General features: G+C 35.8%; 3 protein-coding genes and 3 pseudogenes across 3 annotated transcripts; 1 reads left to right on the top strand and 5 right to left on the bottom strand.

Annotated features, from left to right (window-relative positions):
• Positions 1–16,655: 16,655 nt before the first annotated feature.
• LOC111642638 lies at positions 16,656–17,744 on the bottom strand. Its single transcript, XM_023389006.1, has 3 exons — positions 17,678–17,744; positions 16,987–17,453; positions 16,656–16,928 (listed from the first exon to the last, which is right to left on the bottom strand). Exons 1-3 carry the CDS (start codon positions 17,742–17,744, stop codon positions 16,656–16,658), a joined length of 807 nt encoding a protein of 268 aa, XP_023244774.1.
• A 15,961-nt stretch (positions 17,745–33,705) lies between these two features.
• LOC111642637 lies at positions 33,706–36,571 on the bottom strand (annotated as a pseudogene).
• Positions 36,572–37,518: 947 nt separating this feature from the next.
• Positions 37,519–38,713, bottom strand: LOC111642636 (annotated as a pseudogene).
• A 10,883-nt stretch (positions 38,714–49,596) lies between these two features.
• On the bottom strand, positions 49,597–53,256 carry LOC111642635 (annotated as a pseudogene).
• A 9,955-nt stretch (positions 53,257–63,211) lies between these two features.
• On the top strand, positions 63,212–64,271 carry LOC111642647. Its single transcript, XM_023389015.1, has one exon. It carries the CDS (start codon positions 63,239–63,241, stop codon positions 64,232–64,234), a length of 996 nt encoding a protein of 331 aa, XP_023244783.1. The 5' UTR covers positions 63,212–63,238; the 3' UTR covers positions 64,235–64,271.
• A 3,915-nt stretch (positions 64,272–68,186) lies between these two features.
• Positions 68,187–69,521, bottom strand: LOC111642634. Its single transcript, XM_023389005.1, has one exon. It carries the CDS (start codon positions 69,519–69,521, stop codon positions 68,187–68,189), a length of 1,335 nt encoding a protein of 444 aa, XP_023244773.1.
• Positions 69,522–72,089: the final 2,568 nt, after the last annotated feature.

Below are 72,089 nucleotides of genomic sequence, written 5' to 3'. Positions count from 1 at the left end.
AACAAGATATTAACTTTTCATTAGATACAAATAAATAATAAATAAGTAGAAAATAAGATTATTTTAACCCATGCTCTAGCCAGTATCGAACAAGTTTATAGTGTTACAGAAGACTAGACTAATAAAGCCTGTCATCTATGTAACTCTTTTCTGGAGAAAATATTTAAATTGAAATTATGTAACTTCCAGTCTAGCCTGGAAGTTTGTATATAGTTAATCGAGACTAAATATGATCTCGACTTTCATCTATGTAACGCCATTCACGAGATTAAAGTTTGACAAACAACGGTGGGAATTTATACATTATAATTTAAATACAAAATCATTTCTTTTTATTAAGTTACTTATTCGATGCTTTAACTGTATTTTAAGATTGATATATACAAACAGTTACTTTTAAAACAATAGACTTTTTTAAAGCAACGACTTCGTTGTTTTGTTGAGATTTCTGTATTTCTCTTATTCAGGCTTCTATATCATGATTTAGGCTAAATTTTAGCAGGAGTTATTAGTTCTTACTTCTGCATATTTAATAAAATAGTCATTAGGATTTATTGAAAAGGAGATAAAATAATTTTTCGGATAATACGGAATACATTTCAGTAAACGAAAATTATTATCATTATTTTCTTTTACTGAATACCAAAACTCACTACTAAGGCATATTTAGCGCTGCAATAAGCATTTTATTTGGATAATACGCTCGGTCTAAACTCCATTCTGTAGGTATAACACTTGAAAGCGGTAAACAAGTAATTGATCCTCTCGTGGATGCCAAATTTGTAACATGGCATCGATAGACCACACATTTTAAGTTTCTTCATAACCAAAAATTACGCGATTTTCAGCGCTAAAAGTGTTTTAGTTGTGACTTATTTTACGGCAAGACTTCCCCTTGTTATCAACATCACCATACCAAATTCTGGTGTATTTGGACTGCTAAGTTTGTGACAAGCCAGCGTTGAATAGAGTACTTTAACTACAATAGTCTCTTTACATGCATATACATGAATATGCGTGAATATATGTATGTGTATATTAAATTTAGAATATAATGATTTTCCATATACNCTTTGCGTTGAATTTTCGTCGATATTAAGCCTAACGTAAACTTTTTAAAATAATAATCGTGGCTATTGTATCGTTAAAATTATTTCTTTATTTTGTACAAACAAAATTAATATATTGAAAAGTATAAAATCCAAAAAAATATACTTAAGTTGATCTAGTATGAAAAACGTTCGATTCAGCACCATACACAGTCCTCAGAAAAACACCACACGAAAGTGCCAGTGCTACCAGCTAAAACACACTCACCAACAAAAAAAATATTGGAGTAGCCCAAGACATAGCCAAAGATTGCAGCGCCACAGCACTAGCGAAAATTTAAATTTGCCGACTGGAATTCTTTCGGATACCCGACTTTCGGATAAACGACGCTCTACTGTATACCAGTCACAGGCAGTAGCTCTGCAAAGCACCCTGTTTTAGTAGCATATTTTGTATGGAAAGTAAAAATTTACTAGTGAACCAACAAAAATTATTGTTACATAGTCACAACGCCAAGCCGCAATTTTCAATCATTTTTTAAATTTATTTATATTGCCCCAGTACATTATACTTTTTTATGATAACAATAGAGTTATGCCTGTCATCTATGTAACTCCTTTCTGGAAAAAATATTTGAATTGAAATTATGTAACTTCCAGTCTAGCCTGGAAGTTTGTATATAGTTAATCGGGACTAAATATGGTCTCGACTTTCATCTATGTAACGCCGTTCACGAGATTAAAGATGGACAGACAACGGTGGGAATTTATACATTATTTAAATACATAATAATTTCTTTTTATTAAGTTACTTATTCGATGCTTTAACTGTATTTTAAGATTGATATATACAAACAGCTACTTTTAAAACAATAGACTTTTTTAAAGCAACGATTCGTTGTTTTGTTGAGATTTCTGTATTTCTCTTATTCAGGCTTCTATATCATGATTTAGGCTAAATTTTAGCAGGAGTTATTAGTTCTTACTTCTGCATATTTAATAAAATAGTCATTAGGATTTATTGAAAAGGAGATAAAATAATTTTTCGGATAATACGGAATACATTTCAGTAAACGAAAATTATTATCATTATTTTCTTTTACTGAATACCAAAACTCACTACTAAGGCATATTTAGCGCTGCAATAAGCATTTTATTTGGATAATACGCTCGGTCTAAACTCCATTCTGTAGGTATAACACTTGAAAGCGGTAAACAAGTAATTGATCCTCTCGTGGATGCCAAATTTGTAACATGGCATCGATAGACCACACATTTTAAGTTTCTTCATAACCAAAAATTACGCGATTTTCAGCGCTAAAAGTGTTTTAGTTGTGACTTATTTTACGGCAAGACTTCCCCTTGTTATCAACATCACCATACCAAATTCTGGTGTATTTGGACTGCTAAGTTTGTGACAAGCCAGCGTTGAATAGAGTACTTTAACTACAATAGTCTCTTTACATGCATATACATGAATATGCGTGAATATATGTATGTGTATATTAAATTTAGAATATAATGATTTTCCATATACAGCGTAGCATATACGTTAACAATAATAATTTCGTTTATTTCATGTTAAAAATTTACTACAAATTATTTGAAATAATACAGTTTTTTTCGTTTTCAGATGGCATGTTACTTTGTTACTCAAACAATAGTTATTATTCAGGTTTGTGTGTAAAGCTGTATCTGAGGGTAATATTCGTGATGTTTATTTATTGCAACATAAAAATGTAATTAGTAAATAATGCTTTTGTAAATAACTAACATAAATCGTATTTGTTTTGCATTGTTATTTTTATTATTCGTGGTTTTATCTGTCAAAAGTTACGTAACGCAGATATGAGTAGTTGGGTATGCAAGTAATCGTTACGAAGAGTTACAAAAGACAAATTCGTTTTCTGTGGTTTAATGTTTACTGTTTTCTATAGTATTACATAGTGAACCTTACTGTTTATTAAAATAATGTAACGTCCAGTATACCGTGCCGCGAATTATTCCTTAGTAGGCCTAAAATTAAATGGGTCGATCGAGAACAATTAGGAGTGCTTACGTGCGAATACGCTATGGAGCGTTATGGGGGTTGGGTTGGTAATTGAAAGGTATAAAAATAGCGTTACGGAATTTACGAAGGGTCCCTCAGCTATATTACGGGTTCTTTACGAGGCAACGCGCCCTTTATTTTAAAGAAATAAAAGACTCAAATCGAAGTTAAAATATTACTGTATTAAAAAAATTCATTTTTTGTACAGGATTATTCTTTCGCTAAGAAATTTTAACATTCCTCAATAAGTTAAAATAATAATTCCAAAAAAGTGTATTTCTAGAAATAAACGAGTTAAAATTACTCTCTTCTATTTGACTTCGAGAAATTTAACACAGAGATGGATCACAGTTTAAATTTAATATTTATTTCTTACTCTATTTTCCAAATGCGGATTTCGTACATGTTTTATTTAGCAATAAACTTGGAGAATCGCTTGACGATATACAGATTTTGAAATTTAAATTGTTCGTTTGTGGAACTGCATGTGGAACGGTCTCCCATATTATAACATAGCAGAATATACAGATATATTCAATAATTAATATAAGTTTCTAAAAATTTATTTGTTTTAATTTTATTTTCTTAAATCAATGCTTTTGCTTGCTTTTACGTATAAAAAAATATGAATTAAGTTTCTAGCTTTAGGGGTAATTTATCTTTCAAAGGGAAGAAAGCTCTAACAACTAGAATTATTACTATATATGTTACCGCTAAAGCTCGAAATCCGTTAATGTGCGCATTACCTAGCTAATCTGCAGATTAACTAGAGTGATCCGTTAAAGCTGCGAAAATTATTCTATTTCTCAAATTACCTAGGTAATGTTCAGATTATCTAGGTAATCTGCAAATTACCTACTAGGCACNTATACTAAATATAAAATATTTATCTAAGTTGAAGCTTTTGATGCATCCTTCGCGTATTGTACAACAACCAAAACTTGTGTAATGAAATAACTAATCATCTGAAAAAACAAAATTAATTAATTATATTATTCGTATTTATAATATAATACTATTATATATGTATAGAGAGTAATGCAAAAGTCATCACACATAGACAAAGAAATTATTATAAACCGCATTCTAAGTCGTAGATTATGATGTATGTGTGTCATTTTTGGCTCTTTCTGCTTTGTGAACACTAGGAGGACCTTTTCATCATATCTATCAATGGTTCCGCCAGGTCCACAATAGGGGCGACCGTGTATTAAGAGTAGGTGCCTGACATATCCGGTTTTAGCAACTACGAATAATTTCTGCAATTGCAGAGTCTATCCGACCCTGTACCCTATAATTAACATTTAATTAATTTCAAATACAGACGCCTGCGATTTTGTGCTCCTGTACATCCCAGTACAACCAATCAGTGGGCTGTTTTATATGGAGACTTTTCATTCGCATGGAAACTGAAAGGCAGAGACTGGCCTATCTCACACCTGTTTATCTTTAAATTCACGGAGCGGTCGCAACCACTTCAACTAGGCTCAGACCTATCCGGCCCCGTTTCATCAATCCGAAGAATTTGCATTGAATTGATGAAATAGACCAATGCAACACGTGGCGATCTGTCAAAAATGCACAGGTGTACAAACATCAAGTTGCACAGAAAGAAAATTTGTGCCCAATACCCTTGAACTACGATATTGTTTTCGATTTAGAATTTACCTACCGTTACACCAAAAATTATGCTTTATTCATATTATATTATGTAACTAGGGCCAAAACAGTGCTTTCTACAGGTTTATTACAAGTATACAGGCTTTTACAGACTTTGTACAATCATAAACATGTTTAAAATATGTCAACTTGCATATTATTTCCCTCTTCTAGTAACATAAATAAATCGATAGCCAAATGATTAACCGATTAAGGCGACAGTCCACCATTCCGGGGACCCAGGACAGAATCCAGACAGATCAAAAAACCCTAGGAATTTTTCGGAGGTGATCCATGCAGATATGTCGAAGCCTCTTAACTCACAATTCGTTACCATTTTTCACCTGTCAAAACCCATAATGCTGTTTGCTAAAAAATCTATATTAGTGTTCACCTAGCAGAAACATTTCATGTATAATGAAATCAGTTACTTCACTGGAAATTACAGAATATCATTTCGTTCTAGATTGCGGATAAAGTAATTATCCATTTTTTTATTCTTCTAGACAGTACTCTTTTTATTGTATTCCATAATAATAATGTAATTTTTGAGTTTTTATTGAAACTTCAATGGCAGGGTATATAGAATCACTTTTTCATTTTTGACTCTTTCTGCCCAGTGAGTAATAAGAAGGACTTTCTAATTAATTCCAATCTTTATTATAAACCCAGCCCATAGTGAGAGCAACCGAGTGTTGAGGGGTGGAACCCGACACATCCAGGAGAGACCAACCATAAAAATTCCTGGTGTTGCTTGCCACGATTCGATTGTGGATCACCCAGCGTACTAGACCGATTCTTCAACTACTTCGACCAACCGACCCTCAGATTAAAACCACTGAATTACTATGTGGTATCGGAATTTTCCGGACTTTTTATGTGTCTTTCTGTACGAAAAACTTTTATTTAATAAATGGCGAGCGCATCATCTGAAGTACCTGTTGTATAAATGTTTTATTTCGAGCAGTAAAACACGTACCTGAACCTTCTCAGTTGGGAAATATATTTTTAACAACCCGGTATATTTTATGCCATAAAATATCTACAAACATAAAAAAAAACTTATTGCTTACCTTTACAATAGTTAGTTTGTTAATGGGAAAGTAACCTAAGAAGTTGAAATACTGTTTCGTATCGTTAAATTCATTCATAATATTGTACATCTGAAATATATTTATATTTGATATTTTTTTTTACCAATAAGTAATAAACAATGTCAAGATTAGTATTACTTACCATACAGATATCTTGCAGACCTTCACAATTGAAATAAACATTATAAATCCTCGAATACAGCCTGTTTGCCTAACGAAACAATTAAATTCAGAATTATCTAAACAGAAAATATTGCTTATAAAATTTTAATAATTTTTACTCGATTTTAAGTGTTATTTATTTACTTCACCTTTATTTTCGGCCACCAGTGGGTAAATGGATAAAACCACCGAACGGTGGTCGTTGGTTCGCGCATCACAAAGGGTCATGTAACATGGAATTTTCCGAAATTTTTTTATGTATAACACCAAAAATAAGGCCAGTTTTTCATAGAAAAGCCTCCCGGGTAGTGTCCCTATTCCATCGTATCCACACACATATACACACTTGAACATCCAAATATACAGAAAAACCGCCATATTTTTTTTATTTACATTTTTCGACGTTTCAAGCTCCCGAGTCCAAAAATATAAAAACCTGGGGGGAGGCTATTTTTGATCGATCACCATACTTAACTTCTGTTATATATAACAAAGTTGGAAAAATAAAATTTACTACATCATAGAATTTTTTAAAAATCAAATCATGAGATATCCTGCAAGATAGAAAACAACCAAAGAATTGGAGATATTCACAGATGAGACGAATTTTGCATTACAAAATGTGACAATTAAGAAAATACTTGAAATAATTTTAAAATTAAATTAAATTTGAACTTAATTCGTTTGTTTACGGTTGAATAAACACCCGTAAAAAGGGGCTGCTTTCTATGCACAGGATAGGGAAAATACATAAAAGAGGTGATAAGAAATATCCTGTGCAACCGCAGAATGCTTTTAGTTTTAAGATAGTAGATGGCGACTGTAATGTTTAGCTTTATTCAAAACTCTTTTCGCCTGGTGGTCACTAAGAGAGCATTTTTAGCAATCCCATCATCGGTTTGGTTTAGTTTGGTTTTATTCGTATTCAGCAAAGCGATAAAGGGACGACCTGGGGGATGATTTTTTATGGAAAACGGACCACTATTTATGTAAAGAAAATCCAGAAAAATCCACGTGACCAGCCGTCGGCGAGACGCCAACCCATTACCAGTGTTCATTAGTTTTATCTACTCGACATAGTGGGTAGTTATGAGTTTGGCCAGATCTACAATTGGACAACTAGATGGAGAGGGACGAAATCCGATGTATCCGGACAAATCACCCCAAAAATTCCTGCAGTTTTCAAACCTCCGAATGCGATCCCAGTTCTGTAGAGCAGTAGGCTGCCATCTTATCCGCTCTGTCTATAGGGTTTCGTCATTTTAATTACTCGGCCACTGGTAGGCTTTATTTTGAATTGAAAAAACTAACCAACTGGCGCCTACAGAAGTTTGTAATTTCTGTTGCATAGGCGCAGATTATATAATGGGAGAGTTATGCGAAAGTTTTATTTTCGTTCTACCAATTTTCCCGCGGGTTAAACGCACGAAAATAACATACTTAATGAACGTTTAAGAAGTTATTGAATAATGCCAAAATACATACATCAAGTACGCATTATATTATTTGTCATCATTTACTATAAATAATAGTTTATGCTATAATTATATATCCTTCATGTCATATTTAATGTAAGCAACTTTATTGTGTTTGTTGAAAAATACAGGTATTTTATCTATAAACATTTCAGCATAGATTATATCTAAATGTGGTCTAGAGAATAAATAATAATAATTACTTAAAATATAAAATTCATAAATTTATTTTATTGTTTTTAGTTTGTATATGGCCGCGCAACACTTGGGTGATATGCTAAGGAGGACATTCTATGAGAAAGTCCCTTTTGGTGCACCTATTTAAGTGTTACAAACGTGAACCTGAATACTCCACGTGGCCGAGCCATCGGCGACGAGTGAACCCATGACCAACTACCAATGTTTAATGATTTTATCTACTCGGCCCAGGGCCTGCCTTCTCTATAAAGGGGCCCGGGTGCAAGAAACTATTTGGGGCCTAAATTTTTTGTAAAGTAAAAAAAATTACAAACACGAACATATATTACTAACACATGTTTATTTAAAGCGTGATTTTGTTTTTGCTAATACATTAACTACTTCAGAAAAATTACAATTTTTTGCAATTTTTTTTTCGATTCTTAATATAGCAAGTACATTTAAGCGTTCTGCACACATGCTGGACCGAAGGTAATTCTTTATTAATTTTAATTTGCTGAAAGAGCGCTCAGCACTTGCTATAGTAACTGGCAACGTAAAGAAACGTTTTAACACAGTTAATACATTTAGAAATAACTCATTATAATTATTATTTAGTATGTATTGCAATATGTCTTGTGCGTTATTTACATCCCTTTCATTCAAAATCAAATCCCGTAGCAAACCAATTTCCTGGATTAGGTTTTCATTTACATCTTTGTTATTAAACTTTACAAAGTTTTTGGAACATTTTTCTAATTCATGTTTTTCTAAGGTTTTTATATCAGTAATTAATTTGAAATCAGAAATAATATTTGGTATACTTTTAAATCTATCTTCTATTTGTACAATAACAATATCAATTACAATGTTAAAAAATAACATCTAAATTCCTCTACCGGGTTTTCTATAACTTCATCTTCTGCTATTTAGGAATATAACCTTTCTCTTTTTCGTATTCGTTTTTCAGGAAAATGTTTTGAAATATTCAAATTACGTGCTAACACTTTTGCTTTATCTAAAAATGTGTTAAATTTTGTTCTTAAATTTTGGATTTCAATTTTAATTTTATTGACTAAATTAAAAGCAGACTCAAGAATAATTATTTTCGCTTGAAATAGTATATTGATAGCGTTAATTTTAGACAACATTGCAAACCATACTATTAAACATAAAATAAATGGCATTTCTTGTATTGAATCCAATAGACTTTTAGCTTCGGATACTGCTGTATTATCGTTACTTATATCAATAAATTCTTCTAGGGCATTACAAGTTTGTTCAAACTGTGTATACCCTACTTTAACTGAATCTATTTTGGCTTCCCAATGAGTTTTACATAATGGTTTAAGAGTAATGTTTAAATGCTTTTTTAGAATTTCCCATCTGTTCGTAGATGCAGAAAATAAGCAATATGAACGTTGCAATATCCCCAAAAAATGTTTACAATATGTTCTTCTGGAAGCGAAATCACGAATTAATAAATTAAAAGAGTGATACGCAAGACACACATATTGCATGAGGGATTAGCAATTATTCTAGATTGTACACTTTTATATTTCTCTTTCATGTTTGCTACCGTTGTCGTATCCCTGCCCTCTACAATTCATATCTAAATCAAGCTCACTTAATGTTTTTAATAGACTTTTTGTTAGTCCTTCTCCAGTCACATCAGTTGCTTCAATAAACCCTATAAATGACTCATTTATAATTAATGTTTTCTCTTCAAAATTTACATACCTAATAATAATTGAAGTTTGTTCCTTGTGGGAAATATCAGAAAAATCAGATTTTATTCACTCTCGGATACAACTGACCTGGGGTGACGAGTACACAAGAACTCACTCAGACATTCGAAAAGTATGTAGGAATTTCTACCTTTGACCTGACACTTAAATCAAGTTACAACAGATCAGTTATAACAGTTTTCTTTGATTCTTAGAACGGCTAATCCTACCCAGAGACAATAACGGTCACCAGAAAGTTCCAGAAATAAGACAGACAAAAAGAGATAAAAGAAATTATAAAATAAACATTAAAACTACGACTATATGCAAATATACATATAATTTTATATGGCCGACGGCCACAGTATTATTTTCATTTCTTAACGCGATAATGTTGGGGCCCCCTCAATCGCGGGACCCCGGTGCATAGCATCCGCCGCACACCCCCGATGGCCGGCCCTGACTCGGCCACTGGTCTTGTTAAGAGATCGACCCTAGGGTACTTGAAATAGAATCCCAGAAATTTTTCGTGGCCGATCTGTCCCGGACATGAAGAAAGTTCTGCCAGTTCGAAAAGGAACTGGCAGAACCCAAGATGGACACGGAAAAATTTTAAATAATATAATTAGAAACAAAGTAATTTTACTTACAAATATTGCTGTTATTGATACATAATATAAATAGATGAGCAATAGAATTGATACAGAAATCATAGTAATAATCATCGGGGTCTTCAACGAAGGATCGATATCTTTTTCTAACAATAAGGTTTTTCCAAAAGTAAATTCAACGCATAAAACTATAGAGAAAAGTTCAAATAAATACAGTTCTTGAATAACGTTAGAAAAACTTAAGCTTTCTTTAATATTTCTCAAATCTTTCAATATTGTTTGCACGGGTATTTTGCTGTTTTCGATATCTGCAATTTCAATAATGACGCAATATTGTAACTTTTGCAGCTCGCATAAAATTATGACAAAGATTATGTGAGCACAAGTACCCATTAAGAAATATTGATGATAGAATGTCGCTTGAAATACACAGAATGAATCTCTGATCGACCATTTACCAATTCTAGCCTTTAAGTATAAATCCCCATTGTCAAATGTACCATTTATACTTGCAATCCCTATCAGAGTTATGCAGACTAGAATAAGAAAATTTTGCAATTTCAATATCTTTCTTACGCGGAATTTCAAGTAAGGATTATTCAAGATTTTTGTCCATTTAGAGTGGCTTTGTGCAAACATGTTTTTAATTCTTTTAGAATTCCAAACCAATAGGTAATACAGATTTCCAGCCATTAATACAATATTCATTATTCTAACGTTTGTAGTATTTTCCCTAAAAACACCAAAATAATCGCAAAGATTTAAGGCTAAATCTTCGTCATTAGTGACTAAATTCAAAGCGAAAATACATATTTTTAAGATAAATAGGAATTTCAATATTAATTGATATACAGTAGAAGTCACTCCTGATTTCGTGTTTATAAATGAAATATCTACACCACTAAATTTCATTATTGTCAAAATTGGAGAAAATATAAATTCTGGCAAGTATTTGTGCTCTAAATCCCCGTACATTCTTCGAAATAAGTAATTTCCCTTCACATATATATCGCACTCTAACGCTTACCATTCGCAGAGTGTTTCAGACCATCGAACACTGGCAGAGTCGTTGGTTCTTACGTCACCAATGGGCTGGCCACGTAGTTTTCTTCACGCATTTAACAACATCGAACAAGGGGCAAGTTTCTCGGAGGCATTACCTCTTAGCTGATTGCCTATTTGTTAATTTGCCGTATTTCATAATCCATAAAACGTACCAATCAACCGACCTTCTAACATTTCGTGCAATTTATAAGGAATTTGCAAAATATACTCGATGGAACAATTAAGACAAGAATTACTTAGATAAAAATCGATAAGGAATTTTAATACAGCTCTTAAGGAAAGAGTCTTATGATAATGTCTTCTAATTGATGCTAATTACAAAATTTTTATCGATTAAAGACATAAATTAGCAATATACAAAATAAAACCTCTAATTTCATTATCTTAATTTCATAAGTTCAATTAAACTCATCTAATGAAATATTTAATATTCAAATTTCAATTTTACGGAATTAATTAGTATAATGCATATTATATTTCACTATATAAATTTTTATATTTGTATGTGACAGTTTTCTATAAATTTATTAGTTTACCTATGTAACAATGTTTCAATTTTGGCATAGTATCGTCTATGACTATTAGGCACGTGACTCCCCTGCTTCTGCTGTTCCATGGCAGAAGCATGGGACGTAACATAACATAACATAACATAACATAAAATGTTATGTTATGTTTGTTAACATAGCATTAACAAACGTTATGTTAAAATAACGTTTGTTCAACGTTATTTTAACATAACGTTGAACAAACAATGAATGCTCATTTTTAACTTCCATTGAAAATCTGAGAATTAGATTAGATTCCTGGAATGGGACAATGCACCACGTCAAGGGGATGCATCCCGAAAGAATATTTTATGGGAGATTAGTTCCTATTTAGTAGTTAGATGTGTGAAGAAAACCCGAAAAACTTCTCTTCGTCAGGCACGAACCCAATGTCAGTTTTCAGTAGTTTTATCCACTGAGGACCCGTAGAGTTTCTCTCTTGAATAAATAGAATTTACATGATTGTGGACTAAATGAAGCTGGGACTTCTTTCTTTTATTTGAGGTTGGTTTACCTCAAATACACAAAGCTTTATCGGATGTGTTTTTTAAGATATCGTTTTTCATCTACAACAATTGCAGTTAGCGAATATACTTTCCCGCTGTTATTTATAGCAGAGGGAAAGTTTGGCGATCGGTGAATAAATGATCCAACTGATGATTTTTACCTTTTCAAATTTAGGGACATTAAAATGTCAAGAAATTAAAACAAAATTGAGGGTTTTACTGAATGTATGCATGTTATTGCGTGTATGGGCACGATTTTGTTCACCCATTTTGAAGCTTAATAACTCTTGCGATTTAGTTTGGTTATATTCGTATAAGGCAACGAGACACACGGGCGAATGCCTCATAGAAGACCATTTATGGGAAAACAGTCCATATTTAGGCGTTATTAATCTATAAACTGATTTTCTTACGGGATATTCCGATTTTCAACGCGAGTGTTGAGTGTTGAAGTCAACAATTTGACGTCATCAACGACGTTCCAACTCGAGTACGAAGTGCTTAGTTCCCATAATTCCATTCTCAGCAAGATGGATTCCATTCAAATGTCGCACCAATGACCCACAATTCATTAGAAAGTAGCAGTCAACATGTCTGAGTGCTGAGTGTGTTGAGACAGCGCTGACAACAACGCCACTTCAACGTTGAAAAAAGGAACAATTTTTAACGAACGTTGAGATCAGCGCTGTGTCAGCATTGAAAATTGGAATGTCCCGTTAGCCAAACCTAAAAGTGTTTGAGAAACAATGAATCAGCTCGATAGTTAACTCAAAGTTTTCCTCGCCAACTTTGTGTTTGTTTGAGTGTATTTAAAATGTTTTAATCTGTATGGTATTCATTCGTTAATTGCTCTAACTGTATTAAAAATACAGTAAATACCTGTAAAGTTATTTGTTATAAAAATTTTAAAAATAAAATTTATAGGTTTTACAAATTCGCTTAACAGTTAAACTGTGTAATGTACTAGTTTTTCCAAAAGATGCAATTCTACTAAAGACGTTACTTTGTATAAACAAGATTTATTTCAATTAAAAATGTAAAAAAATCGTTCTACATTTTTATAATATTCAGTCTTTATTCACCAATAATAATACCACGACTTTCTTAATACCACGAAATGAAGGCAATAAAAATAAAGATAAAAGAGAGAAAAAGGAGTTCACCTTAATGGAATAAAGGGCTCAGTTAATTAACATTTACAGAAAAATAGGAATAGAAAGCAACAAGAAAATAGCATATAAGAGAAACACGACAATATTCCAAATGCTAAGAAATGACAAAACACCCGTTGATAGGAGGCTGATCCCAGGTGTGTATACAGAATACCGTTGCATGATAAGAGGCTGAATAAGGAGATATATTATATAGGAGCCACTAAAAGATCGTTAAATGAAAGATTGAAGGAGCACGAAAAGAATGTAAGATTTAAACAACTAATTACGGCGTTGGCTAATTATGCGATCGCAGATCCAACAGAGATCGAAATACAATGGAGCAAGGCAGATATCATACAAAAAGTGGAAAATAGAAGACATCTAAAGTATGCAGAAGCCTGGCACATTTACAAGAGCAAGGAAAAAGGGCAAAATATATATTTTCGTGAATCAAACAAAATAGCATCGGCATGGAAAGCGGCGACATTAAAATTATAATAATGGGCATGCGCAATTGAGAAGATTATAGAACGTGCATTTTGGAATTTCCGTTTTGCAAATTTAAATTCTTATAGTTCGATCCTGAAGAAGGTCCTTTAAAACCATACCTTTAAAATAGACTGCATTTTAAAGGTATGGTGGAGTTTTTCAAAATTTAAATATTCGCAGTTTAGGGTCTACTGTATTTTAATTAAACTATACATTTATTTTATATCCATTATATGTTTTGTCTGGTTGTGCAACGATTAATTTAGCTATCAGAAAAGACACATCTGACAGATGTGTGTGTAAACGCGACACCGGAATTGTTTATGTTTATCAACCAACGTTATAAATGAATTTACCCTATTTTTCCGATTTTAGGGATCCCCTTTCTAAATAATAATCTATAATTTCGGCCAAAATATGATGATTTATACGTTTAAATATAATATTTTGGAGAATTACAGGAATAAATATTGCATTCTAACCAAAATAGCGACCTGTCGCGTCGCTGATGCGCGACATAACAATATGGCGGCTGTAACTAATACGTTCGGAGAAACAAATTTGAAAAGTTTTTAAAACCTTAGGTTAAAATAACTTTCATTTAAAATTTTATTTCGTTCTTCTACACTTTAAATATTTCGTTTATAGATAAATATCGGGAACAATGAAATATTACTCTCGGTTTAAGCAATTTTATTTTTGCAAATAACATAAAAGTAGATCGCGATCTATAGGTTGGTGTATAATATTATAAATAACGGTTATTTAAGACGAAAGAAACTGAACATTTTACATAAATTTTTATAGTTTTAAACTTAAATGATAATAATAAATAAGTTCGTTAAGTTTATACATTGATCCCTGTAGAATTTTTCTTCTTTTGTTGGAGGGGATTTGGATTTTCTCATCAACCTTCTTTTCTTTCTCTTAATGCCAATAAATATACGATATTTTGTAAACGGCATTTATATAAAACTTTACAAAATTATTTTATCGTTTTAATTTACATATTTGTTAATTTAACGCTTTAATTTAAGATAAGGAAACTTATAAATGTTTATTATGTTTTATAACTAATTTGATGACGTACGGTGACTAGATCACGTGATAAATTACATTATATTAGAGTTAAGCTATGAATATGAATCGGTTCTATTTAAAAATAATTCCTTTTTAATAGTTATTATTAATATATTACATTTACCCCCGTAAGCTCTGATCAACAACGAAAATAGCCATTAGAAGAGAATCACGGGAAGAGTAAACAATATGGCGGTAAGAGGGAAGGGATTGTCGTCGTTATCTGAAAGTGAATTTTATTATTTCCCATCTCTTCAAGCATCTAATCAGCCGTTAATATTTATGTAAGTTTTACCATACTTTAAATTCTCATATAGTTTAAAATATTTAATATATGATGACTTAATGAAGTAAATGCAGTGAATGGTTGATTATTCTACTCGATTCTAGAACCCGTGTCACGTGATACTTCGCCATATTTGTCTTCGGCAATGTCCGTTACATTTTATGAGTTTTACCATTAGGAAGCCCGACAGTTAAATTAACGTTTTAAACGTGCTATTTTTCTAAAAAAAACTCTCCCTTACTCTCCCTAGATCTGGTGGAAAAACTCCCTAAAAAACCCTTAAAAATATTTTTCAACCCTAAAAAAAACCCTAATTTTTTGAAATTATAATATAAAAAATCTTTTATTATTCTTTTATGAATTACAAAACTTTTAAAACATTAAAAGAAAACCATTTATAATGAAAATTAAATATTTTGAAAAACATTAATGACATCATTTAATTCTTCTGATAAATTTGTAAATTTAGAATTAATTAATGTGGTCATACATTTTTTGATTAAATTTTCCTATCATTATTGGTAATGGTTAAAAATTGGCAAAAGTTATTTCATTTCTTTAATACCTGGTTGCTAAAATAGCTTGTGCCATATTTAAATACAATCTGTTTCTTAATTTTGATTTTATAATTGATTGGATTGAAAAAGTCCTCTCAACAGTTCCATTAGAAGTTGGAAGGCACAAACATTTCAATGCTAACTGAGCAATATTTCTAAATCTTGGGTTTCCAGCTTAATTGGTGTCCTCAAAAACTTAAATCCAAAAGTCAGTTGTTTTGTTACAATTATTCCATACTTTATGTTGAATATTTTGCCATTCAGACTCTGTTTCAGTCAAATAAAAAGGTGATGATAATTGTGTAATTGGAAGAATTGATGGCTTTTGTTGTGATGTTGCAACTTTTGGATGCAGTTGACTCAATTGTTCTAGAATTATAACATTTTCTGGTAAATGTTGAATTTGTGTACACAACTCTGTAATAAAGGCTCTGCATTGGTATTTAACATCACTATACTTAGATTCAGAAACATTTGAACTAAAAATGTTAAATTCATGAAAACTATTCACGTGAACTAGGTGATTTTGAAAGTTTAACTTTATGAGATCTTCATCTCTTACTTTTTCAAATATAGTTGGTACAATAATTTTTTCTATTATTGATTTATAAAGTAAGAATAAATCTTGATATAATTTCAAAGTTTCAGCCTGATCACTTTGAAATAACTTATTTGCATCACAGACTTGTTTTAAAACATTTTAAAAAATATCATGAACAGTCTGTAAGCATTAACTTTCATAATATTATACAGCTGCTTTGCGGAAAAACATCTATCTTGTTCCTTTGCTAATCTAAACAATAAAATGCGTAATTCCTCCCACTGATCTTCAATGGTCTTGATAGCTTTGTAGCGAGCAAGCCATCTTGTTCCACTGAGTTTAGAAATTTTCTTAGGTTTTGAATTTTCATTCATGGCAGCATACAGACTTTCATATTGAATTTTTCATGTTGAACTATAGGAAAACTAATTGTGAGCCTCTCGGACAAGATATTCCAACTGTCTTGGTAGGGTTTGACATGCTTTTTCTGCACATAGATGAAGTGAATGACAAACACATCTTACTACAACCAAGCTTGGAACATCATCTCTCAACAATGTAGAAAATGACCGATGTATTTCAATTATGACACTAGCATTGTCAACTCCTATTCCAATTAGGTTATGTAGATTTAAGCCATCTTGCAACAACTGATTTCTAAATGAATTATAGATGGAATCTACATCACAATTTTCCAACTGAATGAGGTGATAAAAGGTTGTGATTTTTTTTCTTCATTCTGGAGAAATATTTTACCATGATGCACAAAATCTTGGTTGTAGAAATGTCAGTTGATTTATATATTATTACAGAAAACGGACTGTTATCCATGTCCTGAATCAGTTCCTCTATGACTGATGCTCCAAAAACGTTTTTTAACAGCATCGAACATTTAGTGCGGTGAAGTTTCAATTCTCCAAAAATTTTAGATTTCTCATCAATTTTAGGTAGTAGTTCTGTCAGATGATTTACAGTGTTAATACTGCTATGCTCAGCAACGAAGGCGCTCAATTTTAATTCTGCAATTTTTGTTTCTGTTCTTATTACTGGCTCGAATGGCAATTTTTTACTTGATTTGGCATTTTTTTCTAATGCAGTTTTTTCTCTGTGATTTCTTGTTTTGGCATGTGCAAGCAAACCTTTTTTGTGTGCAGTTAAAGATATTTTATAATAATGACAATAAGCATTCAGTGGGTCACCTGTTGGATCAGGAGCTAACCAAGCTAAAAATGAAAATTTTTAAATTAGCACAAATAAATATAAAATATAAATTACTGATTCTTCCAACTTCTCCCATGCTTTGCAGTATGACTGTGTATTCTTCTAATACATTTGTAAATAATAAATTAATGTGGTCATACATTTTTTCATTAAATTTTTCTATCATTATTGGTAATGGTTGAAAATTGGAACAAATAAATATAAAATATAAATTACTGATACTTACCTTTTAATTCTTCCAATTTCTCTGATGTTTTGCAGGATGATTGTGTGTATTTCTTTTTGGTCACCATAATGGTATTGAATAATAGAAAAATTGTTTCCAACCAAATCAAATCAAAACATAAATTACCCAGCAAAATGTTTTAATTTATATTCATTCTTTCAATTAGTTACTTGCATAAGTATAAAATTTGTTTTATTACTTACATTTAAATATTTCCTGTAGTTTTAACAATTTAACATTAAAGATCAAAATGGCACAAACTTTTAGCNAACCAAGCTAAAAATGAAAATTTTTAAATTAGCACAAATAAATATAAAATATAAATTACTGATACCTTTAAATTCTTCCAATTTCGCCCATGTTTTGCAGTATGACTGTGTGTATTTCTTTTTGGTCGCCATAATGGTATTGAATAATAGGAAAATTGTTTCTAACCAAACAACCAAACCAAAACATAAATTATCCTACAAAAAGTTTCAATTTATATTCATTCTTTCAATTAGTCATTTGCATAACTATAAAATTTGTTTTATTACTTACATTTAAATATTTCTTGTAGTTTTAACAATTTAACATCAAAGATCGAACTCACAAAAGCTTGTAAAATCACACGTGTTATTGCTGGATGTTGGCATAGACTAATTACCTAGCAAAGCTAGTGTTGGGATAGGATTGTGTAAGAACACAATTTCCGTTTTTTTTTTTTATCTAGTAATGGCTAAGAAAGACCATTGTATTTTGAATACGTGGCCACTGATTGGTCAGCAGGGAATCATGCCACATGATATATTTGCATAGTGCTATGGCTTGGTAAGCACTGATTGGTCATCAAGCCCGCTGTCGATGGATATAAAAACTTTAATGTTGAAGCGGGAGATTTAAGTTTTGTTTAGAACTTCAAATGTGCATTAAAGTTCGAGTCAAGTCTGGATTCGTCGCGCTATCTGTTCTTCAACCACCAGAAGGAGATTACTTCTAGCCAACAATTCGTTGATACGTCGCAAGGTGTCGTCTTGATGAACCAAGATCAGCATATTGAACTATCTGAATTTTGTTAATGTAATTGGCATATCGAGTTGGTTGCCAATTGTGTGAACTACGAACTTTTTAAACTTCACTGCTAGGTAATTAGTCTATAGTGCTGATTGACCCCATTTCAAGTGAAGACAATGCCAGCAGTGATAAAATTAAGAAATTCTCAAAGTAAATGCAAAATTTTAAGTTTTAAATGTAATCCCTAAAAATTCTTTTTAGAAAAAAAATCATCCTAAATTTTTCCCTAAAAAAATCTTTTCCCTAAATTTCCCCTAGACCCAAAAGTAATTCCTAAATCGAGGGTAAAAAACCCTAACTTGGCAACACTGACCAAAATGCAAGTCGTGTGACTTTTGGCGCTTAAAATTAAAATTTAAAAATAGGTAAATTTATAAAAAAAAAAAAAAAGTTAAAATAAATTTAAATTTGATTATATTTTACTCGAAACAACACTAAAATAATTCCTCTAGTCATGTTGCAAAAAAAAGAGAGTTGCAATTAAGTAAAAAAATTGTAGGGGTGTAACTTCTGATGGAGACATATTGATACTTTGGTGAAAACTATTATTGTAGCTTTTTGCAATATCGGGTAATTTGTATGGCTTGTGAGCACTAAAATTGGCTTTACTTTACCGCTACACTTATTACACCACTACAGGACATCAAATTAAATTTAGAAAAACACTATTTTATTTTTAGAATGCATTTTGGACATGGAGTTCCTCATCAGCTGTTTTCTACAAAAAATATTAGGAAGTTAACAATTTTTATAAAAAGACCCTGATTGACAGAAATGAACAAAGAATGTGGACTTAAATTTGACATGTGGATTCGATGCGTTGAACATTAATTAAAAGACTAGGCATGCAATAAAACAAAATTTTCCATTAAAAACGGTAATGTTGATATAATGACATAATAATAAACTGAGGTTCTGGTAAAACAGTAAAGTCATACAAATATACTTCATTAAAACAAAATGATAAGTAGATTCACAGTAACATGAACAGAGTAACAAGACGATTTGAAGGACATTCCAGGGTAACTGTCACCCTTACCCCTATCCATTTTCACACCTCCCCCCACGCCCCCCTGGTCAAATATGCATACCGCGACTCGTAATTTTTGACTGGAGTTGTTATTCATGATTTCCTCTTTGTTTTTTATTATTTCTAAGTGTTTGTACCAACTTCTTTTATAAGTATTTTTTTTTTAAGTATTTTGACAGTATCTTTTAAAATCTGACAGCCTTCATTATTACAGTGGGCAGCTACAGCCAAGCTATCATTGTTGTGTGCTATGGCAGAGATATGTTCATTGAAACAGACCTTTGATTCCCTACTAGTTTCACCAATGTAAGATTTGGGTGTGGTACAGTCGCATTCAAATTTGTAAACAATGTTTTTTGGTCCCATATGTTAACTTTTCTGTTAGGTACGTTTATTTTCTTATGTAAGCTGTTGCGATGTTCGGGTACCGAAATAATATTATACTTAATTAATTTTCTTTTAATTCTTTCAAAGATATTCATAACGTAAGGAATTTAAAAAAAATTTTAAGCAGTGTTGTCAATTGGTTATTTGTGTGTATTAACATATTTATTATTTAGCCAGTTACTGATTATGCGCTTGCTATACCCGTTCATTAAGTACGTTTTTATGATGTCTTCGATCTCATTGAATATATTGGTATCATAGGTGGTACGTTGCATAATTTTATCCAAGTACATGTAAAAAGTATTCTTTTTATATATGTAAAGTGTATGACGCTGTCAATAGTACAGGGTTTTTTATATTTTTTAAAGGTTGTTTTGTCTTTGTGTCTCATGACGAGAATGTCTAAGAATGGTAACTGACAGTTGCTTTCAGGTTCTAAGTCAAATTTAATGTCAGTATCTATTTTATTTATGTGGGCTCACTCCTTCCGAACGAGAAATGCGCTGGAGATTAAGGTGTCTTTAGTGATTTCAAAAGAAAGATAAAAAAGTTCATTTTAATCCCTCTACACTAGAAGAAACTTGGGAATCCGAATTGAAACTCACTCCTTCTGAATGAGAAATGTGTCGGAGATTAAGGGGCGTCTTTAGTGATTTCAAAAGAAAGATAAAAAAGTCCATTTTAATCCCTCTACACTAGAAGAAACTCGGGAATCCGAATTGAAACTCACTCCTTCCGAATGAGAAACAAGGGTGTTTAGTTTTTCTTTTAAAATAAGTTCTAAATTATAAAAGATATATACTTTTTTATCTACCAGAGGTCTAAATAACTTGTGGCTTCATTATTATACTACCAGTAGGCGTTTCCTTACTTACCATTCTTGGACTGTGGAATGTAGAGAGGAACGTGACTGTTCTGTCGTGCCATTTTTTAATCATCACTTTACCTCTCTGCATTGCTACAGTCTTTCGTTTTTTTTTTTTTTTGATGTAATACCTTTGGAACATCTTTTTGTGTTGTGTGTAATGTTCCACAACAATCAGTTTTAATAATTTATTTAATTATAATTATTAATTTACTTAAGAGATGGAGCCTAACGTCTATTTCTAATGTAAAATTACTTTATACTAATCATTTAATTAGCCTTATTATAGCCCGATATTTAGGCGATCGTTTTGTGATTTATTGTATACTACTTGGGCCTTGAGATGTTAATCAGTTTTGACCGTTATAAGATAATCTGCTAAAAGTGGGGAAGTATAATAATTATCTATAGTTAGACAGTATCCCTTGTCTAACAGCAGGTCCATTAATGTTAACACAATTTGAGAAGTAAATAACATATTTGCATACTTTTGGTTTAGGCAAGTACCTTTCCTGTGTAAATAATAAATCTACAAATATCCGGATTTCGATTCACATAACATAAAAAATTTTACACCATAATGAGACCGTTTCGGAGGAATGTACTGCTTTTAGGAAAGACGGCCTTTGAACAATAGAAGGCTCTCATCAACACTGATGTTTTGTTTGGTGGTATAAAAGCGGGAGAATTTTAAATTAAGATCTTTTACTATTGGCCAAATTTTCCAAAGTTTTGGATTCTCATGTGTTTTAGCGTTAAAAGTGTCTGCAAAATGCAAATTTGTTTTTATTTCCATGTATCTATTTTTTGTCGTCAGTTTTCCAAAAATTGGGGTGTTTAGATCATTCTTGGACCAGTACATTCTCTCAGATGGTTTGTATAACAGTTTTTGTAATATACAAATCATTAGAAATATGTATATTTTTTCGACTGTTACTGGCTCCCACTGATCCCTAGATGACCATGCCTGTTGCATCGAGAACTTATTTGTTTCTGTTACAATGAGATTTATTAGCTGTAAGTCAAAAAGTAGCAAAAAGTAGGGTAGATGTACCAGTTTTGGCCAAAGCAAGTGAAGTTTTCCAGAAAAATATGTGCCAAATAATATTTCTTTGGACTTTTTTGTTAAAGTTGAAAGTAAATAAAACCATAAATTTCAGTTTTTCTTCATAATAAATCAGATTTTATTTAGGAACTTTCACAAAATGTAAGTATTAATCTCAAATATAAAATCATTATATCTTTACTACATTACTATATTCAATTAATAAACTCAAATACCTTTAAAATGCAGTCTATTTTAAAAACTTATCAAACATTTTCGGTCAGATTAACAGACCTTCTTCAGGATCAAACTAACAATTAAAATTTGCCAAACGGAAATTCCAAAATGCACAAATTCTCATATTCAATTGCGCATGCCCATTATTATAATTTTAATGTCGTTGCTTTCCATGATGATGCTATTTTGTTTGATTCACAAAAATTTATATTTTGCCCTTTTTCCTTGCACTTGTAAATGTGCCAGGCTTCTGCATACTTTAGATGTCTTCTATTTTCAACCTTTTGTATGACATCTGCCTTGCTTTATTTGATTTTGATCTCTGTTGGATCTGCAATCGCATAATTAGCCAAAGCCATGTTAATCAAATATAAAAGTTAAAATTTACCAGTTCTGGCCAACATAACACCAGTTTTGGCCATTTGAATGTACTAGTTTTGGCCATATTTATTACAAGTTATTTTACTCTGTATTTCATAATTTCTGGTACGAAACAGGCACCTCTGGAGTTCTTAGAGACAGGTGGTTCTACTTTTTCTACAATGCCATGTTCAGTGTACCATATGCAATCAATGTTTTCAGGCCACTTCCAGTTGGTAGGTCCACTCATTTCCATCACTGACACTTTTGCTTTTGATTCACTGAGATGGACAATATTTCCAGGAAAGTATTCTCCTTCATACTGCACAATGACAAAATCATTCTTACTGAGAAGACTGAAGCTTGTAGGCCTACTAGAGTGAGTTGGAGTTGTGTCATTGTCTTCATTCTCAGAATCTAAGTCCATGTCAATGCTGGAATTGGTTTTTGCAACATTGGATATTTGTCTTTTTTTCTGTTGTTTTCTACTAATTTTAGGCTTGAACTTCTTCATTTTCTTCTCAGTTTCTCGTGCCTCGTTAAGCTGGATCCACTTATCAGCAGTTATGACACATGGCAGGTGAACTTTCATCCTCTTTGACGTTGAAGGTTTTGTATTTGGCCATCTAACTACATCTTTCAAAACTTCTGCTGAAGTTTGAGAAGATTGCTGTCCTGTTTGTGAACTGCTTAAAGACTGTGTAGGACTGATGATAACTGAAAGCTTGCTAGTACTGGGAGTGGGAGTTGAATCAGGATCAGAGCTGAGAGGTGTACTTGTATTAATATCTATAGGTGTAGTAGAAACTTTGCTAGTACTGGGAATGGAAATATTGCTCGGAGTAGAAGAGTTTGAAACTTCTAGGCCTACTTGTGAAATTGGAGTATTCCCTGCTTCACCATCTTCAAAGAACTTTTCCCAAACATCATATAATGTACATGCAGATTGTTCATAACACCAGTCACCTCCTCGTTCTCTACAAATTTTGAATTGTTCCAATAATTCTGGGTCTATTTTAGTTTCAAGGTACTGTAAGGTCTCTTTTTATGCTGATTATTTTTATGTGATTTTGAAGTTGTGCGGTTTGTATTTCATCCAAAAATTTCTTGGACAAACATACATATAGGCTTGTTTAGGAAGCCCGCGTATAGACAGTCTCCAAAAATCATGGAACGCTCAAAGCTCACTCCATTTGTTCCACTGACATATAACGTTTATGAATGTAAAGGACAACTAGATCTACCTTAATCGCTTTAGTTCCTAGCAATTTTTGATATAAATGTAATTAAACATAAAAAATACTTAAAACTGAAAAAAAAACGAAAGAAATACGTTAATTTTGAAGAAAAAGCTTCAAAGTTTAACTTCCTTGTCTCGCCCTTCTGTAAAATTTAACACCGATGAGTCATTGTTTACACGTCTGGATGACCCTTGAACACAGCTGGAGTTGGATTTCCCGGGGCATTCTCATGGACGTCGCGGGAGGACAACGGTTTAAAGTAGGGTGAATGCTAGCTGGCCGTATATTTTAAAATATTTTTAAAAAATTTGGAGATTTAAAAAGCATTTAAAAAATTCAAAAAAAATTTCAAAAATGGCCTTAAGGACCGTGTTTTATGTAACACTATGTAATCTGCCCAAGTTAAGTCGGGCGAGGAACTAAAGGGGTTTTAATTAACTCTTCACATCCAGATGTCAGTGATTTGTTTTTAGAGTGAGCTTTTGCAATTTGGGAATTCCCCTTGTATTACTTTTCAATAAAATAAACTGAATTGAGTTTGAATACAAGTTTATTTTAAGCTTTTATATGAATTTCTTTCAGACATTCGATGCAATTTATTAAGCAGCCTATTTCTTTTAATTTCTGCAAACTTTTTTATGCGGTTTTAAGTTAATTTTAACTCGTTGTTTTGGTTTTATGCGATTTTAAAAAATTACGGAACGTATCCCTACTTTTTCAAGGCAAGTAAAGTCTTTTTTTATGCAAATTTTTTATATGCGCTTTTCTGTAGAACGTATCCACCGCATAAAACGAGACCTTACAGTATTCCAAATGGCTAAGCTGTTTCTCAGAGTTACTTTCACCATCACTGCTGTTGAATGAACTGATGTATACTTTGAATGTAGCTTTGAATAGTCAACTGCATCAGGAGAGAATGGATAAAGGCTACAAACTTGGAATCCTGTCTTCACATTATCAGGAAAGGCTTTATTTTCAATAAGTTCAGCAAGTGCTGGTATGATGTTATTTCTGCATTGTCATGTTTATAACACCAGGTTCTTACATGTTGTTTCCAGTCTTGCTTCATTGATTTGAAAACAGTGACGTCAAGGGGCTGAAGCATATGGGTGGTATTTGGATACAAGCACACTACAATGATCTTTTTTTCACGACAGAATCGACTTAAATCTAAAGACATATGGGAAGAATGCCCGTCTAGAAATACAATAACAGGTAAAGGAACATAGTTTTCTGTTAAGAATGGGAAAAAGACATTTGCAAAATACTCATAAAAACTTTCAGCAGTCATCCAGCCTTTCTCAGTCTTACCTATGCCCCAATAAGAAGGGGCTGTTTTAACAATAATGTTTGGGATCCTTACATACTTAAAGACGGTAAGGGGAGGGGCACATTCCTTGCTGGCATTTACAGTAATTAATGTAGTCACATTTTCTTTGTCTGAACTTTTGCAATGTCATAAACAGGTTGTCCTTTTTCAGCAAGTACTAAAGTGCCTTTGGGACATAAAAAGAAACTAGTCTCATCTAAGTTAAAAACACGCCGTGGATCACTCAAAATGAATATATCATCATTTAAGTGCTTCTCAACTTCTTTGAACCAATTTCGAATGTTTTGCTCTGTTACAGATCCTCTTGATTTACTCAAATACTCACTGTGTTTTTGAGTGATGGTAGGATTTCTTCTTAAAAATGCATCAAACCACTTTCTTCCTGGTTTGTTGTCAATAAATGGTGTTTCCAAGTTATTCTTTTTGACATAAAATTCCACAGCACTAAGTAGGATTTCTTTGGTAACTGGATAAACAAGTCTTGCTGATTCAACAATCCAATCAGAAAATGCTTTTTCTATAACACCCAAAACTGGTTGAGGTCCTGTGTGACCAGATGTTACAGGCACATGTCCACTGAGTTTATGGCGAAGAGTAGTCCTTGGTACTTTGTAGGTGATACTTGCTTTATTCACAGACATTCCATTTTACACAGCTTTTATTGCACTTTGTACTTTACTTGGTGAATACTGAAAAAGCAGTTTTTTTCACTTTTGATGCTCTTATGTTTGTCCGCTGAACTTGTTTTACACGTGCCATGACAGCATCAGTTATCTAAAAGAAGAGAGACATAGGCTATCTTTAGTATCAATACTTTTGATTTTACATAAAATAACTAGGCCTAAAAGTGCTTTAGCATTGTCAATCTTAATAAATAATTATATTTATAAAGCACTGTAAAAGGAACTAAAATGCTCTTGGCCAGAAATGGTGCATGCAAGTTCCATTTTTGGCCAGCTTATTGGCCACAACTAGAAAACTCATCAATTTAATGTACCACTTTTGGCCGCCCTATGGTTGTCAAAGAAACTAAAAAACTATCAAATGCAGACATGCAAGAATTAAATTAAATATAATTTAGAATCTTCTAGATATAAAATTTAAAAAAATAACTGAAGGATTTATTAAAAAAAGTTGGATTCACTTACCTGTGTCTGTTACCAAAATCTGTAAAGAATGGCTTTCTTCTTGAAGGAACTGAACAAAAGTGATTATCATTATCAGTAACTGAAATTTTTCTTCATCAATCAGAAGGGATTTTCTTCAAAACTATCACAGTTAACAATAAAAGTTTCTTTCATTGGACAGGTTTAAATGTGGTGATTATATATTTAAGTTAAATTTGTTTTCTGGCCAAAACTGGTACATCTACCCTATTCCAACAGGTCAAATACATCTGTAAGAGTAAATTTACACCCTGGATTTCCCCGAAAAGTAAATCGAGGAGGAGGACTATCCAAATTTAACTCTACTCAGTTTATGGCAGAGGGGCCATCTCCATTGTCGCTGTTCTCTGATGATATATCCTGGCTAACAACACTGATATCTGGGTCACTTTCAGACAGTTCTTCGAACTCAAAATCTGAATCTGACATTCTGGCAACAAAAAAATTTATCTAAAAACACGTTATATTTATCTAACGCAAAATAAAAAATTATTATTCTTCTTTAGAAATAGTATATTTCTTATAAACTTGATAAAATAATGAAATATATTTAGTCAGAACAGATAATATAGACTTTTCAACTGAATGAAAGGAGAACGTGTCTACTAGAAAGCAAGTGAGAATTTCTCGAAGCATTCGAAAGAAGAACAAAGAGACAGAATTTCTAGAAACAAACATCTGACATTATTTATTGCAGTCATAAATTGTAACAAACCCTGGTATCGGAAACTTTTGTACTTACAGTACAATAGCATTTCCATTTAGCAAATTTTTATTACAAGTTCTCCCTCCATCTGAGAATTGATAATTACATGAAAGTGTTTGGAAGTTCTTTCTAAATGCTTTTATATGTAAATAATTTTATAGAAATATGAATAACATATCATTGTTTATGATTGCTGACTATAACATATATATGTTTACAAAAATTTATAAAATTCAATATTTGAAAAAATCAAAAAAACTTTTTTGTATAAACATTCGATTAATCTGTTATATGTTACATATACAGGTCTATTTTCTCAAAAAAACTGCAGCTTTCTAAATCAAAGTAGAGATAGAATATGGCCTACAGTTTACAACGCTACTAGTTTGGGAGGGTGGTTGAATTTTGTAAATCTAGATCAACACACATTTGTGCATCGATGGTGTATATTTGATTTTGTTTGTGTTATTTATACTATTATAATAACAGAGCAGTATAATAAGCGGTTATTATCTTATTATATGAATGATTATACATGTATTATTATTTACGTATTACGGAAGTATCACAATAATCCGGAAGTACTTTGTTTTTTAGAAAGACTTATGGCTGGATGATTCTGAAAAAAATGTTTATAAACGTAAAACAGTATGAATATACATATAAATTTACTAAATTCAGGTAAAAATAAATCAGAATAACAATTTATGATTGTTTCTATATGTTTGTAACTGACAAAGTATCTCCGAGAAGACATGGCTTTTTGCTTGAAATTTCCCACCCCACAAACCCGGGTCTATGCTTATTCGTTGAAGGATAGTCAATTAGCTATAATATACCAATTACAGCTCAACAGGCATGTGAACGAAGGTTTGTTTCATCCAATAAACAAAAGAAGGGTGTTCCATAGATATAACAATGGGAAGGAGGAGTTTTGTACAGACTGTAACGATCTAAGCTTTGATTTGCTTTCTTGTATGTGTCTTTTGACTGTGTCAACCAATGTTTTGTCACCACCTCCAAACCATAAATATTTTGTGAAATACCATCCTTTCCCATTGTAAAGAAATTAGAGGCAAGGAGGCAGATTATTGGCTGATAAAATTGATAGTCAACTTCTTTTACACTGTAGTTGGTTACTTTCAGTCTATGTTGATATTAGATCAACGAATGAGCCACCTGTGAAAACAGTGGAGCTCAAATTTTCACTAAGTGCCATCCCTCTCAGGCTACAATCATTGAAATATGCAAACAATCGCTATAAAATTGCTTGTTTCTATTGTTTTATTTAGCTATAATTAGCTAATTTATTCTTAGACAGTATTTAGGTTAGTAAACATTATTTTAGAACTGTGAATTTATAAATTATTTGGGAAAGTGAACATTTTCCCTCACTGTTACATAATATGAGAAATATGTAAACAATCGCATGCAAAATTGCATAGTAAAGTCGATTATTGTAGAAATCGTCAAAATAATATAAAAATAATGTTTCTTATACATTATCGCTAAGAAAACTTGGGTGCATATACTTTTGGGATCAAACTGATCCAAGATCACTTTGATCGTACAAATCTTGTATACAAACGAACTACTGCGATCCGATTGATCTCTATTTGCATATACAAACGGCATCTAGGATCAACTGGATCTCGATCAAACTAATTCTAGTGGAGGGTAGGATCGTTTGGATCGGATAAAAGAGATTAAAGATGGCGGCTTCCATGGTCGAACTTAAGCTTACAGTAAATAACGAAGAAATACGTTTAATTGTTGACAAGGAAACAACACATTCTAGCTCTTCAACCTTCAAGCCAAAAAGTAAAGACCTGTAATGGATTACAAGATTTATTAATGAAAAATAAATATTGGTTTTATTCCCCTTTTTTCAAAACCATGCAGTTTTATGGTTTTGAATTAACAACAGAATAAATTATTATGCATAGTAAGTCAACTGCTGTTTTATTTTGTCAATTTACTTTACTATAAGGGTTGTGAAGGTCAGGGAAAGTCATGGAATTTAAAACAAAAACTTGAGTAGGAACCATGTATATATTGTATCTTGCTTTCTTGAAAGAGAGTACATATTATAAAATGCTGTTTCACAACTATTTATGGTACATACTACATCAAGAAATGACGTACAAGGGAGACAAGAACAATTTTCACTGTACTGATTAGCTTCTCATGAATTTCCCCTGTTTATATTGAGAAATTATAATGTTATTGAGCTATAATGTAACAGATTCAGACAAAGCAAAAGTTTAACACNTCCCCTTTTTTCAAAACCATGCAGTTTTATGGTTTTGAATTAACAACAGAATAAATTATTATGCATAGTAAGTCAACTGCTGTTTTATTTTGTCAATTTACTTTACTATAAGGGTTGTGAAGGTCAGGGAAAGTCATGGAATTTAAAACAAAAACTTGAGTAGGAACCATGTATATATTGTATCTTGCTTTCTTGAAAGAGAGTACATATTATAAAATGCTGTTTCACAATTATTTATGGTACATACTACATCAAGAAATGACGTACAAGGGTGACAAGAACAATTTTCACTGTACTGATTAGCTTCTCATGAATTTCCCCTGTTTATATTGAGAAATTATAATGTTATTGAGCTATAATGTAACAGATTCAGACAAAGCAAAAGTTTAACACAATACTTTAATTTATTTTAATTGGTTTTAATATACATAATTTCACTAATGAATTTAGTTTAGAAAAATATGAATTGAGGAGCTGATTAATTTATTCTGTATCTGTTTGCTTGTGACATTATTTCTAACATTATCTGCTCTCTCTTTAAATATCCCATTTCTTGGTCTTGTTTATATGTTATCTCCTCTGCCACATTTTCTTCTACTTCTGTTATTTGCACTCCATTTTCTATTCTCTCTTCATCATTACTCCATACTGATTCATCATTCTGTAGAACACAAATGTTATGTAAAGTACTGTACAACATGCAGCTATAAGTTCTACCATTAAGTCCATGCGAGTCATATCTAAAAACGTCAGCCTTCTAAACCGACCAACTAGATGAGCAAATGCTCTCTGAATAGCCTGTCGACATGATGAAAACTTATTATTAAACATAATTTTAGAAGATGATAAAAAAAACCATTGTCTCTGTAGGGCACTATTAAATGCTTTGAACGTTGGTATGCACCATCTCCTATGATATGAAAATCTGCATGTGGAAAGCCATCACCACTGCAAACTCTGTGATACACTTCAGATCTCTTAAATATTGTGCAGTCGTGAACAGAGCCAACTTCACCAATGTAACAATCAATAAAGCACAATTTCTCATCACATACTCCCTGTAGAACCAAGGAGTGAAATCCTTTTCTATTTGTATATGCTTGGGGTTCCTCTAAAGGGGCCTTGATTGCTATATGCTTCCCATCTAGACAGCCAATAACTCCAGTAATACCATATTTCATAGCAAATGTCTGAGCAGGTATCCTTGCCTTTTGAGCTGAAGGCCAATTTATAATATGGCTTTGTGTATTCAGAACATTTATAGCTCTAACAATTCTCATCAGGCATCTCCACGCAGTCCTCCGACAAACTCCAAATCTGTCTCCAACTCCTCTGTAATATGTGTGAAAACAGAGTAGTACACTTAGTACAGAATTATCTCAATCAGTAAAATTATCGTTTTGCTTACCTGAAAGATTCTTGGTTGGCAAGAAGCCACAGTGACATTAAAAGTTGCTGGTCAACTGACAGTGCATTTCTTCCTTTTCCTATTACTATTTTTTTTTATTGTAATAAAATGGGAACAAGATCCTTCAGTAAATTTTCAAAAGTAAGTCGACTTACTCGAAAGTGTTCTTTAAAAACATTTGGCCTATATTTTAATGCAACCTCTGAAACATAGTTATTTTGCATACTGATTTCTTTTTTTTTCTTACTTTTATATTGTGTTAAATAAATAACCAAAATTAATTTTTTTTTCCTCGGATTCTGAATCTAATTCCGATAATATTTCTAAAATGATTCCTAAACTTGCCACCATCTTCGATCCTACTCGTATACTTTCCGTCATGACAGAAGCTATCTGTATCACGTGACAAGGACTGATCTGATTTTACAGATCGATCTGTACAAAACGAAAAGTATATGCACCTCTTGTGTTGAATTCGACCCTCAGATGACTCATCCACTCCCCTCCTTGGAGTGTAATTAGAGTAGTAGTGTAAATAACGGCAATGCCTTCTCACTTGATTNGTTCGGAGGTGGCAATTGTTTGAAGGTTATTTTATATGCATTTTTATTCAAAGAAAGTTCCTGAAAAAAAAATGAGCGCTGTTTGAGGAAGACGTTATCGGAGGTTCGACAGTGTATAAAAATTTCATGTTTTATTTATGTCAAGTTCACGTTTTTCGTGTTAATTCTGTGGACATGTTCGTTGAATCTAGCAGTTTAAACACGAATTTCGAACGGACAATTTATGATTTTCAAGTATTTATCAATAATTTTAAATTCATGATAAACAAAATACAAAACTACTGTAAACTGTAATATGACTTTGCTAGAAAACAAAAAACAGACTGAATGTAACGTGAATTTGAAGCGAGATACCACATTTGAAACAATACTTGCATCCGTAAAAGTGCTTTTCCTGCAAAACATCGTGTTTTTGATAGAAGAATGCCAAATTTTTATAAAAATTCTGTATATGAATATTTTTCATTAGCTTATTATCAGAAAAAGGTTTTATCTGTCCTACATGCTTGAGCCACACTACCCCCTGGAGTTTGTTATGAAGAGAGAAATAATATATTGTAAACAAAGACATTTTACACCCTGAGGCTCTAAAGAGGTGCAGTTTGTTTAGTACAAAAGACAACTTATATTATTTTATAAAACCTGCAAATAAAGCCCATTGATTTATTTTTATTTTTACGGTTTTTTCGAAAATGAACCATGTAAATATTATTGTAAATTTGTGATTTATAGATAAAATTAGATCAAATGTGTTTAGATGAAAATAAAATAAAAAATAGTAATGCAACAAAATATTCAACAATCTGTACAGAACGATTGATATAGAAATATAAGAAAAAATTAGGCTAGACAATTCTGTTATGTTTTCCTCTAGGACTTTATAATTGCAAGCAGGTGTTCCAAAGAACTATTACAGTAGAGCATCGATTATCCGACTCAATTGGGGACTGGGGTTGGTCGGATAACTGAAAAGTATGAAAAAATCCATTATTAGTGTAGTATATTATATCCCATGTAATTAGTATATTAGTATATCGCTATTAACCTACTTTGCGTTGAATTTTCATCGATGTTAAACCTAACAATTTTTTTTAAAATAATAGTCGTCACTATTGTATCGTTAAAAATTATTTTTAAATTATTTTATTGCTCACAAAACAAACAACCACTCATAATTAGAAAATTAAGTCTCCTTTAAATACTGGCCTCCCTTCAATGGTCAAGTCAGTGTTGCCATCTAAAACACGCAAAAATTTAACAAAAATAATATTAAAGTAGCCAAGACATAGCCAAATATTGTAGCGCCACATCACTAGCGGACATTTGAATTTGCCGACTAGAACACGGTCTGTTAACTAAGGTTACGGTTAATCGGGGGTCGGATAATCGATGCTCTACTGTATTATAAAAGCTTTTATATGTATATTTTTACACAAATACAAAAACATTTCTTATATCACAATAATACTTACTCTATAATAGTTTCTAGCTTTATATGCTGACATGAAAAGCTTTACAAAACACTCTTGCAAAAAATTCAGAATAATTTATAATACACCATTTTACAAAATAAATTTCTAACAAACTTTAGTATAAAATTTCGTTTATCTTATTATGTTATATTTTAAAATTTACTTTCACCTTTCAAATAATAGTTTCTAGCTTTATATGCTGACATGAAAAGCTTTACAAAACACTCTTGCAAAAAATTCAGAATAATTTATAATACACCATTTTACAAAATAAATTTCTAACAAACTTTAGTATAAAACTTTATTTATCTTATTATGTATTATTTAGAAACTTATTATTTTTTATGTAACAAAATACTGGCAAAGAGACATTTGATACAGGCTTCAGTACAGATACACAGCTGAATGACCTTGAAAACAGCTGATTGTGGATTTTCGAGGGTTCTCAAACTACGCCTGAGGGGAAATAGGTTTTCTACACATCAGAACTAGTTACTGTAAATACTTGAATGTATTTTGTTATCTTCTAATAATTTTTATATTAGTTTCTTGTTATTACTTATATACTAAGTATAATTTCACTAATCTATCATTGTTTTTTTGTGTTTTACAGGAAAAAATGGCACAAAAAATTAAAAAAAAATTTAATACACCAATTTATGAAATATATTTCTAAAACATTTTAGCAAAAAACTTTATTTCCTTTATTACGTATTTGTTTACGACGAAAATGGACTGTATACAAGCACACACAATAATTGCACTATTAAAACAACTTTATTAGTTTCGACAAGCCAAAACACTCATACAATATTGCCCGGACTCCTCGAATCCATTCCACAGCCAAGATGGTGACCACGCCCAATGAACATCACCAAAAAACGTGCGAAAAAAGCGCCCTCTCACAATATCAAAAAACTTTCCAAAAAATAATAAATAATAATTTACACATTACCCCCAGCCTTGACACCTGCAAGGTATCAGTTACACCTGTAGCTGGAGCGAACCGACACGCAATAAATCTCTTCAGCGCAGCTAAAAATGTTGGTGTAGATAGGTCACTAACCAATTCAAGGTGTACAGCCTTTGTAGAAAAACATACAAATATAGCAACATAGCACTTTGAAGATTGAACACCTCTTCCACCTCGTAACTTAAACAAATAAGGACCAGCATAATCTAATCCAGTAATAGTGAAGGGCCGACTGGTTGAACTGTAGGCACTGGTAAATCACCCATTAACTGAGAGGCAGTTCTTCCCCTGGTTCTTACACAGGTGGCACGCTTATATATAATATTACGAACTACACTTCTTCCGGACAATATCCAAAACTGCATTCTAAGAATACTCAAAAGCAACTCTTGGCTAGCATGTAAGTAAACTATGTGATAGTACGTTATAATAAGATTCGTTACATGACTCTTAGAGGGAAGCAAGACTGGATATCGTCGTGTTTCAGGAATATTGGCATTCTTTATCCAACCTCCCACGTGGATAACACCTACAGCATCCAAGAAGGGAGTCAACTGAATTATTCCACTGTGAACGCTTAGCTCCTTGCCTAATCTTAAACAAGACATCTCCTCACTAAAATATGATTGTTGCACAGAATTAATTATTGACATAATGGCTATTAAGAATTAATAGCCATTATGTCAATAATTAATTCATTATGTTAATAATTAATTAAAATAATAATTAATACACAGAATTAATTATTGACATAATGGCTAATAAATAATTTTTATTATTTATTTAATGACATAATGGCTGTCTTTAGTTCACTAGTAGTTAGAAAACCATTTAAACGTTTTTCTGGAGGGTTACGGCAATTATGCAGAAACCACAAACATAATGATACGACGCGATATAATCTGGACCATGAAGAAAACCTTTTAAATATTCCATCTTCAACTTCACAGATAGCCGCCCTCAAGGTATATCTTCTCATCATCAACAGATTTTTCATTTTCAGACCAAATTTCAGGATTAATCTGTCTTAACCAATCTGGTTCTTGGAACCAAATCTCACAGTTAACTAATTCAGAAGGAAGAAATCCTCTTGTTGCACAGTCTGCAGGATTATGACTTCCACCAACGTGTTTCCATTTCACAGTAGGAATTGCGTTCTGAATTTTTTCGACTCTATTGGCAACAAACGGTACCCAACGATAAGACTCAGACGAAATCCATGCTAATACAGTGGTGGAATCTGACCATGCAAATATGTCACGTATGGGAACATCAAGATATTTCAATATGGTTTGCAATAAATTAGCCAATAGGACAGCAGCACAAAGTTCCAACCTGGGAAGAGATTGTACCTTGAGAGGAGCAACCTTGGTTTTGGATGTCAGTAAAGTGACCTTTACGTCAGAATTATTTGACATAGCTCTTGCATAGACTACAGCACAGTAAGCCTTCTCTGAGGCATCGCAGAATGCATGGATATCAAGGACGTCTAACTTTGGAAGTGAAACAAACCTCGGAATCTTTAAGTTCCCAAGAAGGGTTAACTCATTTCGAAATAACTTCCACTTATGCTCCACTTCAGCAGAGATGGGCTCATCCCATGAAAATTGACACTTCTACAACTCTTGAATCAGAATCTTTGCATATACAACACATGGAGCAAGCCAGCCCAAGGGATCAAAAATTTTTGCTAAATCCGAAAGGATTTCTCTTTTGGTATAGCCTGCTTGCTCATCTGAATATGGAATAAAAAACCTGAAACAATCCTCCTGAGGAATCCAATTGATTCCTAAGATCTTGATTCCATTATCCTCTTGAAGCTTTACTGACTCAGAAGAGTCTCTTAATTCCTTAGGTATCTTCTCTAGTACCGAAGGGTCATTTGAAGTCCACTTGCGTAACACAAATCCTCCTTTAGTCATCAGGGTTGTTAATTGGTCGACTAGCAACTGACACTCCTCGGTGCTTTGTGCACCTGATAACAAGTCATCTACATAAAAATCTCTTATAATAGCCTTAGAGGCAATGGGAAAATTGTCTCCCTCGTCATCTGCAAGTTGATGAAGCATCCTTGTAGCCAGAAAGGGTGCGGGTGTTGTGCCATAGGTAACTGTAACAAGTCTATATTCATGAATTGGATCACTAGCATCATTTCTCCAAAACATTCTCTGAACATCTCTATCCTTTTCATTAATCAATATTTGTCTAAACATTTTCATTATATCAGCAGTAATGATGATGGGAAAAGTTCTAAACTTCATCAAGATTGGGAATAACTCTTGTTGAATCCTAGGGCCAACCATTAAAATGTCATTCAATGACACGCCTGAAGAAGATTTCGTCGATGCATTTAAAGACCACACGTAACTTCGTAGTCATGCTAGATTCCTTCATAACTGGATGATGCGGAATATAATAGGAAATACCGCTTGATCCTGACTGATCAACTAATTCCATATGGCCTAGCTCTATGTATTCTCGCATGAACTCCTTATACAACTCATATGTTTCTGGTGTTCGACTGAGCTTATACTCTAAAGCCTTAAATTGTTGTAATACCAACTCCTTAGTATAGCCCAAACACGAGGGGTTCTGTTTAAAGGGAAGTCTCACAACATAACGTCCACTCTTATCCCGGTAATGAGTATCTTGAAAATGATGTTCACATTCTTGGTCCAACTCAGACATTCTCCTTACCTCTGGGACAGAGTCCAATGCCCAAAATTTCTCAACTAACTCCCTAATGGTCAATTGAATATTATTCACAGAGAATATAGGTTGATTGATGGTATGGAGAAAGGCAGTTCCCGCAATAATCCAGCCGAGTTTGGTGCAAACAGCAAACGGCAGTGTCTCCTTTCTCCGTATTATATCTCCCTTTAGCATTGTAAAGAAAACATTAACACCCAGTAGAATGTCAACTGGTCTTATTTAAAAAAAGAATGGGTCAGCCAGAACTAGGTCATTAAAATTGTTCAGAAGATGTGGAGGGAGTACATTAGGAACATCCGACGTTATTTTTTTAATCACGAATGCTTTTGTACTAAATTTCAAGTCTGAACTAAAATGGGGGGTAAAGGTCAACTCTATTTCACCAGAAGTCACAGCATGGAAAGATCCCAAGCAAGAAATCTGAACATTAGTACTGCTTTTCGCCAAACACAGTTTATTGATACAGTCTTCTGTTATAAAGGATGCCTGAGAACTGCTATCTAGTAAAGCTCGACAAGTTACGAAATTTCCAGATGTGTCGCTTACCTTGACTAGAGCACTACAAAGTAAAACCTGTTTAGTTCTTTTAAGACCTACTCTGATAGCACGCGAAGAATCAAAAAGTTTAGCACAAGTAGTGGTAGTTGGACTCGATAAATCATATGGCGTCGATTGGAAGGGAGGAGCATCAGTCAAGGGTGGACTAAATATCTTCCCAGAATTCAGAGGTGAGGACACTTCAGAATCTCTACTGATATGTAACATGGTATGATGTAATTTGCCACATATTCTGCATCTGCTTAAATTCATGCAGTTTTTAGCTTGGTGTCGAGCAGTAAGGCAATTTTAAAGCATAGTCTATTCTTTTTAACCATATCTATCCTCTTCTGAGCGCTCAACTGTGTGAACCTTGAACATTTAGATAATGAGTGCTCATTCTTACAAAGAAAGCAAGTATTACTACCAGATACCAATGATGTCACTTGGATACGAAACACTTCTCTGTTCCTTAGGTGGCAACTTAATAGCTTGAAGGGTTCTCGCGTGAGCCATTTACAGCCTGGCACACGTATTTGTAAAATCTAAGTAACTCGTACAACATGGAATTCATATAAAACAGAATAATCAACAGTGTTATAGGGGGGTACACTGTACCCAAAATATTCATTTATTAATAAATAGCAACCTCAAAGATTTTGTTTTGTTAGTAAAAACATACCACTACAATTCCCTAAATTTTTTCGAATCTAGGGAAAAATCCCCAGCTCTCCCCACTCAATCGTCTTGCAAATGAGACATAATAATATATATTCTAAGGCTGTATGTTGTAACAATTAGAACTGTAATTAGTCATAATAATTTCCGGTAACTATTAAATAATAAGCTTAAGCAAGATCTCTAGCGTGCCCAGCTCATCCTTCTTTAAGGTATGTTCCCACCAACTCCTAGTATTTTTATCAAATTTTTCCGTAATTAAATAAACTATTAGCATTTCAGAAAACCCGGTAATATCCTGGTCAAGCACACTCAACGATCGGACGCATTCATTTGTAATATCCACAGCTTGTAATATAGACTGAGATGAATCAGTGATACTCGGAATGGTTATTAATTTCTTGATCAAAGCATTTACCAGCTCGCATTTATTAGAAAACTGCTCGCATAAGAGTTCCATTGCAGTTTCATAGTTAGAATCCAATATTGGAAGTGACTGTATAATTTTCAAAGCATAACCTCTACAAGATGATTTTAAATATTGTAATTTCTGACAATTTGACAGATTAGAATTATTGTCCACACTAGCCTTAAATAGATCCTGGAACGGTAACCAGTCCTCAACATTTCCACTAAAGGTCGGAAGGGACAATTTCGGAAGTCTTACATCTGGTACCTGTGATTTTAAACTATCGGCATCACTTGTGGAATTAACTCTTTGTTTAGAGTTTTTCCGTTCTACCGTTAACCAAAGTTCATCAATAGTCTCCTCAATAGATTGCTGTTCCTCTATATACATTTCGATTTCCTTATTATTACATTGCGAAAAGATCTCGTGAAATACATCATTTAATTCAACTCTGTTTCTTAATTTTAGTTTGGAAGAGTTCTATTTAGGTATCGTCTGCGACCTCAACACCAGCACTTATCCTTTCCCTAAGCTTGGTAGTGTTGGACTTAAGGACTTTCTTTTTGGTCAACGCACACTTAAGACCCTCCATAACAGCAAGTAATAATAAAAAGCCAACTCGCTCAAGCGTATTAAATCCTATTTCTGCGGAATTAATCCAGAAAAGGTGAGCACCAATGCACGTAGGAGAAAGTTTCCAAAGTTTCCAATCCAGCAGAATATGCTACACGTCCATTACACCATCCGTTGCACCTTCCGATACACCATCCGCCTCGACAGACCAAATGTTTACGATAGAAATGGACTGTATACAAGCACACACAATAATTGCACTATTAAAACAACTTTATTAGTTTCGACAAGCCAAAACACTCATACAATACTCTCCGGACTCCTCTCGAATTCATTCCACAGCCAAGATGGCGATCACGCCCAACGAACATCACCAAAAAACGCGCGAAAAATGCACCCTCTCACAACATCAAAAAATATTTCTAAAAAATAATAAATAATAATTTACACAGTATTATTCAGAAACGAATTATCTTTCAAATGACATAAAAATTTAAACGGATCACGTGAGATGCACTGCTGTTCGATGTACAGAGCTAAATGTCCTTGAGAACAGCTGTTTGTGGAAGCTGGCGGGTTATTTCCAAGTAAGTTTCAGGGGAAGATAGGTTTCTACCCAGATGTTCATCAGTTACCATATGCACACAAATATATCACGAGAATATCAGTGATTTGTAATGTTTCTATGGGAGGGGACCAGAAAAATAGTCAAAAATAAAAGCTTCTAGTGGATATATAATTTTAAAATTTGCTGAGGTCATAGAAAACATCCAATAGAATACGAAATAAGCTTTCTCCCACATATATCAGGCATAAGACGTTTACAAACCGTTCTTTAATACTTACCCGAGATATCTCGGGTTAGGGACCTCGCAGTTGCACGCACAGCCCGAGTTAACTCAGGCTTGGGGCTTAAGGGGTTTAATACTGTTTTTTTCATAATCTCAGAGATAATAAGGCTTACTCATTTTTCTTTTTTAATTTTTGTATGATAAAGAACTCAAACACTAGTTAGTACAAAACACTTTATTCCAAAACAAAACATAACAATATGTTTTATAATATTAGTGCTTAACACTCTATAATTATTTTGCATAAATCTGTAAGAAAATATCTTTCTTTGCAAATTATGAATAAAAAACTGAATAAAAGAAAATGACTTTATTTTAATTTGTTGCATCATTCATTTTGTATTATTTACATAAACGTTATGGGTATTAATATTGTTATAAGTTAAATTCAAATAAAATTCAAAGTAATGTGTATTTTCTTCTAAAAGTGATTTCTGATGGAAATATCAAGATCATTGTATTTAAGAATTAATTCTGCATAGATAAGGAAAAATAATTTTGGTGAAGTCATTTAATAGCTTTTCTGTCAATTTATGAATAAAACTATAATCTGCTAAAACTTCAAGGGTTTTAAGGGTTTGGTCTTTGCTACTGAATATTACAAAATCACATGAATTTAAATTTAATATAGCCAAACCTAATTGTACCTGCCCATAATACTTGTGGTTTTTTTAAAGCTGTAATTTTGCCATGCTCATCATGTACTGTATACTAAATAGATTGCACCATTTCTTCTGAAGATTTTTCTGTGCCAATTTTGCAGCACTTCTAGCAGCTTGATAGGCTCTTCATCATTGAATACAAGCCCATCAGGAGAAAATGCAAAACATGGTAGTAATTGTGAAATTATCAAACCGAACTGTTTGACATCACAACCGTAAAGGGTTCCATACAATGTGAGTGCTGTTTTTTTCCACTTTTTATCATACTCTGTATTTTCATTTCCATTAAATTTGCTTCTAAATATATTTGTTAACTTCTTTTCCCAGTCTGCATTTTTCCTCCTTCCATAAGTATATAGTTCATAGCACACTGATTCTGTCACTCTAATACTTCTTTCTTCTACAAATCATTATTTTGTTCCATTGTCAAGTGGCAAATGTTTTCTATCTCTCTCTTGTTTTTGTAAATATTTTCTCTGTAGTATATTGAACCCTGAATAGGCATAAGATGATCACTTTTATTAGGCAAATATTTATTACAGTCCATACAGCGTTCAATTACTTTTAATATTGACCAATGTGGTGCAATATTACCAGCTGAACTTTGTACAACTTTGGCTACTAAGCATTTTCTTCCAATTGAATGCTTTGCTAAAGTAGAATCAGGCAATTCTTGAAAAAATCATTCTCTGATAGCATCTCTTTGGCTTTCATTTAATGAAAGAATTTCTGTTTCCTTTGTTTGGACATGACACGAATTTTCAACTTTACAAGCTCCATATCTCCCATCAGACCTGCTTGACATTTTGCTCCAATACTGCTCAAGATCAGTACAACTCAGATCTTCCAAAGTATTACCATACCTGCAAGAGAAAAGTATTTATTTATATCTTCTTCATGCCAATACAACTAACCTATTAGTTAAATATTTGAGTGTTTTACCTGTTTACATGAAGCAGTGTCCCTATTGAATGCTTACAGTATTTTGCTTCTCTTGCTATGCGAGTACACTGAATAGATGTCATCAAGTATTTATTGAGTTCTGAACTCTTTTGAACTCCATTTTATATTTAACGTGATTTCGTGAGGTTTCTTTGAAACAATACTAGATAAGCAGAGAGCGAAAATTTTTATTTTGAGTGGGCAACTATCCTCGTCCTGTCTTATATATTTTTTCTTTAATGCCATAGCAAATTATCTGTTTTAGCATTTCCTCTCCTTCTATAAGACATCTTTTTATATCACCCACATATTCTAAAATGTCACAAAGTGAAATCATCATGATATTAATCCTAGTTGATTTTGTAGTTGTTTGTCAGACAAGAATGCGGAAAAAATGTTTTTACTACAAAGAGAGAAGTTATTACAAACGAGAGTCACTTGTGTGTTGTTTATGTTGACAGGCATGCTATATTCTTTGTGGCAGCCATTTTAGTCGATTCATACGCCACCTATAGTTAGTGGCACAAGCGAATTGACAGACTGATAGAAACCTATCACACCAAAACGAGGGTAACACATCAAGGTCAGCGAGAACAATACATCTGCTAAGACTAATGGAAAGACATTTCCCAAACTTTGTTCCGCCGACCGAGAAAAAAAGCTGTGCTGTATGTTGTAAAAAACGTGACAGTACAGGGAGAAAAAAATAAAAGAAACACAGTTTTTCTGCACAGAATGCAACGTTTTAAAATATATTTATATCACACCCAGTTAAATTTTTAATTTTTATGTAATAGTTTTTTCTATAAATCTTTATGCAAACTTGTACAAATATATTATATTCCATTTATTTTTCATTTATTCATGTATAAAGATATATAAAAAATTATTGCATTTTATTCCATTTATGTTTTACTTTATTCATGTACAAGCAGATCCCGCCACGCATTGTTGTGGCTCAAAATGTATCTATTATAAAGTATAACACTTCCCCTGTGGGGGGAAAATTTTTTGAAAAATTTATTCTTAGTGTACATTCTCTTGATGTACCCTATTAAAACGCAATCAAATACGCAAAAACCCGCATCTAAAATAATATAATAGAAGCCAAGTTTTTCACGGTAAGCCTTAATTCTGTTTCTTTCCCCTGCGAGGGAATATCGAAAAATCCCTTCTTAGTGTACATTCTGTTGATGTACCCTATTAAAACGCAAAAAATCGCATCTAAAATAGTATAAATAGAAGCAGAATTCTTTACGGTTAGCCTTAATCCTAACCATCTCCCTTCAGTGGGGGGAATTTCGACATGTATATTATATAAAAACACGTGCGTATTCGAATGCAGCGTTGTGTCAAAATTTCAAAGGAATCGGTAGGAACAAACGAACATTACATTTTTATTTATATGGATAGATAGAAGATGATCTGCTTTAGTTCATTTCCACAGAAAAGCATAATGCCTCACAGAAAAGCAAACTTAGGGCGTCGTACTCATAGCGCCATCTGTTGGACATAAAAGCCTTAACCTAGATTATATATTTTAATTTATATGAATGTTTAATGGAATAATATACAGCCTATGTCCACCCTGAAGTTCCATTCTAAATATTGGTGAAAGAATTTTTGAAATCGGATGAGTAGTTTCGAAGATTACCTGCTGCAAACAAACTTACATACATACAAACATTACCTCTTTATAATATTGGTATAGATAAACATATACAAATATTTATTTTTTTACAATTATAAATATAAAATGTATTTAGTATGCAAATGTCGCAAGTCCAAGGTTCGGTGGTGAAATGGGACGAGGCAAAAATTATAAAACCTGTATCTGACCCTACTTTATCAATGACGGCGGAGAAGATTGAAATATATAGGAGTAGGCTACGTGAGGGATGTTTAAATGCGAGAGATGCTGAGAGCCTGTCGTCAGCGTGGAAGTACATGATTAAAAAGCTCACTAAAGATTCAGGCTAGAATTAGTATATTGAAAGATATATTATATTTTTTATTTTTTTATTTTATTTTGTGTTAAGTTTATATATTCTTCTGTTTCTCTTGTATATTTTTTAAAATTTTTGTTCGAAATTTTGATTCAAATATTTGTATTCTATACATAGAACGAATCTGTTACATTTTCGTTTTTTGCACCTGATGATGGCCTGTTAATCAGGCTGAAAACATTAGTTTTTTAATTATTTTCTCAGCAACAAATTAAGGTGTGTTATTTTCTGTGTAAAAAAATGCACTATTTTATAAAATATATATTTTAAAACATTTTATATAAAACTTTGTTTTTTCATCATGTATTATTTACATTCATTACGCTTATCATACAGAAAAAAAATTGCAACGGATCACGTGACACGCACAGCTGTGCTGTGTTTATAAATATCTGACCTTGAGATCAGCTGACTGTTGACGATCGCGGGTGGTTTCCATGTACGCCTCAGGGGAAGATGGGTTTCTAGTGACGTATGTAGTAGTTACCGTAAATACTCAAATATATCAATTATTTTTCAATCATATCTACGATTGCTATTAGTGGGAACCGAAAAAATGTTCAAAAACATAGACTACTATTGGATATAAATAAATAAATATTTTATGCCGTCATCAACAACATCCAATAGAATCTAAAAATGCTTCGCTCGAGTCAGACTCGAGCGTGGACATTTTAGAAAGTATTGATGACGTNTTTTTCTCAGCAACAAATTAAGGTGTGTTATTTTCTGTGTAAAAAAATGCACTATTTTATAAAAGATATATTTTAAAACATTTTATATAAAACTTTGTTTTTTCATTATGTATTATTTACATTCATTGTTTGTATCACACAGAAAAAAAAATTGCTGCAAGTCACATCACACGCACAGCTGTACTGTGTTTATAACTAGTTGACCTTGAGACCAGCTGATTGTTGACAGTTGTGGATTGTTTCCAATAACCCCTCGGGAAGATGGGTTTCTAGACACATGCGTAGTAGTTATTATAAATACTCAAATATGTCACACATTTTTCATTCATATCTACGATTGCTATGAGTGGAGACTGAAAAAAGTTCTAAAACAAACTTCTATCGGATATAAATTCATAAAATTTTATGTTGTCATCAACAACATCCAATAGAAGGTAAAAATATTTCAATTGAGTCAAACTCGAGCATGGGTCTGGCATCATGCATGTGTTGCTCGAGTCAGATTCAAGCATGGACAAATAGCTGTTAATATGGTGGTATTCAAAATCAAATTAATTAATTTAATTACACTGTAAAGTTATTCTACATAACATGCCGCAATTCACTCATATGAAAAAACTAATTACAGAGAAAGTATTCTACGAGCAATTAAAATTGTTACTTTACCTTATGGCTGCTCCTCAGGCAAATAAACATGCTTTTCCATGATATTTTACAAATAAAGAAGAAAATTCTGAACTTTCACTTGAAGGTTGTTAAAAAATTTTTTTGTTATAAATATGCTTCTTCTAGAAAACTAAAGTTTTTAAAAAATACCAATGCTTCACAAGTAACAAAATACTTTTTTGCTTTTTTATTCAATACAAAATTAATGGAAGTATTACAATAGATCTAGCTATACAGCTAGGTGTTAAATAACATCTGTATATTTATACTGGTTTAAGCAAAACATTGCATCAGGAGAGCTATGTTAAAATCAAGATATTTAAGGGTTTGCATTTTAATAAATTTAAAAATATTGGTAAGTAATAAAATGGTAGTATAATGTTTTTGTGTTTCTAAGGGTGTAAAATTTATCAACCCAATTAGGATTATTAACATTGTTTAAAAAATAATATGTTTTTGATGGCTATAAATGGACTTAGCCACTTTAAAAATTAATGAAATTACATTTCTAATAATTAAAAAGGCATAAGTCCATGGAAAAAATAAATTTTCCTTGAAATAAAAAGAATATATACTATTTTATGTTATAAAATTTAAAAATATTCAAGTTTTATTCATTATTAAAAAGTGTTACGTTAAAATTAATAATATTTTGCAGCTAATTATTCATTGTTGTGAAATTTTCGTATGCGGGAGAGATTTAAAATATTTATGGTGGGCAGGTGATATATAGTATAATAGATACAATAAATCGTATTTTAGCATTGCAATTGGCCTTGTTTTTTTGTACATTGGTGTCAACTCAATATTATTAAAGTTTCTTGGTCTCCTCCTACACAGTAGTAAATCCAGAATTTTGAATAGTGTATCATCATTCATTGATGTTTTATAGAACATTTTATATGATTCAGTTCTCAAAAATCACATGCAACATGTTTTATAATCAATGTACCCTTTCTTTGTTAGTATTTTTTAACCTTCTAAAAATCACGTTCTCTAGAGGCTTAGTTGAATTGAAATCCTCTTGTTTCATTTTATTTAGAATGAACTTATTTTTTTGACACTTTTCATAATATTCCTTAGGGATAAACAATAAATTGTTTTTTCTTAATTCCATTTATACAACTCTGAAGTCTCTATCATTACGTAGAAATGAATGCCTTGATAATAGGAACTTATGGTCACTGACATCTACATTATGTTCAGCAGATTGGACAATTTTTAACCATGTCAAAGCTGTTTTAGAGAGAGAGATAAAAAGTGTTTTAATTAATTCTGAAAGAGGAATGTCGTCATCCTCATTATTGTCATCATTTATAAATGTAATAGCTATTTGATTATTACACAATTTTGCTTGGCAAAAACATTTTGCTATTATTAGCAAACTAACCTTACACCAAGATTTTTCCAAAAAATCAACTGCATCTAATAAAGAAATTGCCATTTCATTGTTATCTTCCATATTTTTAATAATTTTTTGTAAAATAATTTTTCTGAAATGAGATTTAAAGCTTCTTATAATTCTTTGATCCATTAGCTGAAGTACACTAGTACAATTCAGAGGAAGGAATACAAGTTTAATGCTCTTTAAATTTTCTAAAATTGGATGTGCTGGGCAATTATCTACAAGGAGTAAAACTTTTTTTGTTTACCAATAACTTTTCTATCCCATTTACAAATTTCTTCTTTAAAATCTCAGATGTCATCCATGATTTTTTGTTTGCTTTGTGATTTACTGGTAGTGTTTTCCTGTTTTTAAAACATCTTGGATTCTCTGATTTTCTATTACAAGAAGTTTTCTTATGTCTGTACCAGTCATATTACCACAAACAAAAGCTGTTATGCTATCTTTGCAAGTTTTCCACCAACACATTTTTCATTTTTAAATTTAAATGTTTTATCTGGTAAAAGTTTGTAAAATATCCTGCATATTTCATCTGCATATTTTCTCTTTAATTTTGGCCACACATCTCTTAATCAGTTTTCAATGTCAAGTAAATTTACACTTTTCCTTCTCCACACACTTTCCTGAAACTTATGCCATGACTTTGTTTAAAACAGTCTAGCCATTTATTAGAACATTTAAAGTTAGTATCGCCTAGAAGTAGTCCAAATTCTTCTACTTTTTCCATTAGTATTGGTTCATTTAGTGGTAAGTTGGAACTTTTGCATTGATAAAACCACTTAATTAGATCAGCATCAATATTGGCTTTTTCACATAACTTAATTTTTTTCACTCGTCCCTTGCCATCTTGAACACTTTTCAAAATTTTCTCTCTATTTTTTATTATTGTGCACACTGTAGAATTTGGTAAACCAAAGTCTTTGCATACATCTGCCATTTTTCTTTCACTTTCAATTGCTTTAATTATTTCTACTTTGCAGTCTAATGTTAACGCCTTCCTAAGCTAGCCATTTCACCTAATTTGTTGCTAAACTACTGTACAACATGAGAGTAAAGTTAAAATTTATAACAGCTTTACAATTGATGACCATTCGGTATGCCAATAACAAATTAGAACACAGTCAGAGAGATGGATCCAACTTGAATTTCCCGTTTTCACATCGACCTTATACAGTTGTCGACAGCCGTTGTCCAACCAATCAGTAGCTATGCTAGTTCTTTCTCTTTTCTTCTCTCTTTGCTTCTCTCATCTATCAGAGATGAGCAGATAGTTGTCTTTCGACCAGTCTATCGACTTTTGCCTCAATTTCGTTATATCCAATATGAATGACTGGATGCTACTCGCACTGTACAATCATATTAGAGAACGTTCTCTATTTCGGGAAAGAATATCTCGAGAGAGAAAATGCTTCTGATTTTTTTTCAGTGCATACTCGAAAACATCACTGATTCCATTTTTTTTTTTAATTATCCTACATCAGTTACTGAACTATTGAATATGATGTTAATCTTACTTAGGTAGTTAAGGAGAAATTAGATGGTAATATTTCGAAAAATATGTAAGTATGCATACTTTTTTAACTTAGGTTATTAAAATTTTTGTTTGTTAAGAGACAAATTGACATTACAATCTAAAAACATTATAAAACAACAAAAAAAACATAACTTTGTCAAAATTACATGCTTTATTTCAACTTGTGCTTTTCTTGCCATGTGATCTATGATTACGTACTCTGCATTTTCGAAAAGTTTACAATTTCATTGGTTAAAATTCTATACTGTGTTGTGCGCAGATAACCCAAACATATATAATCAACTGAATAGAATCGTGACGAACGACCAGAATTGCCACTGTGTATGAGAGACAAATTTCATCTCTCGCTTTGACTTTATTCGTTAGTAAAAGAAGAGACAAGAGATAAGTGACCAGAATATGGCCCCAGGTCTGCCACATGATGATGTTTTGCCAAACGTCTCTTCCTTGAGACAGATGCACCACCAATTCAAATTTAGCCAACTGTGGTTTTCTATGATCTTTCCTTGGCAGCATCCATTACCAGTTCAAATTGGCCAATCATGTCATTACACAATATCACCATGACAACGAGTAACTATACGAACTAACCCTGATTGTCACGTTGAACCTCATCCTACCAAAGTCAGGTGGTGACAGTTGTTCTAGGAAGTGGACTCTGACCCTAGAAACTGAACACATAGTACACATGTACTGTATTTTCTTTGTTAAATAAAATTTGTAATATAATTTTGTAAATCTGGGAGTGCTTTAAATATGATGTTAAAACAGTGATTTATGTCGTTACAAGTGGGTTTTTCAACATTATCTAGAATAGTAGGAATGTTCCATTGTAACGAATGTAACATACATAATCAATATTTTTCAATAATCTCATTTAATGTGAAAAAGTTACTGCTCTTAAAAATAAGAGACTATTGTAGCATTGTTTTGTGAACTAGGACAAATAATATAACTGAGTTATATTTGCTATCTTAATAAACTTTGGTAAAAATTGATTATAAAATTTTGTAACAGATGTAACATGAAAAGGACACTACATTTTTGGTAACTAACGAAATGCCAAACTTCTCTGAAACTTTACATTTTTTTATTGCACAATTCGTATGATACATATATCACAGTATCAGAAAAAAGTAAAACCATTGGAACTTTTATAAAATTATTTATTTATTGATGGTCATGTGATAATTACATGTAATGGATATAACCTACAACTCCAATGTACTATACAAATTCAGTTAAAAACAGTAACCCCTCTAGAGTTAACAGGAACAGGAAGATCAACTTTTAAAATACATTTTCTGATTCATATCATATCTCATATTTTCTAGCTGGCCATTTCAATCTCCCCTAGTAGGCAGCATAGCATTGACCAGCATATCTCCATTTGCAGCTATTTCACTTACAGTCCCATTAGTCCCATAAAATTCAACATTTTCATACAAAACTGCTACATAGTCTCCAACACAGATGTCTATAACTGTTGTTTCTTTATCTTGATTTTTACCAACAGTAGAGCTTGGATGTGCAAACACATTTTTCATTGGCCACACAAATTCCCTGGGGTAAATTTCACAGCACTGAAAATCAGATGTGCTTCCTAATTGAAAATAGTGCAAACCTTTTAGTCCAGGAATTGCTGGAACATTTTAACTTGTCCACTCATGTCCACTCTCATCTCTGCAGGCTTGAATCTTTGTTTTTGAGAGAAATAGTACTTTAACTTTGTCAGATACATTTTTAGCTACTTCAAAGAACGCCTCTGCACTGTTGATGACATTTTTCTCCTGAAGAATACTTCTCCATACAGCTCTCTTAATTGTGCCATCAACACCATCAACTGGACCCTTTCCATGAGCTGTCCCAAAAAAGTCATAGTGATGGAACTCAAACTGGGATAAATAGTGTTTGGCTCACAGACAAGAGAAACAATATACCTGTTCTTAAACTGGCTGGGAGCTCCATCTGAGCATATCTGGAGGGTGGAATTATGTGTATTGTTCTTCAAATGTTTATCTAAAATAACAACAAAACACTGAAAACTTGTCATGTTGCAAGTCATCACTCACTACAATGTCATTTGTGCTAGAACCATTCTGCATTATAACACAAGTATATAGTGTAATCCCTTCAGATACTCAGTGAGCAGCCATTATTTCATTCTGCTGTCGAATCGCAAAGTTCTCCGAATAGTCTATCTGCATCACTGCTTCTGTGCTCAGATTATTTTTTAGGAACTTCATTGCTCTTAGCTGAGTCTTTGCAATAAAGCAGTGATGCCTCATCATTGTCAGCTGTTCAGTAAGAACTTTGACTGCATATTTTGCAGTAGATTTTATGGCTTCTTGTTCACTGAATCCCACTGATAGTATATAATTTCATCATCAGATGAAATATTTCCCACCAACTGGTCAACAAAGGCAGACACCTTATCACATTTTGTGCATTTGTTCAGGCAACAACTTGATATTCACATGCAAACATAGTTTCTCACAATCTCGTCAAATGTAGGTAAGCTGAAACTAGCATTTTTAAATCCATCTAAAAGTAACCGGAAGTTCTTGTGATACTTGCAACAGCAAACATTGTGGTCTTTGTCTGATGATAATTTCACATGTGCAGGTATTCACTTTGCAAATAATGATTTTCCTACTTTAACCCCAGGATGCTCTTGCTTGAAAAGTCTGTGTGCCTTCATCACAGTCATATTCACCGTTTCTTTTTGTTTCCTTGGCACCACCCTTATGAACTGTTATATAATCCTTCATTCCTGGATATTGTTGTGATATAATGTCACTCTCATAACATGCTACAACTAAACGTTTGGTCTCATTATCACTGTCCTCACGTGTGTCTGGCTGTTTTTTACTTTCAATTCCATATTGAACTGCTAGTTTTTTCACAATTAACCTCTGCTTTCTTGGTGATACTGGTAAAGCTCTCTACTCACTGGACTGCTTTCCCATATGACTGCGGGGTGATGAAAGACTTTGAAGGGCTCTCATTTAAAGACAAGTCCAGATTAGGATCAAGTTCTTTCTTGCATTTTCCCATAGCTCTCGTCCTCTCTCTTGATTTTGCTGCCTCTGAGCATTTCTTACTCGCTGTCCAGGATTGTCTATGAGCTTTCTGGTCTTTGCATTTTTTCTTTTTGTTACAACTATCTTTTCTGCACTCATCTTGGCCCTATACTTTCTCATCCTCTCTGCAGCTGTCATTGCTAGGTTTTTGCCAGGTGGTTCTGGTAAATCTTCAATCTGAATAAAAGAGAAAATTGATGAAACATAATATAACTGATGTAACAACTTCACCTGTTACATCCGTTATAATGCACTTCTTACACCAGTTACATGCATAATTTTTCTTAAACATAACCTCATGCAAAGATGATTGAAGTAATGATTAAATGTGATGAAAATCATTAGAAGAATGTGTAATTACAAAGGTTTCAGTAACTTAATGACCAAGATATAGAGAAGTTTGTAATAAAATGTAATGGATGTAACAGATCAATAGCTGATCCATTTCATTTCCATTATATCCACAAGGAATCTAAATTATTATATTTTCTACATGGATTTATAATCTAAAGATACTTACTTTTTACTATTATCAACAAGTCATCCAGGCTCTCAATGTAACAGAAGAAAATAGTTTCCTTTATATGCTCAAATGTTCAGTCACCATGTGCTGCAAAACAACTTCTGGAAAAATCCANGGGATCGACTGTATGATGATTTATTTATTGTATAGTTTTATTTACTTCATGGTGCATATTTAAATTATTGTATATATTTTTTGTTGTTTATTTATTTATTTTTTGTTGTTGTTTATTTATTTATTTATTATATTTTAGATTTTATATATATACTACCATTGGCTTTTTAATGGTTAAACTGTTCTGTATATATGTGTTTTCCTATTTATTTTATACACTCAATGATACCTTGTGTTGTGGCGCAGTATAGCCTGCATGGCTTTTGTGCCAATAAAAATCAACTAACCAACTAACCAACCCTAGGTGGAAGTCCTCTGTGAGAGGACAGTCAAGCACATAGTGTCTCGCATCACCGCGACGACACCCACAGGGGCAGCTACCATCTCCTTGTTCAAACTTGGACTTGAAGTGGGGTAACCTCCTGTGTCCGGTCAAGATTTGCATCAATCTGAAATCACAACTCACTGGAGTCCGGCCGACGTTGGGCACGAAGGCATGGGTCGACCTGCCCACCGTACATTGATTCCAGCGCTCCTGCCAATGTATCATCGATCTCCGTAACAATGTACCTTTAATGTAAGTAGTCGAGGGTTCTACCTTCCTCGTCACAAATGGGCCACTGGCTCCCGCCTTTGCCAGTTGATCAGCACGTTCGTTGCCCGGGATCCCGATGTGGCCCCGGACCCAACGCAGGGCAACGTGTCGCTTGTGCCTTGCCCTCAGCACCTTACTTTCGATTTCATGTACCAGCGGGTCGCGATGGTACCTGTCACTCAAAGCCTGAAGCGACGATTGGCTGTCGGAGTAAACTGTGACTGGCTCTGGACCCGGATGTAATAGGATTTACTGGGACGCCTTCGCCAGGGCCACCAGTTTTGCCTGGAACACAGACGCCTTCTCAGTCTGTCTGACTGACTGTACGCATGGACTCTGTCGTAGTAGACACAGAACACGGCATGTACTAAGCTACCGTCTTTAGAGCCGTCAGTATATATTTCGATACCGACATTCGCCGGTTCACCAGCATCCCAATCCAGTCCAATCCTATAGGCTGGATGGACTCCTAAAACATCTGTTTGACGTCTCAGTCTGATCGGGTACATCTGATTACAATGCTTAGCCTCGACGCCCTCCACCGTCGTCCAGTAGAAGGCTGCCTCTTGGCTGACTACCAGAGGAAGCGGAAGAAGCCCGGCCAAGACCAGGTCCGTCTCCGTTGACACAGTTCTGTAAGCCCTTGTAATTCGCAGGGCTGCGGGTCGCTGTATCGTGAGAAGTGTTCTGCTCTGCTTGACATTGGCAGAGTCCTTCCACCAGATACCACAGGCATAGCAGATAACGCGCTCAACACTCATCTTATAGATGGTGCAAAGCGCCTTCCCACTAAGCCCGTAGTTCTCCCTAGCCAATCTCGATAGTGCCGCTATCGCGAGGTTTGTTCTGTCTCGAACATTCCTCAGGTGGGGCGTCCAACATAGCGTCTGGTCGATGATTACACCGAGGTACTTTAACTCATTCACCCTTCAGATGGGGTTTCCCCTAATTTGGTATATTGGCCGGCGTGCCAAAACTCCGGTTCGGGCCACCGTCAGGGCCTCTGATTTTTCAGGGCTGAAGAAGAGCTTATGCAACTCCCCCAGCGAACGAGTTGTTCTATTGCTTCGTTGCCGCGACACTCCATGTTGCTGCGGCTGTAGCCTGCAACTACTAGCAACAGATTGTCTGCATAAGCTTGCAGCTGGACATAATCTGGGAGGATGAGTCGCAGCACCGTGTCTGCTAGAACGTTCCAAAGCAGGGGTCCGATGCAGGACCCCTGTGGACAGCCCCTTTCCAGTATCCTCTCATACCTCTTGCTTGGAGTCTGGTAAACCACCGTGCGTCCACTCAGGAAACTCCTGGAAAGTGTTACAAGGGTGGTCGGCAGGTTCACTTTCCGCAACTCACCCAGTATGGATGGCCACCAGACATTGTCGAACGCCCCCGCGACATCCATCGAAACGAGCGATGTGTGGAGGCCCTGCTGGCGGTTCTGGCGAACTAGATTAACCACCCGATGTAGTGCTCTGCAGGTCGACATGTCCGGCCGGAACCCATATTGCTGTGGGTGTAGTAGCCCTTTCCGCTTAAAATGGTAGAGTATTCTGTCACTGAGGATTCTATCGAGAACCTTCCCCAGGACTGGCAAAAGGCTGATCGGTCTGTAGGACCTAGGTTCGTTCTTCGGGCGCCTATTTTTGTGAATGAACACAAGACGCGCCTGCTTTCACTGCACTGGGAAGTGACCCATGAGTAGACACTTCTGATACAGAGTACGGAGCAAGTTAGGACGTTCCTGATGCAGAACTTGTACCATTTCGGCCGTGATCCCATCAACGCCAGGTGCCTTCCCCTTCCGTAGGTTACCGATGATGTGGGTTACCTCAGAGTCGGTCACCGGCACGGGTATCTCAGCCTCAAGAATGGGCAACTCTGCGTCACTTCGAAGCTGCCGTTGTTCTTCGGTATCATCTGATTGTTCATCACATGGAAAATGCGAGCGGAGCAATACCTCTATCTACTCCTCCAGTGTGGAGGTTAGGGTTCCATCCGGCTTTTTGATGGATCCCAAGACCGTGCTACATTTTAGCTTACCAGAAACTAGTTTATAAGGAAGGCCGAACGGGTTTTCGTCACAAATATGTTGACAGAAACTGAGCCATGAGGTCTTTTTTGCATCGTTTATCTTATGCTTGTACTCGGCATTGGCCCTCTGGAACTCCAGTTTCCTGGTAGCCCGAAGGTTGTCGTCCCTGCATCGTTGAAAGCGTCACCGGAGCGCCCTCACATGCTTCCTCGGCTCCTGGCTCCACCAGGGAACTGACTGGTGGTTATTGGGCCTCCGTTGCACGAGTGTGCACTCTCCTGCTTCTCTGACCGCCTCGGTGAGTGTGGCCACAACATTCTCCATATCCCCGACACTCTCAACCTTAGAAACCTGTGGGACTATGTCGGCCGTCTTGTTAGCGAGGCATTTGGCAAATCGACTGCGGTTTCCGACAGTAAGTCTGTAGTAACTACTCTGCCATGCTGGCGAGTCGCACATTACCTGGTAGGCAATGAAGCGATGGTCAGTACAGCTTTCTGAGTTGATAGTCTCCCATTGCGAGATAAGCCTAAGCATAGCCCCACTTACGATGGTGAGGTCAATCCAGCTCTCGCCCGATGGAGAGGAGTAGGTAGCAATTCCGAACGGATCGTTCAGAATATGCATCCCCCAGCCCTCAGCTGCTTCCTTCATCGTGTTTCCGTCCAGATCGTCAACGGGGGAGCCCCAGAGCGAGTGCTTGGCGTTAAAGTCGCCTGCCATGACTACCTGCCTGTGGGTCGAGATGACCCTTTCGAGTTCAGTCAGAAGGACCCCCAGTTTCAGTGACGGCGGGCGATAACTGGAGACCACAGCCAAGGTGCCGCCAGGAAGCCGTAATTCAATGGCCACCACAAGAGGCGATACGTGGAAAGCGAATGCGTCGACGTTTCTCCGCGTAAGGATTACTGTGGCGCGACATTCGTCACCTTCTTGGGCGAAAACGCTCCATTGAAGTGATAGACATTGTACTAAAGATATTAGAGGGCTGACCGTTTTGGTACAGTCTTATGCCCTGTTGGAAGTGGAAAGAAGAGACAGCTTGAGATGGGAAGTGTGAAGGAAAGTATGATAGGATAGGTTGAATAGAAGGCATGAGATCAGAGGGCGTCTTGCACCGGCATTTATTGAAACGTAAAGTTACAAAAGGTAATACAAATAGATACATTACAACTAATAAAATACAAAATCGGGAATACATGAGTAAAATATAAAAATATATACAATGCAGATTCGTCTGATCGCTTTAACATAATGAAAATGATTACATTAGGTAATAAAGTTTTTACAAATAAAGGAATATATTTACATATATACAATGCGCAATAATATTGCGCGTGATACAATTGTTTTACATTGTTGGTTTACTCGGAATCTTCTTCGGTGTCGTCTTCTTCGGTAGTGGTTTGTTCATAGTTGTCGTTGAGCAATTGGATTTCGTCGGGGTCTTCGTCTTCCAAGTTGTTGGACTGAGTGTGCTCTTTAAGGGCACCCGTTTTAATTATAAAGTTTTTAAAAGTGTGCCAGAGTTCTTTGTTTTGGAAGATAATTGTTGGGTTTGGTGGCCAGCTATAGTTCTTCAATAGGTATTTGTGTTGAAGCTCAGTCCTGTCGTCGTCATAATTTGGACAAGTAAATGCGAAGTGCATAGCATCTGCAATAGAGTCCGTTGTGCAGGAGCACTTGTTATTGTTTATGATTCCGAACCTATGAAGATATGCTGGGAAATTGCCGTGGCCGAGTAAAACCTGGGAGACGTACTTGTTTGGCACAAAGTGCCTGGCGGCGTTCCTTATATCGATTGTAGGAATGAAGGAGAAACAGTTCCTGCCCGTATCGGCAGTCCTCCATTCTCTTTGCCAGGCGGAGTTAATGATGTTGATAAGTTCGCTTTTAAGCTTCTTTTGAGGAAGGGCGGTGTATGATGGTTGAATGGAGGAGTTAGCACCAAGTTTGGCCAACAAGTCCGCCCTCTCATTACCATCAACACCAGTGTGGGCTGGGACCCAAGCGAAGTTGAGAGTACGTAGTTCACTTAATGTTCTGGCTGTGTTCTGCACAGTATTGGTGAGTACGGTAGGGTGGCTGTTATTGCACAAGCTGTGCAGTGCCATTTTGCTATCAGTTAAGATAAAAATGTTGCCTTTATAGATGTCCAGGTTGTTTAAGATGTACTGAAGAGCTTTTAGGATCGCCCACATCTCCGCTTGGGAGATTGAGCAATGAGAAGCAAGCTTCTGGTAGGATTGATATGAAGTTCTGTTGTCACTGTTTTTTATTGTGAATCCAGCTCCGGTGCCGTTGATGTTCTTCGATCTGTCGGTGTAGATCCTCCATTTGGCTTTCAGTTTGCTGATGTCTTCAATGTCCCAATGAATGTTAAAGTTCGGTTTATCTGCTGGGTGGTGTGAGTACTCGTCCTTCTTTAGTTTTCTGTCAATTCCATAGTTTGCGTTGTTTTTGTCAATCGAGGTGTTGTTCACTATTAGTTCCAGATTGATTTCGTCATGTTCAGAGGGTTGTGGTTTATTTTGGGGACTTTTTGAGGTGAGGTACCAATACCAGATGTTTAGTTTAGCCTGGAGATGGATGGGTGGGATGTTAGCCATGACTTGTAAGGTGTTTGTGGGCGCTGTGTTACAGGCCTTATTGATCTTAATCAGGAATTTCCTCTGTACAGAGGTCAACTTGCGCCTCATGTGGACATTGTTTAGGGCCTCACTCCACACCTGAACTGCATATAGCAGGGCTGGCTCTACTGCCGCCTTGTAGATGAGTTTCGAGTTTATGTAGTTTATTCCCCAAGTCTTCGCCGTAATCCAGTTTGAGGTTAGCCTTTTTGTCCATTTGTTGGCAAATATTGCGGACATGAGTGTGCCAGTTTAACCTGTCGTCGAAGTGAACGCCCAGGTATTTAATGTCTTGTTGTATTTTTACTTTCTTTTCCCTTATAAAAATTCTGGGAGGCCTTTGAAGTCTGAGTCTTTTATTTTTCCTAGTGTACACCATGCCCACAGTTTTATCGTAATTGATGGGTAGTTTGTTATTTTGACTCCATTTGTAAATTTGCTTTAAGTAGTGGTTAGTGATCTCTTCCAATCTGTCTACGTTGTGATGAGATATCATAAGTAGGAGGTCATCGGCGAACGCTTGTAGAGTACAGTGTTGATTAGGAGGAATAGAGTTTAAAAGGTCGTCGAACACGAGGTTCCACAAGTCAGGGCCGCTTCTTGAGCCCTGTGGGCATCCTCTGTTGGTGTCCATGGTGATCCTGAAAGTATTGCTGACGTATGTGATTTTTCTGTCGTTCAGATAATCCTTAGTAAGATGATAANTTGATAATTTGATAATAAATTATATGTAATATTAAGATGTTCAGGTGCTAATGATAAATCATTATGTCTATCATGAATATTTTCAGGATATTTAAAATCTACTCCCAAAATATAACTGATTATATTTTTTCAGAGTTATTTGAGATATCTAATGCATTTATTTCATCTTCAGATAATCATCTAAAATTATTTGATGGTAAATAAGAATTCATTACAAATTCATAAGGATGATTTGCATCAGTAGGAAGGATATAATTATGAGGTTGACTTTCATAAGTTTCCAGAATTAAGGGATTATTGCATATTGGTTTGATTATAGAAAAAATTATAAATGTTCCAGAAAATTGATCAAATTCAAAACAGTTTGATTGATTCTCAGCAATTTTCATCATTCTCAGCAGTAGGTGTTATATAACAATTACTATTGTTGTTGAAATACTGAATATAAATGGTGTTTGCTTGCAAAATCTGCACGGGCAAGGTTATGGGTAACAGCTAGTTATATTATATTTCTGTCTGGGAGCTGGAAAGACTAACTTCAGGTAGTTGATAATAATCAACTTCTTCCAGAAGAAATATTGTGGTTTCTCACTAATTCCCTCGATGTGGGTTCTAGTCCATGGTGAGGGACCTCCTACATATGGTTCGGTAACTCTTCTTTACTATTTCTGAGATCTGAATGCCTACCTATGTGTATGCCGTGCATGGTGTCAAATATGCCAGAAAGGTGGATCCTGGTAGTCGAAGGACAACATGACATCCCCAACACATCGCTTTGGATAAATGGGAGGCTCAAATCAGGCTCCATTTGAGTCAGTTAGCTGGTTGCTGAGTCATTCATGACCTCAGCCTGGAGTCAACCGATTGATGCAGACTGTGCAGACATGTCCCTGCTTGACAGTTTTGTCATGTCAGACAAGATGTGCTCTTCTTGACTGCATTGTGAAGCTTTAGCTTCTAAAAAACCTGGTGTGATGGTTTATGGGAATCTTTCATGTGATGGTATCCTTTTGTTGGCCCCATGGTGGATGGGGTCACTAGGAGCTGAATAATTATTTATAAATATGGACTCCAAAAATACAAAATGTCTGCATACAGAGCAATCACCTACAAACAACAACATTTCTAATCAGACAGCCTACCTGATAGTACATGCTACTGGAGATAAACCACTGTCCAAAGGCTTTCCTTTTCTGATTAAAAGCTATTTGAATTAACTAGTAGGAATATGAAAAAAAAATACAGAAATTGAGGTCGGGACTTGCTTATAGAAACAGCTTTACCTCAACAATCAGCAAAGCTTTTGGCAATGGAGAGCCATGGAGATATGGGAATTTTGGTCACACCACATGAAAGTTTAAACTCATCACATGGTGTGATATCTGAGACAGATCTGATGTCAGAAGATGAATCAGGTATTCAGATTGCCTTTCAGATTAAGGCGTCACTGCTCTCTGATGCATCTCCATTTGTCAAGATGGCAAGTTGATACCAACCAAACATCTAATTCTCACATTTGACAAGCTGACATTGCCATCTGTTATCATAGCAAGATATCTGTGCTGTTCAGCTGTACATTACAAATCTGCTGCACTGCTTTGAATGCAAACGGTTTGTACATTCACAAGCATCCTGCCGAGGGATAAGTGTATGCACACAGTATGGAATTGAAAGTCACCAGAGTACTGAGTGTACCAATACTCTATGCTGTGTGAATTGCAAAGATGTCCATCCTACCTACTCCAGGAAATGCCCTGTATGGGAGAGAGAGAAACAAATCCAATGCATAAAAACAGTTAACAACTTATCTTACCCAGAGGCTTAGCGCATGGTCACTTCAAGTGCACCATTGAAACAAAAGACATTTGCAGCTGTTTTGAAATGCACAAAGATATGTGGAGTTCAAACAGATATTTGTTTCTCGAAAGGAATTTCTCACTTGCCATGCTAAATGTTTGCTAACTCAATCTAAAGAAACAAATGCAAAGGAGAGAATCAAGACAAAAACACCCCTATCTAAAGCAGGGGTAGTAACCATAAATATGGGTTCAACGAAAGCAAAGAAGAACCTGCTCAACAAACAAATATTAAAATCAGTCCTCTCTATATCTAAAAAAATCAGAAACTCAGTCTATGAGTGAGTTCTCAGACGTCTCTGATGAAGAGAATAATATGGAAAACCCCCTGTGAAATTAAAGAGGGATACCCTTGCAAAAAATGCCGCCTCAAACACATAATGGATTACAAAATAATCTAATGGAACTGTCGTGGTTTCTGCAACAACTTCTCTGACATTAAACACTTGACATCATCTATCTCATCTTTCTGCGTGGCACTCCAGAAAACACTTCTAAAACCTGGAGAAAGAATTTTTTAAAAGGATTCAATCTTTACCATAAGGATAATGATAGCTACAACAGCGCCAGTGCAGGTGTGGCTATACTGGTTTCAAATTGCATCCCATCCATATTGGTACAAATAACCACTAATTTGCAAGCTGTGACAGTCAGAATTTCTATTGGAGTAACTGTCACAGTTTGTTCTATATACTTGCAACCAGATGTCAGAGTCAATGAAGATGAATAGGATGCATTAGTTGAACAGCTGCCATTTCCATTCCTTTTACTTTGCGATTTCAATTGCCATAATCCAATGTGGGACAGTCACGATATCAACTGTCGAGGCAGAGCCATCGAAAGATTCATAGGAAATTGTCAAATTTATTTTATTTAATACTGGAGGAGTGACATACTTCCATGCCCCAACAAGAACATTCACTGCCATTGATTTATCACTAGCAAGTCCAAACCTGTTTTTAGCATTTACATGGGAGGTTGGATCTAATCCACTTTCCAGTGACCACTTCCCAATATTTTTAAAATATTGAGGCAGAGTAAGCTTTGAAACAGCTTGTCCAACACGCTGGAAATTTGAAACAGCAGATTGGCTTGCATTCTCCTCTATGGCTAACATCATTGTGATTTCGGTCAATACTGCTGATATCAATGATGCAGTTGAAGTTGTCACTTCCAGTAATATTCAGGCAGCTGAAAAAACAATGGGGAAAACATCAGCCAGATATCCAAAGCATTCGAAACCATGGTGGAATCAGAATTGCGAGGCAGCATTTAAAAAACAAAAGAAAGCATGGGGGATTTTCAGATTTCCCACTGCTAGTAATTTTATTGCTTTTCAAAAAGCAAAGACAAATGCCAGGAAAATAAGGAGGCAAAGCTATAGGGATTCTTGGATTAAGTATGTTTCTAGCATAACCTCTTTCAGACTGACTGCTAGGAGAGATGGGCCTCACTTGGAGGTATAGCCCATGAAAAAAAATGGAAAGAAGGAGAAAAGTTGGCGAAGTAATTAGGGCGAAGGCGAAATACAGGTAGATAGGAAAGGTAAGAGGGAACCAGCGCCCCCATGGAGCCTATGAGCATCTGCATTGCATTTATTTTAAATTCAAACCAGCATTTATACAAAATTTTTACAGAAGTTTACATGGCAGATGTTTTGCAAATAGCCAAAATCGATATGAATATTTTGACAATTAAAAGTACAAAAGAATAATATATTGTGCGGAAATAATAAGGAATTCACAATTGTGTACATTGTTTACAAAATAAAAAGTTTTCTCGACATTTCAAAAATGTAACCGGTTACTTTGCATTGCTATTTACAACTGATTATTTTTGGACAAATTTATATAATTATGTTTTACTGATAATGAATATTGGCATTAGATTACAAAATAAAATTTTTATATTATCAAGAGGTAGCAGTGTGTGAACTATGACCACCATGCCAATTTGTCCCGGCAATAGAAATGTTAATGCAATGCTGCTTATATGAAGCTTATAATGGAACAAAAAAAAATTTATTTTGATTAACAAAACTATTTATAGTATATTACAGTATATTTGACTTTCCGACATTAATAAATTAAATATGATGCTAATCTAAGATTTTTATATCTTGTAAGAATTTCTTCAATGCATTATGTATCTTCTTGTTCTCTGTGAAGATCAAGGCCAAAGTTCATTTTCTTCATTTTCAAAATTCATTTTCGAGGCCAAAGTTCATTTTCTGCAATAAGTTCCTTTCGCTGTCTTCTGTAGTTAGGACAGAAGAATATAATGTGTTCTGGGTCCTCTGTAGCATTTTGAGAGCAAGGGCAAAGCCCATTTGGTTTTATTTATGAATCTATGAAGGTAACTACGAAAATTACCGTGACCCGTATACAGTTGGGTCATATTGAACCTCATGTAACTACCTCGTAGTCTTGCCCCTGCCCCGCCAAATGGCATTACAGGGAGAAAGGGACGATAACTTAATCATCGGTTGGTCCGTAGCCCAGAAGTCACCAGGCGCCGTGACAAGAAAGCCGGCTCGGGGATATAGCTCGGGCTCTGGTTCGAGTCTAGGCAGTCCAAAGAGTGCCGACCTTCATCATTTTCATTGCTTTCCTCGCTTTCCTCGTCTTCATTGCTTCCCAGGTCCGGCTTCAAACAGACATGCAAGGTGTACAGTATGTCTGTACAGGAGAGTGCTCACAAATGTGCGAAGCACAAACGAACGGGCGATGGGGGCTTCTCACTAAGGAGGGTCCCTATTGATCCATTAGATCAGTAACAATAACCATCAATTCCTTTAGTCTCTTTTTGTTCCCTTCACTAGCTGCAAGCGTTCGAAGCACTTGTTCAGGGGGCTTATTCCAATTAACTTGGTCAGCCCAGCAATCTCTCGCTTGGGGAATAGTGCTGTAGGTCCGGATAAAATCCACTACAGAATGATTAAAAATCTGTCAAACAATTCCCTTTATAATCTGCTTTGTCTGTTTAACAGAATATGGACAGAACATACTTTTCCTTACTCTTGGAGGCTATCTATCATTATTCCCATTCCTAAGCCTGGTAAAGACCACAAGAATCCCTCAAATTACAGACCAATCTCTCTGACAAGTTGCCTGTGTAAACTCTTTGAGAGGATGGTAAACAGACGTTTGATGTATCTCTTAGAGAAAAATGAATACTTTTCACCACATCAGAGTGGTTTTCGTAGGAACAGAAGTACCACTGATAACTTGGTAAACCTTGAAACATGTATACGCGAAGCGTTTGTTAGACGACAGCACTTAGTGTCTGTGTTTTTTGATATAGAGAAGGCCTATGATCGCTGTTGGCGATATGGGATACTCTGTGATCTGGACCATTTCGGATTGTGGGGTAATTTGCCAATTTTTATAAAAAACTTCTTAGAGAATCGAAGATTCCAAGTCAGGATGGGCAACACTTTATCCAGGCCTTTCACGCAACAAGTAGGTGTTCCTCAAGGCTCTATTTTGAGTGTGACTCTGTTCCTAATTAAAATTAATAGCATAGCTAACTGTCTTCCCCCTAGTGTGAAACACTCTTTGTATGTAGATGACTTTCAGATCTCCTGCCAGTCTAGCAACATGAGTTTTTTCGAGAGACAACTACAAACCTCCCTAAATCGCATAGACCATTGGTCCAAGACTAATGGTTTTAGTTTTAACGTGGAGAAGACCTCGTGCATCCACTTTTGTCGAAGGCGTGGTTTGCATTTGGATCCGGAAATTTACCTAAATGGGGATAAAATCCCAATGGTGAATGAGACTAAGTTTTTGGGTGTTTCTTTTGACCAAAAACTGACATTTTTGCCACACTTGCGCAATTTGAAGAGTAGATGTTTAAAATCTCTGAACCTTTTAAAGGTACTTTGCTGCTCATCCTGGGGAGCAGACAAAGTTTAATGCTCAGGATTTATAGGGCTCTTGTCCGCTCTAAGTTGGACTAAGGTTGCATTGTTTATGGCTCTGCGCGAGAATCTACTCTTCGGATGCTGGATCCAATCCACCATCAAGCTTTGCGTTTGTGCACCGGTGCATTTCGAACTTCCCCTGTTCAAAGTTTGTATGTGGATGCTTATGAGCCTTCACTATTTCTCAGAAGAGAACAGTTGTCTCTTTTTTATTACATTAAAAAAAATCTCTGAAAAAACTTACAGCTGATTGTCCAGATACTCAGCTGAAAAGGCTGTTTGAAGCTCGCCGAAGTTGTGTCCCTACATTCAACATAAGAATGGAGAATGTAAGCAGCACGATTGACCTAGACACAAGCAACATCTCACAGGTTGAGGTTAATAGTATACCACCTTGGTCAACGTCACCGATCGATGTTGACTTAAGCTTAAAGCAGTTCCCTAAAGAAACCACGCCAGACTACGTTTATAGACAGCTCTTCGCAGAAATTCAGGATCGTAACAGGAATTTAATTCCTATATACACCGATGGATCTAAATCGGATAACTATGTTGGTTTAGCCTTTGTTTGCCAGGATGAAATTGTGGCAGAACAAATAGCAGCGAATTCTTCCATCTTTTCTGCGGAGTTGCAGGCTATTTATTTAGCTTTAAAGTATATAAATCGGAAAGGTCATAGTTGCTGCGTGATTTACACTGACTCAGTTAGTGCACTTCAGGCTTTGATCTCGTATGAACGTAGTTCTCACTCCATAGTTATTAAAATTCGAAAACTAATTTGTCATCTCACTACGAGAAATTTTTTTGTGAAGTTCTGTTGGGTCCCAGGCCACGTGGGTATAAGAGGTAATGAAGAAGCTGATACAGCTGCTAAGTCAGCAAGTCCTTCACAGCATACAATGCGTATTGAAGGAGGTGATTTGAAGCTAGTCGTTAAAAAACGACTAGCAGAGAGATGGCAAAACGTGTGGAATGCACAAATCCACAATAAACTTCACGAGATCAAACCTTTGGTAGAAAATTGGACACATAATAGGCAATATGATAGGAGATCTGAGGTTATCCTTACTCGTTTGAGAATTGGACACACTCGACTGACTCATCAATACCTTTTGAAGGGAGATGACGAACCAGTATGTCAGCACTGCAACTGTGCTGTAAGTGTTAAACACATATTTTGCAACTGTGTTGCTTTTGATCAGAGTCGTAGACAGCATTTCGGAAATGCAAGCCTTAGAGACATTTTGGGCCAGAGGCTAAACCTGGATAATATACTGGACTTTCTGAAAGTCATTAATATGTATAGAGAAATATGATGATTTATTTATTATATAGTTTTATTTACTTCATGGTGCATATTTAAATTAATGTATATATTTTTTGTTGTTGTTTATTTATTTATTTATTATATTTTAGATTTTATATATATACTACCATTGGCTTTTTAATGGTTAAACTGTTCTGTATATATGTGTTTTCCTATTTATTTTATACACTCAATGATACCTTGTGTTGTGGCGCAGTATAGCCTGCATGGCTTTTGTGCCAATAAAAATCAACTAACCAACTAACCAACCCTAGGTGGAAGTCCTCTGTGAGAGGACAGTCAAGCACATAGTGTCTCGCATCACCGCGACGACACCCACAGGGGCAGCTACCATCTCCTTGTTCAAACTTGGACTTGAAGTGGGGGAACCTCCCGTGTCCGGTCAAGATTTGCATCAATCTGAAATCACAACTCACTGGAGTCCGGCCGACGTTGGGCACGAAGGCATGGGTCGACCTACCCACCGTACATTGATTCCAGCGCTCCTGCCAATGTATCATCGATCTCCGTAACAATGTACCTTTAATGTAAGTAGTCGAGGGTTCTACCTTCCTCGTCACAAATGGGCCACTGGCTCCCGCCTTTGCCAGTTGATCAGCACGTTCGTTGCCCGGGATCCCGATGTGGCCCCGGACTCAACGCAGGGCAACGTGTCGCTTGTGCCTTACCCTCAGCACCTTACTTTCGATTTCATGTACCAGCGGGTCGCGATGGTACCTGTCACTCAAAGCCTGAAGCGACGATTGGCTGTCGGAGTAAACTGTGACTGGCTCTGGACCCGGATGTAATAGGATTTACTGGGACGCCTTCGCCAGGGCCACCAGTTTTGCCTGGAACACAGACGCCTTCTCAGTCTGTCTGACTGACTGTACGCATGGACTCTGTCGTAGTAGACACAGAACACGGCATGTACTAAGCTACCGTCTTTAGAGCCGTCAGTATATATTTCGATACCGACATTCGCCGGTTCACCAGCATCCCAATCCAGTCCAATCCTATAGGCTGGATGGACTCCTAAAACATCTGTTTGACGTCTCAGTCTGATCGGGTACATCTGATTACAATGCTTAGCCTCGACGCCCTCCACCGTCGTCCAGTAGAAGGCTGCCTCTTGGCTGACTACCAGAGGAAGCGGAAGAAGCCCGGCCAAGACCAGGTCCGTCTCCGTTGACACAGTTCTGTAAGCCCTTGTAATTCGCAGGGCTGCGGGTCGCTGTATCGTGAGAAGTGTTCTGCTCTGCTTGACATTGGCAGAGTCCTTCCACCAGATACCACAGGCATAGCAGATAACGCGCTCAACACTCATCTTATAGATGGTGCAAAGCGCCTTCCCACTAAGCCCGTAGTTCTCCCTAGCCAATCTCGATAGTGCCGCTATCGCGAGGTTTGTTCTGTCTCGAACATTCCTCAGGTGGGGCGTCCAACATAGCGTCTGGTCGATGATTACACCGAGGTACTTTAACTCATTCACCCTTCAGATGGGGTTTCCCCTAATTTGGTATATTGGCCGGCGTGCCAAAACTCCGGTTCGGGCCACCGTCAGGGCCTCTGATTTTTCAGGGCTGAAGAAGAGCTTATGCAACTCCCCCAGCGAACGAGTTGTTCTATTGCTTCGTTGCCGCGACACTCCATGTTGCTGCGGCTGTAGCCTGCAACTACTAGCAACAGATTGTCTGCATAAGCTTGCAGCTGGACATAATCTGGGAGGATGAGTCGCAGCACCGTGTCTGCTAGAACGTTCCAAAGCAGGGGTCCGATGCAGGACCCCTGTGGACAGCCCCTTTCCAGTATCCTCTCATACCTCTTGCTTGGAGTCTGGTAAACCACCGTGCGTCCACTCAGGAAACTCCTGGAAAGTGTTACAAGGGTGGTCGGCAGGTTCACTTTCCGCAACTCACCCAGTATGGATGGCCACCAGACATTGTCGAACGCCCCCGCGACATCCATCGAAACGAGCGATGTGTGGAGGCCCTGCTGGCGGTTCTGGCGAACTAGATTAACCACCCGATGTAGTGCTCTGCAGGTCGACATGTCCGGCCGGAACCCATATTGCTGTGGGTGTAGTAGCCCTTTCCGCTTAAAATGGTAGAGTATTCTGTCACTGAGGATTCTATCGAGAACCTTCCCCAGGACTGGCAAAAGGCTGATCGGTCTGTAGGACCTAGGTTCGTTCTTCGGGCGCCTATTTTTGTGAATGAACACAAGACGCGCCTGCTTTCACTGCACTGGGAAGTGACCCATGAGTAGACACTTCTGATACAGAGTACGGAGCAGGTTAGGACGTTCCTGATGCAGAACTTGTACCATTTCGGCCGTGATCCCATCAACGCCAGGTGCCTTCCCCTTCCGTAGGTTACCGATGATGTGGGTTACCTCAGAGTCGGTCACCGGCACGGGCATCTCAGCCTCAAGAATGGGCAACTCTGCGTCACTTCGAAGCTGCCGTTGTTCTTCGGTATCATCTGATTGCTCATCACATGGAAAATGCGAGCGGAGCAATACCTCTATCTACTCCTCCAGTGTGGAGGTTAGGGTTCCATCCGGCTTTTTGATGGATCCCAAGACCATGCTACATTTTAGCTTACCAGAAACTAGTTTATAAGGAAGGCCGAACGGGTTTTCGTCACAAATATGTTGACAGAAACTGAGCCATGAGGTCTTTTTTGCATCGTTTATCTTATGCTTGTACTCGGCATTGGCCCTCTGGAACTCCAGTTTCCTGGTAGCCCGAAGGTTGTCGTCCCTGCATCGTTGAAAGCGTCACCGGAGCGCCCTCACATGCTTCCTCGGCTCCTGGCTCCACCAGGGAACTGACTGGTGGTTATTGGGCCTCCGTTGCACGAGTGTGCACTCTCCTGCTTCTCTGACCGCCTCGGTGAGTGTGGCCACAACATTCTCCATATCCCCGACACTCTCAACCTTAGAAACCTGTGGGACTATGTCGGCCGTCTTGTTAGCGAGGCATTTGGCAAATCGACTGCGGTTTCCGACAGTAAGTCTGTAGTAACTACTCTGCCATACCGGCGAGTCGCACATTACCTGGTAGGCAATGAAGCGATGGTCACTACAGCTTTCTGAGTTGATAGTCTCCCATTGCGAGATAAGCCTAAGCATAGCCCCACTCACGATGGTGAGGTCAATCCAGCTCTCGCCCGATGGAGAGGAGTAGGTAGCAATTCCGAACGGATCGTTCAGAATATGCATCCCCCAGCCCTCAGCTGCTTCCTACATCGTGTTTCCGTCCAGATCGTCAACGGGGGAGCCCCAGAGCGAGTGCTTGGCGTTAAAGTCGCCTGCCAAGACTACCCGCCTGTGGGTCGAGATGACCCTTTCGAGTTCAGTCAGAAGGACCCCCAGTTTCAGTGACGGCGGGCGATAACTGGAGACCACAGCCAAGGTGCCGCCAGGAAGCCGTAATTCAATGGCCACCACAAGAGGCGATACGTGGAAAGCGAATGCGTCGACGTTTCTCCGCGTAAGGATTACTGTGGCGCGACATTCGTCACCTTCTTGGGCGAAAACGCTCCATTGAAGTGATAGACATTGTACTAAAGATATTAGAGGGCTGACCGTTTTGGTACAGTCTTATGCCCTGTTGGAAGTGGAAAGAAGAGACAGCTTGAGATGGGAAGTGTGAAGGAAAGTATGATAGGATAGGTTGAATAGAAGGCATGAGATCAGAGGGCGTCTTGCACCGGCATTTATTGAAACGTAAAGTTACAAAAGGTAATACAAATAGATACATTACAACTAATAAAATACAAAATCGGGAATACATGAGTAAAATATAAAAATATATACAATGCAGATTCGTCTGATCGCTTTAACATAATGAAAATGATTACATTAGGTAATAAAGTTTTTACAAATAAAGGAATATATTTACATATATACAATGCGCAATAATATTGCGCGTGATACAATTGTTTTACATTGTTGGTTTACTCGGAATCTTCTTCGGTGTCGTCTTCTTCGGTAGTGGTTTGTTCATAGTTGTCGTTGAGCAATTGGATTTCGTCGGGGTCTTCGTCTTCCAAGTTGTTGGACTGAGTGTGCTCTTTAAGGGCACCCGTTTTAATTATAAAGTTTTTAAAAGTGTGCCAGAGTTCTTTGTTTTGGAAGATAATTGTTGGGTTTGGTGGCCAACTATAGTTCTTCAATAGGTATTTGTGTTGAAGCTCAGTCCTGTCGTCGTCATAATTTGGACAAGTAAATGCGAAGTGCATAGCATCTGCAATAGAGTCCGTTGTGCAGGAGCACTTGTTATTGTTTATGATTCCGAACCTATGAAGATATGCTGGGAAATTGCCGTGGCCGAGTAAAACCTGGGAGACGTACTTGTTTGGCACAAAGTGCCTGGCGGCGTTCCTTATATCGATTGTAGGAATGAAGGAGAAACAGTTCCTGCCCGTATCGGCAGTCCTCCATTCTCTTTGCCAGGCGGAGTTAATGATGTTGATAAGTTCGCTTTTAAGCTTCTTTTGAGGAAGGGCGGTGTATGATGGTTGAATGGAGGAGTTAGCACCAAGTTTGGCCAACAAGTCCGCCCTCTCATTACCATCAACACCAGTGTGGGCTGGGACCCAAGCGAAGTTGAGAGTACGTAGTTCACTTAATGTTCTGGCTGTGTTCTGCACAGTATTGGTGAGTACGGTAGGGTGGCTGTTATTGCACAAGCTGTGCAGTGCCATTTTGCTATCAGTTAAGATAAAAATGTTGCCTTTATAGATGTCCAGGTTGTTTAAGATGTACTGAAGAGCTTTTAGGATCGCCCACATCTCCGCTTGGGAGATTGAGCAATGAGAAGCAAGCTTCTGGTAGGATTGATATGAAGTTCTGTTGTCACTGTTTTTTATTGTGAATCCAGCTCCGGTGCCGTTGATGTTCTTCGATCTGTCGGTGTAGATCCTCCATTTGGCTTTCAGTTTGCTGATGTCTTCAATGTCCCAATGAATGTTAAAGTTCGGTTTATCTGCTGGGTGGTGTGAGTACTCGTCCTTCTTTAGTTTTCTGTCAATTCCATAGTTTGCGTTGTTTTTGTCAATCGAGGTGTTGTTCACTATTAGTTCCAGATTGATTTCATCATGTTCAGAGGGTTGTGGTTTATTTTGGGGACTTTTTGAGGTGAGGTACCAATACCAGATGTTTAGTTTAGCCTGGAGATGGATGGGTGGGATGTTAGCCATGACTTGTAAGGTGTTTGTGGGCGCCGTGTTACAGGCCTTATTGATCTTAATGAGGAATTTCCTCTGTACAGAGGTCAACTTGCGCCTCATGTGGACATTGTTTAGGGCCTCACTCCACACCTGAACTGCATATAGCAGGGCTGGCTCTACTGCCGCCTTGTAGATGAGTTTCAAGTTTATGTAGTTTATTCCCCAAGTCTTCGCCGTAATCCAGTTTGAGGTTAGCCTTTTTGTCCATTTGTTGGCAAATATTGCGGACATGAGTGTGCCAGTTTAACCTGTCGTCGAAGTGAACGCCCAGGTATTTAATGTCTTGTTGTATTTTTACTTTCTTTTCCCTTATAAAAATTCTGGGAGGCCTTTGAAGTCTGAGTCTTTTATTTTTCCTAGTGTACACCATGCCCACAGTTTTATCGTAATTGATGGGTAGTTTGTTATTTTGACTCCATTTGTAAATTTGCTTTAAGTAGTGGTTAGTGATCTCTTCCAATCTGTCTACGTTGTGATGAGATATCATAAGTAGGAGGTCATCGGCGAACGCTTGTAGAGTACAGTGTTGATTAGGAGGAATAGAGTTTAAAAGGTCGTCGAACACGAGGTTCCACAAGTCAGGGCCGCTTCTTGAGCCCTGTGGGCATCCTCTGTTGGTGTCCATGGTGATCCTGAAAGTATTGCTGACGTATGTGATTTTTCTGTCGTTCAGATAATCCTTAGTAAGATGATAAATGTTGTCTGGACAGTTGATATCAGAGAGACGTTTGAGGACACTTGGCCACCACAGGTGGTCAAAGGCCTTGTGGTAGTCGATGCTGATTAAAATTGTGTGCTGGTTTTTGCTCCAGGCACTATTGATGGTCTGCTTGGCGTTAAGTGCAGTGTCGATGGTGGATTTGCCTGGGCGAAATCCAAATTGGTTATTATTTTGTTGGTTTGTTGCAAAAAGGTGCCAATTGATACGATCCATGATCAGGCCATCCAGCAGCTTTCTCATCGTGGGCAGAAGGCTGATTGGCCTGTAGTTACTTGCCTCTGTTGGGTTGGTAGTCTTGGGTATCAGTTTGATGTTGCCTATCTTCCAGTTGGTGGGAAAGAAGCCTGTGATGAGACATGAATTTAGGAGGTGTACGACGGAGATTGGGATTTCTTTGTATGCCTCTTTAAGCATTTCAGCTGTGATTTCGTCGACCCCTGGGGATTTTTTGTTGGCCATGCTGTTGAGGGCCTCTTTAACTTCCTGGAAGGTGAACAGTTTGTCGTGAGGGTTGTGAGTAGTATTTGTAATGCTATTTCTAATTCGTTTTTGTTCTTCTGTCTCGTCTTCCCTGTTGTCCTTTGGGAAATGGTATTCTAGGATACTCTTGATATTATCTGCTATGTTGATGTGGTCGGTGGTGTTATTTTTATTACCTGGGTCGATGATGTCTGGCAAGAAGGAGTTCTTTTGTTTTTTCATGACCAGGTGGTAAGGTAATTCCCAGGGGCCCTTTCTGTTAGATTTCGAGCAAAATTTTTTCCAGGAGTTGGTTCTTGCCTTGTTGATCTGCTTTTTGTAGTTCTTAAGAGCCTCCTTATAGTGGTTTCTGTAGTGTTCTTTATTAGTGATATTTTTAGTTCTGGTAAATTTTTTTCTTAGTTTGTCCACCTCCTTTTTCATTTTACTAAGAGAGTTGTCCCACCAGTGGGTTTTCCTGGGTGGTAGATTTTTGTATCGAAGGGCCTTCCTACCTGCCGTTTGTAAGGCGTTCGTGAAGTAGTTGGCGTAGTTATCTATCTCCTCATGATTTGTAATTGGAGGGAAGTCGTAGTTCCGCCAGATTTTGGAGAATTTTTGCCTAAAGGCAGTCCAATTTGTCTGCTTTGTCCGGAAGATGTTATTCTGCTCATTTATCGTAGGATTGTTGTGTTCGATCTGAGTAAGGATAAACCTGTGATCACTGGCAGAAGGGCAGAGGAGAGTCTCGCAGTTCACAATTCGGTGAGAGAGGCTGTCAGTGACAAGGCAAATGTCTGTCCATCCCTTAGCGTAGGGGGTGTAAAAAGTGGGATGAGTGGTCATGTTGGTGGAGATCAGGTTGAATTCGTTCATGGCGTCCGAAATCAATCTCCCCCTATTATCTTCTTTCTCATGAAACCAGATGGGTGATTTTCCATTTAGGTCTCCCATGACCATGATCCTTTTGTTATTAATCTTCCTTATAGTGTCAGAGAGTTCTTTTATACAATCCTCATCCCTGTCTTCTGGGGAAAAGTAGGTACTGATAATTATGATTGGGTCTGAGAGCGGTAGAACTACTGTAGTCAGTCTGTCTGTACACAGGTGTGGGATTTTGGCAATGTTCAATTTGGGGTTGCAGCAGATGACACCACTTTTGGGTCTGGTGTCTCCATTACCGGACAGGACGTTCCATCTGCCGAACCTCACAATTTTGTTGTTGATGTAGTACGGCTCCTGGATACAAATGATGTCGATGCTCTTTTCGTTGGCTATATGAATGAGATGGGAGCATGCAGCCTTGCTCTTTTTGGTATTGATCTGGAGAATGTTTACCGTTTTCTGGTTGTATGTCAGCTGGGTTGAGATGGTTGGCTGAGTGTGCTGAATTGGAGTGTTATAGGCCATAATTGGTTTGTTTTATTGCTGTTTCCTTTAGTTTTTTA

This window comes from Centruroides sculpturatus, unplaced genomic scaffold (genome assembly GCF_000671375.1).
Source record: "Centruroides sculpturatus isolate CEXI.00-Female unplaced genomic scaffold, Cexi_2.0 scaffold771, whole genome shotgun sequence".
Classification (NCBI taxonomy): domain Eukaryota; kingdom Metazoa; phylum Arthropoda; class Arachnida; order Scorpiones; family Buthidae; genus Centruroides; species Centruroides sculpturatus.
The sequence above is the reverse complement of the archived record's forward strand: the minus strand, read 5'-3'. Positions and strand labels throughout refer to the sequence as shown.

Coding starts and splice junctions, on each gene's coding strand:
- LOC111642647 (XM_023389015.1), top strand. CDS start 63,239: ATGGAGAATGTAAGCAGCACGATTGACCTAGACACAAGCAACATCTCA.
- LOC111642634 (XM_023389005.1), bottom strand. CDS start 69,521: ATGAGGCGCAAGTTGACCTCTGTACAGAGGAAATTCCTCATTAAGATC.
- LOC111642638 (XM_023389006.1), bottom strand. CDS start 17,744: ATGGTGACCAAAAAGAAATACACACAATCATCCTGCAAAACATCAGAG. Junction 17,454..17,677: donor GAAATTGGAAGAATTAAAAG/GTAAGTATCAGT, acceptor TTTCATTTTTAG/CTTGGTTAGCTCCTGATCCA. Junction 16,929..16,986: donor CCAAGATTTTGTGCATCATG/GTAAAATATTTC, acceptor CACCTCATTCAG/TTGGAAAATTGTGATGTAGA.